Genomic DNA, 72089 nt, shown 5'->3' with positions numbered 1-72089 from the left:
ATTTGATAGCATGTGGAACCTAACTGCCTGGCAACTCGAAAACTCGGCGATCCATCAATGTGCTTCTTCCAACTTTCTTCAATCAGCGCTCTCACCTCTCAAAAATCCAGGCACCAAGATTCAATCTTAATTAGGCTTTTCCGCTTTGTTTTGTGCGGATTAGTGAACAGAATGACAGGGCTATGATCAGATACCGTGATTGGTAGATTAAGCGAAATCGCATCTGGGTGCTTGTGAACCCACTCCTTCGAGCCATAAACTCTATCAAGTCGTTCATAAACTCTGTCGCCGTTAGCTTTTATTATTGCACCATGTAAATCTTTGTCCTACGAATGGTAATTCATTGATAGCAAGATTCACTCTCCATTTTGAAAACTCTTCCCGTCCCTAAATGACTTTAAGTCTCCACATATGATAAAGCATCCTTTATTATTGCTCACCACAGCGACGACATCTTCCCATACTTCATGTCTAGATTTCAAATCAGGCGATTCATACAATAAAAAAACCTTCCATTCATAGATATGCCCTTTAGTTACATCCTTTATATTACAAGCAAAAAAGTTCGAAGAGCTATGGTAAACACTAAGACTAATAGATCCATCCCAAAATAAAGTTAAGCCTCTCAATAAACCCCTTGTATCACAAGCTACATTGAAAGCAAAACCTAAAGACCTAGACACCCTAGAGATTAAGATACCATCCGACTTAGTTTCCATAAGAAATAGAATATCTGGAGATAATTTGCGGACTAGCCAGCAAAGGTATGGAATTGTAGGGGAGTCCGCTGAGTTTAAGCCCCTACAATTTCAGAACATTATCTTCATGGATCCGGGTGAGGCTGCTCAAGCCCAGCCTCCCGGCTCAGACGGTCCATCTGCAACTTCATTGCCTTGAATTCTTCCACCTTAATAGCCATTATCTTGTTTTGTTCTCAGACCATTCTTTATATTTCTTGTCAAAATCTTGCAATATGTTCTCCATTTCAGGAATGACTTCATCAAAACCTTTTCGCTTGGGAGATCCCAAAGCATGTACAATCACATATTTATTTCTAGGAGGCCTTGAAATCCCAGAAAGTCTAGGCTTTTTAAAAACAAAATCATACATAGGGTCATCAAAACTTACCAATCTCTTGGGAACTCGCATCTTCATTAACACACCTCCTATTTCAGTTTCTTCCCCCAATGTCGCTGCTAGGCTGTGGATCTTTAAGTTGAATGCTCATTACGTTCTCAACTTCTTTCTTATGCTCTCCTTCCATCTTGTCCTGCAGTCCCTGCCAGTTTGCTGTTCATCGCCTTTTCCGGATTTTCGTACTCCATACTCGGGTATTCGGCCAAAGTATTTGTTTTCGGTGCTTTGCCCATAATATTGTTCATCCCGATAAATCCCATGATGGGTAAAATTTGAAGTTGCGAGAATCGGTTCATTGGAGGGGTTAGGTCGGCGGAGTGGAAGGAGCCGGAGGATCCAGTTTGAAGAGAAGAGTTATAACCAGGATACACAAGTGGGGTTTGGGGGGAATTTCTTCTTATGTTAATTCTTTCATCCCAATATGAATCCCAAAAAGCAGGCCAATTTATAAACCCATAACAGGATCAGAATCAAAGGAGGAGGCCCACACACCACCTTGGGAACCTGATGTGTTAAAAGAATATGAGGGGTTTTGGCGATAAGCTTTGTGTCCCTGTTCCCCCAGGATTCCCGACCCGTGCATGATATTTTCTTGAGTATCAAAGGTGGGTTGGGCCCATTGATGAATAAATGGCTCTTGTGGTTGAAAATCCGGTGATAAAGGCTGTACGGTCCCTTCATAAACGGTGGGGTGGAAAGGTAAATCCACATTTAAGGGAGGTGGGTTCATGTGGAAGTTAGCTAAGGTGTTCGTGGGGGCAGGAGAGCTTGCACCACGTGTTTGGAAGATTTGATTTTCTTGGGTTTCATAGGCTTGAGTTTTTTAAAATGCTCAAACAAGAGAGTTATTGTTGTATATGAAAAAGTAAAATTGTGAGCTAATTTGTTATTTAAAGACCAAATCTCTTTGCTCCATCCACGCGTGAGGCAACTTTTTGTAGTCCACCTGGCACTATTGTCAAGAACACGACCCTCCCAGCTCCATGTGTCCCTTCCTCTTCTCGATTATTTACCCTTTGCCAAGTTCCCTCTCAAGCATTTCGCATGCTTTCCGAGATTTCCCGCCCCCACTTTTTTATTGAAACCCGGTAGTTGATCCTTGCACTTAGCAAGACTTTTTTTAACACTTGTCCTGCATCCTTTCTTTTTAATTCTCCTACTCTTCCCACTTATAAAATGTAATTTTTCACTTCTTCCTAGATTTTATGTCTTTTGATACCAATTATTGCCATCCCACAAGCTACGTTTTCTCTTGCTGCACTCCCTTCTTTCCAAAGAGCTAAATTTAGAACCCCAAAAGGCTCCATATGATGGCGGCGGTTGGTTATTATTGCCACCTTGTCTCTCTTCACCATTGTGACTTTCATTGTCAGAGTACTGCGTTTCCTTCATGCTGCATCACCATTACCCCCATTATCATCTTCTTCCTCGTGCTCCATAGTATCATCCCCATCATAATCATTGTCATCTCCATCTAGAGATTGGGGACTACTACTAGAGGACACCATTTCTGGTGACATTCTTTTCCTATCCATGCGAACTTGAGTTGTTGTGAACATAGGGGTAAAGGGAAGGCCATAGATCTTTGACGAATAAAGCGGTGCATTTCCTGGACCTAGCATCAGACTTGAGTCCCTGTTGCATACAGAAACAATGGCTTGCTCAACTTCATTTTGGGTTATCTCCCATGGTTTAATACACCAACGTTGCTTTTGGCCAATACGACCGCATCGTTTGCAAAAGTTGAACACTCCCTCATAACGAAAGTCAACCCATATTGTTTTCCCTTGGTGCACCTCAATGTAGGCCCCTGGAACTAATGGAACCTTAATGCGCAGCCATATCAGCGCCCGGAAGTGACGCTTGGGCCCTGATTCGCTTGGGCCCTATCTTTCCTAATAACTGTTCTGCAAATCTTGATGAGCTTAGCGCAACAGGGACTCCTTCAACATTCACCCATATGGCTGTTTCTGAAAAATTACACGAGCGGAATGAAGCCTCCAATCTCAAGGGCTTCAGGACTAACAATGCACCATTGAAGTTCATTGTATGATAAAGAGCCAACATATCTTCTCTATCTTCAAGGTTTTAACAAAATAAGTGAAAGTATTTACCCTCCTTTCGAACTCCAATTCGAGCTTTCGTGATCCATGAATCAACCCATTCCTAAATTTCTTCTACGTCGAAAACTCTGGAATCTATAAACTTCCCAACAACCATACTCTGGAACTCTTCTTTACTAGCTTCCATAATCTCACGTGGGACTTTGATACATGGTCCTTTCTTCCTATGGAACCACTGATTCAGATTACAATTCATTGCGTCTCCTCCTTCCTTATCTATGATAATGGCAGAGGATTTAGTTAGAAGTTCATCAAGACCACAATTGATCTTAGTGAAGTTCCAATAATGAACGTCTACTTTTAAACTTAACACTAAGGAAAAACTAATAGATTACAAAATATCGAGAATATGAGTTTTGGAAAGATTTTCTTAAAGAGGATAGAGAGAAAGGTTACTTAGAGAGAGAAACTATTTTAGAGAGAGAATCTCTCGAGTTTGTAACTGCTCATTGGATTGATACTAATTGAAAATTGCAAAAGAGGATTATTAGATTTGCTGCATTAACTCCTACATTTGATGGGATTTATATTGTTGAGGATATTTCTCTTTGTTTGAAAAAATGGCAAATTGATGGTAAGGTAGGTATATTTACATTGGATAATGCAACTATAATAATAAAATGGCTAGCCAAATTAAGAGACAACTTGTGAGGAATGGAAATAAGCTTTTATTTAATGGTGAATTCTTTCAAATTCGTTGTTGTTGCCATATCATTAACTTGATTGTCCAAGCCAAGCTTATTGATGGTGTTGTGGAAAAGATTAGAGCAATTGGTAAACACTTTAGGTACTCAATTCCAAAAAAAGATTTTTTTTTTACCAAATTGCTTAACAAACTTATCATTTGTATGCTAAGGAAAGAATTCTTGATGATTGTTGTGTAAGGTGAAATTCAACTTATTTGATGCTTGATCGTGCCCTTTATTTTTGAGTCGTTATTGATCATGTAGTAGAAAAAGATAGTGAAATAAAGATGTATCTTCTTGAGGATGTGACTGGCAAAAAGTGTATGTAATTCATGATTTCTTAAAGGTTTATATGATATTACAAATGAATTGTCATCTTATTATAAGACCCCCACCGCAAATATTTATTTCAATGGTATTTGAGAGATTGAATGCTTGTTACTTGAAACGACAAATGGGCCACATCTTTTCTTAGCTGAAATGGTAAAGAAATGCAAAAGAAATTTGACAAGTATTGGTCGGATTATAATATGATGTTGTCTTGTGCTTGTGTTTTGGACCCTCAATATAAATTTGGATTTGTTGAGTATTGCTACTCTACTTGATATGGAGAATCTCATGCTAAAGAGAAAGTGGCAAATGTTAGAGCGATGTTGTGTGAGTTGCTTAACGAGTACAGAGGTGTAGATGGTGGGGTGTTGGTGGTAGTGGTGAAATAGATGAGGGCGCATTAAACCATGCTACTAATTTTGCTAGTAGTAGTGGTAGTGATATGTTGACAAATTATAGTTCTTAGATGAGTAATAAGCAAAGAAGCGTAGATAAATCACAACTTGACCTTTATTTGGAAGAAAAGAATGTTGCTCATACTTTGAAACTTGATGTGTTGGATTGGTGGAAAAATAATAGTGCAACTCGACATCCACAACTTGCGGCATTGGCTCGTGATATTTTAGCATCTTTGCCTACTGATGTGAGGAGAATACCAGGGTAGGGGCCTCTCAAGTGTGCTCCATCCACACTAATGATAGGCTTGTAGCCTCCAATAAAACCCTCTTTGCAGGCCTGTAAGCACACATAAAGCCTTTGAAATATAGGAGGGGATTTCTCTATACCTTCATTACAGTAGTACTTACTGAGTTGTATTTCCTAATAGCTGCTGCATAATCCCACACTCTACTGCACTCCATGCTTGCATCCCCAAAAATCATTTTCAAAAATTCTAGCCCTAACATAATAAGCCTTATAGTTTCCTATTTCACATTTTACCTCTCACCTTGCCCTTTTCATGAAAGCTTTGAGCTTCCACGTTTTTTTTTTTTGAGCTTTCAAGTTGGATCATCTTTCCAGTCCTCTAAATACCTCTCTACTAGATACTGGGAACTAACCTTAGGGTTAAACTAATGATGACCACAAATATGTTACGCCTAAAGGTCTTTATCTGCTAAGAACCTCCCCCCTTCAGTTCCCATGAATGTATCTTAAACCTACACTTCCTTTTTTGCTTACTATTGCACCTAAGAATCATAGCCATCTTCCATGGACAAGCACATATTTTGGCACAATAAACTGAGATCCTATTGTGCTTGTTATGCAAAAAGTAGTAATTGTATTCCTGCTCTATAGCATGATATGCCTTACAGCCTTCCTCAAAATCTGGAGAGCTGGGAATCTCAAGCCTTTACTTAACAGTATCTTACCTTTGAAGTCAACTTCTAGGTTGAAAAGCGGGTAATAATGTAATACCCTCAAATTACTTGTTTTTAAATAAGTAATTTAGTAAATAATATTTGAGTAATTTAGGAGTATTACCGCCACGTGACTAACACGCTTTCGGCAACCAACTATTAACTAACAAAAATAACTTGCAACTGAAGACTTTAATCAAAAATAATAATAATTCTTATTAATAAAAGTAAATATTGTCTCAATACTCGATATAAATAAGACATTCTAATCTAGGTGAAGATCCCCTTCTTAGTATGCTCCCATGCACATCCAAAATTCACCTGCAAAACTGCTTACCAAAAAGGTAAACAGGGCAAAGCCAAATAGGAAAAACGAAATACGCATCACAATAAAACTAAGTACGAAATGTACTAGATAAGTAACACATTTGTTAGTTCGCAATATTTTTCATTTCAAAAACTCCATCACTAATTATTCAAGAATAACTCTTTAAGAACAAACTATTTTCAAACACTTAAATAATAATTCAAGAATAACCTTTAAGAACAAACTCTTTCCAAACACTTGAATAATAATTCAAGAATAACCTTTTAAGAACAAAATCTTTTCAAACACTTGAATAATAATTCAAGAATAACATTTTAAGAACAAACTCTTTCCAAACCACTTGGATTAAAAATAATCCAAAAAAAAATTCCTCTTCTTATCTCCTCGTCTATTTTTGGTAAGTGTGCACACCCCCCAAGCTAGTCATCCCATCACAACGCTATATATCAAGGGGTAACTATAATTGCCGAAAAGTGGACTTTGAAGCTCTTGATATTAAACAAAGGGAAATAATAATAATATGACTTATAAGTCATGAATAAACCTCCTTTCCTCATAATTAAGCAACTTTTTCGAACATTTAAAGTTCATAAAAAACAATCAACCTTTCCTTGTAAAAATAATTTAATTTTCCAAAAAGGATAACAAAACTTCTATGTGTAAAAATGATTGATAAAATCATTCCTTCTTTTCACTTCCAAGAGTGAATAATAAAATATTATAACCATTTAAAACCAAATTTCTAAACCAATCCAACCAGTAAATCAATAAACAACTTTATCACATAAAACCGCATTTCAAAAGATCTAGCTACATAATGTACCTTGATCTTGCACAAAATATACTAGTATCTTCACTTATTCTTATGCTTGAGTTTTCTCATAACCAACCAATAATTAATTTATCACATGACCTTAATCATGAATTTAAACATGAATGACCTATCATGAGCATAGTATTTTTGAGTAAGAAATATGAAAATATTTTTCTTAAACCAAAGAAAATTGGAACTTGAATATATAAGAAATAGAAAACTATAATAGATATATAGGAAGAGAAAGAAGAACTTTGAAGTAAGAGAGTATGGATTTTTTGTAACCTTCACCATAAATTAGGAGATCAAACCAAAATTTGTAACTTTAATAATAACTTTAGAAGTTATAGGAAAACAAAACTCCCTCCAATCACCATAAAATTCCATAGGAATATATGGCCCAAAAAAAATTTTTTTTTTTTTTTGGTTTTTTGAAATTTTTGACTAGGATTTAATACCAAAAGCTTAACAAATCCAATTTTGACGCCATATTCAGCCAAAAACATTTAAAACCAGTGAAAATACTAAAATATCCTTTGCTTAAAATATTTATTTTAGAAAATAATATAAAATAATATTAATTAGTTAAATAAATACTAAAAATATGGGGTATTACAGTCTACCCCCTTAAAAGAAGTTTCGACCTCGAAACTTAAGACAAAAAGTCATAATCACTTTCCAAAAACGGATTAAAATTCAAAATTGTAGTTTCTGACTCAAATGCTCATGTCTAAAATGCATATAATGACTCAAAAATATGCTAAAATGCAATAATATATAGAAGCGCAAACTCTATCGCATTCTACCCCCCTTAAAAGGAGTTACGACCCCGTAACTCGACAACTAACCTCGAAACAAACCCGGATATTTCTTGCGCATATCCGCTTAACTTCCCATGTTGCTTCCTCAATCTGATGGTTTGACCATAATACTTTGACTAATCTTACATCCTTAGTCGAGTACTTCTAACTTTACTATCAAGGATTCTTACAGGTCTTTCCTCGTAAGTCAAACTATCATCTAATTCAATGGTCTCAGGTTGCAGCACATGAGACACATCCGAGATATACTTCCATAACTACGATATATGAAAAACATCATGGACTCGACTTAAATCATTTGGCAAATGCAACTTATATGCCACTTTTCGATCTTCTTTAACACCTCATATGGCCCGATATACTTTGGCTTAACTTTCCTTCTTCCCAAATCGCATCACCCCTTTCATTGGAGATATTTTCAACAATACCTTCTCCCCAACCTGAAACTCTTCATCCCTTCGCTTCAAATCAGCATAACTCTTTGCGATCTGAGTTGCTTATCTTTTCTTGAATCACTTTCACTTCGCTTCGGAACCGGTCCAAGCACCACGTTTCACTAATATCATTCCAGCAGACTGAACTTCTACACTTCGACCATATAAAGCCTCAAACGGAGCCATACCAATACTTGCATGATGACTGTTGTTGTAGGAAAATTCTATCAAATCCAAGAAATCCTCCCACGAACCCTGATACTCCATAACACAAGATCGCAACATATCTTCTAAAGTCTGAATTTTTCGTTCTGTTTGCCGTCTGTAGCCGGATGAAAAGTTTACTCATTAAAAATTAGTACCAAAGCCTTCTGCAAACTCTGCCAAAAGTTGGACAAGAATCGTGAATCACGATGGAATAATGTCCTTAGGCACACCATGATATTTCACCACCCACTTCACATATGCTTTAGCCAATTGATCCATCGACCAAGTATTCTTCATAGGTATGAAAGTTGCAGATTTAGTTAAACGATCTACCACTACCCAAATTGTATCATTTCCAGCCTTAGTTCTTGGTAATGCAGACACAAAATCCATTGATATAGAATCCCATTTCCAACTCGGAATATCCAAGGTGAACCTTCCCTTGCGGCCTCTTGTGCTCAACTTGACCTTTTGGTATGTGAGACACTTAGCCACGAACTCTGCTACCTCTCGCTTCATGTTTGGCCACCAGAACATTTCTTCATGTCCTTATACAACTTATCACCACCTGGGTGTACTGAATAATGTGAGCTATGAGCTTCTTCCTTAATTTCCGCTTCAACTCTTCTCTATTACTTGGTATACACCACCTCTCCCTTGAACCGAATACTTCCATCATCGGCTATTGGAAATCCGCACCTGCCATCCCGGATCTTCTCTCGAATCTTTTCTAACTTTTCATCCTTTGATTGACCCTCCCTAATCTCATAATAGAAGGGTTGAATGACAAAGAACCCAAAATTCTTCAACACCCCTTCTTCTAGTACCTCCAATGACATTTTTGAAACTCACAATAACTGACTGGCAACACCATTGCATTAACTGAATGACTCGACTTTCGACTCAATGCATCAGAACAACATTAGCTTTCCCTTCATGATACATTCCAGATCATAATCCTTGATCAATTCCAACCACCTCCTCTGCCTCATGTTCAACTCCTTCTGAGTGAAAATATACTTTAAGCTCTTATGATCCGTGTACAACTTACACGTTGCCCCATACAAGTAGTGTCGCCATATCTTCAAAGCAAACACTATTGCAGCTAATTCAAGATCATGGGTTGGATAATTCACCGCATATGTTTTAACTCCAGAAGCATAAGCGATGACCTTCCTTTGCATCAATACACACCCTAACCCAAATTTGAAGCATCACTATAACATCATACTGCTCACTTCATCGGGTAAGCCAAAACACGGTGTTGTAGTCAACCTTTCCTTCACGCCAAAAAAGCTTCCTAACACTTTGGAGTCCAGAAAAACTACATTCTTTTTTTCATCGACTATCATTGGTTCGAGAAATCCTTTACAAATCTCGATAGTAACCAGCTAACCAAGGAAACTCCTTATATCATACACCGTCTTCGTGTTGGCCATTTGCCGCACCGCTTGAATCTTAGCAGATCCACCAAATTCCTTCTTTGAGATAACATGTCTTAAAAAATGCAACCTCATCCAAACAAAACTCACACTTAGAGAGCTTGGTGTACAAGTTATGCTCTCTTAGGGTGGACAAAACTTCCCTCACATGCAGCTCATGACTGCTCTATCCTTCGAATATATCAAAATATCATCTATAAACACAACCACAAATTTATCCATGTATGGCCTGAAAATCCTATGCATCAAATCCATGAACACCACAGATGTGTTGGTCAGACCAAACGGCATCACTGTGAACTTATAGTGACCATAACGCATCCTAAACGCAGTCTTAATAAGAATATACTCTCGGCAATCCTTAATTGGTGATAATCTGCCTCAAATCCATCTTCGAGAAAATCATTGCTCCTTTCAACTGATCAAAGAAACCATTTGTTCTCAAAAGCGGATACTTATTCTTGATCGCACATTGTTCAACTCCCGGTAATCAATGCACAATCTCAAACGACCATCTTTCTTTTTCACGAACAATACAGGTGCACGCCAAGGAGACGAATTAGTTCTTATATACCCTTTTTCCTACAACTCTTCCAACTTATTTTTTTAACTCTTTCATCTCAGTTGGAGCCATTCTATACGGAGTCTTTGAAATAGGTCCGAGTCTCGGCATTAAGTCTATGTTGAACTCAAGATTCCTAACAGGTTGCACACCCGATATCTCTTTAGGAAACACATTAGGAAACTCAGATACGACTGAGATCTCCCTGTTCTTATCTTCCTTTTCAATCCTCTGAACTCCACATAAGAATAACGGACACCTCTTCTTCACATGAGATTGAATTCTCATTGCAGACACTATCTTCATTCATTTCTCCTTCCCAAGCTTCCTATAAGTCACCCTTTCTTTCTTAGAACCAACTAAGGACACCTTCTGGGCCTCACAATCAATCTAAGCCTTGAATCTTCCCAACCAATCTATCCCAAAACTACATCGAGGTCTGACAAGTCAAACTCAACTAAGTCAGATGGAAAGTTAACCCCAACTATCACTTAAGGTACTTGACTATGCAACCTAGTACAATTAAACAGCTCCCCTGATGGTAATGCAATTTCTAATGAAATAGACACTGGACTGCTTAACTGGAGCTTTTCTAACTAAAGTGCTAGAAATAAATGAATGAAGTGCTCCTGAATCAAATAACACTTTCAAAAACAGGTAATTAATGAAAAAGGTTCCAACTACTACCTCAGAAACATTTTGATCCTCACGACGGTTCATGATTCCCCTTTCCCATCCCTAGTTTAGCACCAGCATTCGAAGAAGCTAACTTATGTTGATCATTCTGAGGGGCCTTACTACTCGGGTCAGGTTTGACTGCAGGTTCTCCACCATCTTTTCTAAAGCACTTATACTCTCGGTGCCCTAATTTTTGACAATAATGGCATGTCACCAAGTTGCCCTCACAATCATTTCTAGGGTGGTTCTTATCACACCTTTTACAGAAAAAAGGTTCTCTCAGCTTTCTTCCCATTCCCTTGGTTTCCATTGGGCTTCCGACTAGGGTACCTATTATCTTTCTTAGTTTGGTTAAATTCACCATTAGGCTTAGGCTTCTTATCTCCACTTTGTTGGTTCCCGTTATTGTTATACTTCCTCTTTCCTCAGAGGAGGTTCCTTCAAGCTCTCTTCCTTTAATCTCGTATAAGTTAGCAACTCTACCATAAATTTCATCAAGAGTCTCAAAATTTACACCTCCCAGCTTACTTTGGAGAGTTAAGGTTAACCCTTGCTCAAACCTTTGGGCCTTCAAAGTCTCCGATGGTACTATCTCAGGTGCAAACCTCATTAACTCCAAAAATTTGCTATAATACTCATTAACAAACATAGTCCCCATCCTCAGATTGGTGAACTACATAGCCTTTTGCTTCCTTAAGTACGGAGGATAAAACTTAGTCCTCAAGGCATCTTTAAACTCGTTCCACCCAAAGTATGTATCCTCTTAAAGATCACTTTCCTTTGTTTCCACCATAGGTCTGCCTCATCTCTTAAATAATAAACAACATTATTAACTATGGCATCAAAGAGCTTATCGATTTCTCGGATTCAGCTTTCTAAGCTAGCTGAGTCCTCTTTCCCATAGTAAGTCAGAGCTTTGACTGTTGCTACCCTCTTAAGACCTCACCAAAGCTATCGGTTTCACTCTGCTTGGTTTCTTAATTAGCTATCACCTGAGTGATTTTTCACTTATCTTTGCTAGCCTTCTAACCATAGAACTCATACTCTTTCTCCTTCTTTCTACCATTCTGCTAGATATAAGGGTGTTTGAGGATTAACCTCAATTAACATTCATAGAATAGTTGTGTAACTACCAAACAATTCAATAAACATGTAAGTATAACTAGTTCAAAACATAGCATCTCACATTCTTCATATATCATGGCCAAATATTAGGCGTTATACATAACAATTACTAGAACATTTGAGTGTATCAAAATATTCTCAAGATGGCTAGCTGCTTCATGGCCAAAACAAAACTATATATGTCTAGGTTACTGAAGACTTCAAACTTTGGTAGTTTGTCTTAATAACATTCACCAACTCCTCAATGGCCATATAATCAAATTGGCCTGAGTATTATCGAGAGGTAAAAAAAAATACACATAATATTACTTTTGCGAGTTAAAGCAACATGACTTCCTTGCTTATCCCATACATAGGAAATATCATGAACTTTTCCTCTACTTCCAACAACAATCATATAAAAGCAAAAAGAATTGAAATATTACAAGAATAACATCATAAATGTAATATTAATATATGTTAACTTAAAAAAATATATGGTCCAAGATTTGTACTCAATGCACCACTATGACTTAAAATATTTATTTCAGAAGTTTTAAAGTGTACTTGATTTCAAGATATAGAATAGCCAAGGTGATTATAGCTCCCATGTAAGGAAGTTACCCACTAGCAAGATGCATCTATACAAATCGTCAAAAAGAAAACAATTAAGCTTAACAAATACAATTTAGAATGCAAATGCGAAACTCTATATGCCCATTTTATATCTACCATCAATTTCAATGTTCAATTTTTATCTTTTCAAGACCTGAAAAACTGATATCATTTTGTAACACCCTCAAATTACTCGCTTTTACGAAAATAATTTAGTAAATAATATTTGAGAAATATAGGAGTATTACCGCCACGTGACTAACACGCTTTCGGCAACCAACTACTAACTAACAAAAATTACTTGCAGCGGAAGACTTTAATAAAAAATAATAATACTTCTTATTAATAAAATTAAATATTATTCTCAATACTCGATATAAATTAAACACCCTAATCTAGGTGAAGATCCCCTTCTTAGTATGGTCCCATGCACATCCAAAATTCACCTGCAAAACTGCTTACCAAAAAGGTAAATACGGCAAAGCCGAATAGGAAAAATGAAATACACCTCAGTAAAAACTGAGTACGAAATGTACTAGATAGTAACACATTTGTTAGTTCGCAACATTTTTCATTTCAAAAACTCCATCATTAATAATTCAAGAATAACTCTTTAAGAACAAACTATTTCCAAACACTTTAATAATAATTCAAGAATAATCTTTTAAGAACAAACTCTTTCCAAAAACTTGAATAATAATTCAAGAATAACCTTTTAAGAACAAACTCTTTTCAAACAACTTGGATTAAAAAAATAATCCTGAAAATAATTCCTCTTCTTATCTCCCCTTCTATTTTAATTTGCTAAGTGTGCACACCCCCAAGCTAGTCATCCTATCACGGAGCTATATCAAGGGGTAACTATAATTGTCAATAAGTGGACTTTGAAGCTCTTGATATTAATCAAGCGGAAATAATAATAATATGACTTGTAAGTTATGAATAAACATCCTTTCCTCATAAACAACTTTTTGAACATTCAAAGTTCATAAAAAATCAATCAACCTTTCCTTGTAAAAATAATTTAATCTTCCAAAAAGGATAACAAAACTTCTATGTATAAAATGATTGATAAAATCATTCCTTCTTTTCACTTCCAAATGTAATAAAATATTGTAACCATTTTAAACCAAATTTCTAAACCAATCCAACCAGTAAATCAATAAAAAACTTTATCACACAAAACCACATTTCAAAAGATCTATACATAACGTACCTTGATCTTGCACAAAAAGTATACTAGTATCTTCACTTATTCTTATGCTTGAGTTTTCTCATAACCAACCAATAAGTAATTTATCAAATGAACTTAATCATGATTTAAACATGAATGACCTATCATGAGCATAATATTTTTGAGTAAGAAATATAAAAATATTTTTCGTAAACCAAAGAAAATTGAAACTTGAATATATAAGAAATATAAAACTAGAATAGATATATAGGAAGAGAAAGAGAAATTTGAAGTAAGAGAGTATTGATTTTTCAAATTTTTATGTGGAAAATATGGGTTATGGTATGGGGTATTTATAGGAGTAGTATATGTAGTACTTAATTTCCAAAATTAAATAGTTTGTAACATTCACCATAAATTAGGAGAATAAATCAAGATTTGTAACCGAAATTTATAGGAAAACAAAACTTCCTCCAACCACCATAATCCCATAGGAATATATGTTCCCAAAAAATTTTTTTTTTTTTATTGGTTCTCTGAAATTTTTTGACTAGTATTTAATACCAAATGCTTAACAAATTCAATTTTGGAGCCATATTCCCACCAAAATAATTTAAAACTAGTAAAATACAAATACCCTTTGCTTAAAATATTCATTTTAGAAAATAAATATAACATAAATATTAAAAATATGGGGTATTACAAATAAGGTTCTTCATCATCTAACCCTATGATACTCATGACCTCCTGTCACTATCATTCAACTCCTCATCATTTCCAATATCACAGTCCCCCATGTCCATCCTCATAACCCCCCTCCGATTTGTATTGACCATACAACCCCCCCTAAATTCCTTGTAACAGCCTCCTTCAGGTTATGATCAAAAAATTCCTCAAACAAATCATCATCCTCCTTTTCCTCAAAATCCCCATCACTTAGCAGAACATCGTTATCCTCACTATCTTCATCATATGATCCCTCTACTTCTTTATCTGACTGCCCGGGTTGGTCACTCACAGGAGGTTGCTCATCCGACTGCCCATATTTAGTGTGAGACACTAGTAGAATAAATGCTTATTGCTGCGGTCATAAAGTGGTCTATTGCGACCGTTTTGGCGGCGCAATAATTAAGGGGGCAACAATAGGTAATTAATATATTTTTGCGGTTTCTGGGTAAAACCGCAGCAATATATTTATTTTATATCAGATTTATAAATCATATTGTTGCGGTTCCTGGCCAAAACCACAACAATATATTACACCAATTGCTGCGGTTCCTAGCCAAAACCGCAACAATAAGTACTGGTACAGGTAATTTTTTTTTTTTTTGCATTTTGCCATCAAATTTGAAAGACAAAAAAGTTGAAAGAAAATAAAACACTACTGATTAAAATTAATGACAAAAAATTATTATACAAAATTCAAAAACATAAAAAAATACAAAAAGACATATTGAAATATATTATTACAATATATTTAAGGTAGATTATAAAAAAGTTAAAATTATAGTATCAAAAAAACAGATCTGAAAAGAAATTATAATAATTATCATAAAAATCACCCAACATAAGAACAAGATTGTGACTCCAACAAAAATATAAGAAATAATATATACTACAACTATAATATAGTAATACCACAAAAAATTAGATCTAAAAATATTATAACAACAATCATATAACTCAATAGTAATTTCCTACACAAATAATTACAAAAATATTATAATAACAACAATTACAAAAAAACAACAATTACAACAAATTACAAAACAAAACTGTCGACTGCCACACAATCGAAGAACGAACGACGACAACGACGGAGGCGTGAAACTGGAACGCTGCAAAATTCTGGAACGATGTGGTTTCCTCAGAACGAATTGGAACAATGTGGTTTCATCGGAACGACGACGACGGAGGCGTGAAACTGATGTGGTTTCGCCTGCGCATATTCTCCGTTGTCGTTGGGTGGTTAGAGCATTATGCAAAGAATTAAGAGGAGAGGAAAGGTGAAGAATTGAGAGTGAGAGGAGAGAGAGAGATGCGTGAGAGGAGAGGAGAGGAGAGGATAGTGAGAGGAGAGAGAGAGAGGCGTGAGAGGAGGGTGAGAGGAGAGAGAGATGCGTTTTTTGAGGGTTTAGTGAGACGGGTGCGATCTTGAACAACATTATATATGCTGCGATTTTTATAGAAACCGCAAAAATACATTAAAATATTAATACTTTAATATATTGCTGCGTTTTTTTTAAAAAACCACAACAATATAGCTAGTCAAAGTAGTCAATTAAATTTGAAAAATTGTCCCGTTAACATCTATTGCTGCGATTTTGGTTGGGAACTGCAGCAATAAGTTTATTATCGATTTATTCTTTTCTTTTGACGTTATTTATTACTGCGTATAAGGTAAAATCGCAGCAATATAGTCGCAATAATAAGTAATTATTCTACTAGTGAGAGGGTAAAATGGCAGGGTGTTCAACCTCGTTAGGCCTTTTTCTTTTTGGTTGAGATGGTGGGCAGTTTGGGTCTTTTATTAGGGGGTTTAGAAGGGATGTTTCAGTAGGTTGGAGTGGTGTTTGAAGAGAGTTTTGGGAAGAAAAAGGTGTTTAGTCCTCATTCACATTTCCAGATCTAGGGTTTGGGGTGTCTTTGTTGATTGTGTTTTCCTGTCCCCCCCCCCCGGTTGTTTGTTGAGTCATGAAAATACCTCCCTTTGTTGCAACTAGAGGTGGCCACGGGTCGTGCCGGGACGGCCCACGTGCCAAGCCGCTGCCTCGTGCCACAATGTGCCGTGCCAAAACGGGCCAAGAAATGCTCGTGTCGTGCCGGGCTCGTGCCAAGTTGTAAAATCTAAGGCCCGTGCACGACCGGCCCACGTCCATGCCATCGTGCCTTATAACAAATTTTAATGTATATATGAAATTTTAGTCAAAATAAGCGTGCCAACTTATGGGCCGACCCGTCGTGCTCGTGCCGGGTTCGTGCCAAACTTTTAGAATGTTGTTCATGCATGGCCCACGGCCCCACTCGTGCCGGCGTGCCGTGCCGTGCTCATAGCGTGCTCGTGCTGGGCCGGGCACAAATCGTGCCGTGCGTGCCGGCCCTCGTGCCAGCCCGGCCCATGGCCAGCTCTAGTTGCAACCTACAAAAATACCCGCCCAGCTAGATTATGATTCTCTGACTCCCTCTCATTTCCATGCACCAAGTACAAATTGTACCACCCATCCTTCTCAGGTGCTTCCAAAAATTCTAATATGTCACCATCATTCCTTATTTGTTCTGTATTATTAAACAAGCTACACCCCCTTTTCCTAAACCATATTTCCCCAACCTTAGCATATTCAGTTCGTGCCTTAATCCAATACACAAACACAAAAAAACACCTTATCCACATTGGATGCAAAGCTATACCACTCCTACCTCATTTCACTTCTCATATATTGTTTTCCCCTTCTTTGTCACAAATTCACCACAATAATACAACCTAATGTTAGCAGACTTCAGTAATTTATACCAATTCTCATATATATTTATCCTACCATTGAAACCTGATGCAACAAAGCAAACAAGAAAAATATGTTCAAGCAACAATAATTTACGGTTTATGCATCAATTGACAACTACACAACTAGTTTAGTTTAATCATGAAATAAACAGTAAATTTACCAACTAATCACTTTAATGAAGATTATTACTTAACTAATATCAAATTTGGGCTTTTTACATTGAATAAAGTAAGCAAAAAAAATCCAAAAATTCGATTTATTAGATAGGAACGAAAAAACAATTTTGGATACACCTGAGTTTTGTACTACAATGTATTTGGTCCCCTTCTCTTTGCTTGTGAAGATGATGCAAAGCTCTGTTCCAAGTCACCATGGCAGTAAAAAGTACCCCTTAATCCAGGAAATGTTTAAATGAAAAAAATATGAAAGAATAGGAAAATAAATTACTGCTGTTACGGGTATTAGTTCTCTGGAATTCAATTGAATTCAACTGTAAAATGTTAGTTATTTAGAGTAGGGATTTAATTATGTTCCTGCCATAATTGAAGAGAGAAGAAGAAAGAGTGAACTGGGTAGGGGAGAGAGAAAGATTTTAGGGGAAATTGGAGGAAAAGAGAGAAAATAGAGAAAAAAACTACCACATGCTGCACACTTGTGGTCAACGTCAGAAAGTAGAGTAAGGCCGGTTCCGACAAAAAATATTTCGTTTAAGGTCTTAGTTGCCAGAAAACTTTTGAAAAGTTGTTTCTCACAAAAAGCATTTTTAAAAGGTTGGTTTCTACCAAATTTCGCTTTCATGTTTGGTCTAGAATTGTAATTTGTTCTCTGATATTCATGGTTGTAATTTGTTATGATTGTTTTTTTTTTAGTTCATATGTAATTCAAGATTATTATTTACTGTAATTTTTGTATTTTATTTATTCATGTTGATTCAAGTATTAATATTATATTTAGCTCATTGATTTAATTCTAGAAATTCGCTAGTTTGACAATATTGTGCTTTTTTTTGTGTCAGCTGTGGAGTATTTTTGTCCTTCTTCACTTCCCGACTTTGTGATTGGGTTTTTTTTTAAATCTAAAAGGGATTTATTATCTGGTTAACACTAAAATCATATTAGTTAACCTAAATAGATTCCAATGGTTAACCGGATCGGTCAACTATCTACAACAACTCTGAGCCCAACTAATATAGTCATTTTCAAATCGTTAAGCCCATTTTGACTTTCCTTGGACCGTTCAACCTATAATTGAAAAGCTTATTAAGTCTACTTTCGAATGTCGCTCGAATTATCGATTATAATTATCGTGTCATAAGTTATGGACAAAAATAGACATGCCTCAATTTTCATATTCCTTTCAAGATCCGGTCAAAAGAGGCCTTATTGATCCAAAAATGGACCAAAACGAGTGGGGCAGAGCTGCTAGGAAAAGTTAGCTGATCTGATTTTGAACCGGATTAGTTAAATATTAACTGATCCCATTTAGGTACAAAATCAGACAAATTAAGATATTTGTGCCACTAAGTTGATGCATACAAATACCTTAACTAATCATATTTTGTACTCAAACCAGATTAGTTAATCCCCATAATGAACTTTTAAAAATTTGGCTCCACAATTGAACACAATGATGCTGCCAACAACTTCGCCAGATTATACCATTACAACAAAAGTAAAAAAAACCCTAAAATTGAGGTGAATAACATTGTAAACAAATTACAGTTCCATTATGATGTAGAATGCAGGAAGTTGTCCTATAATGGAGATTGAGGAGGAAACCTCGAGAATTCAACATTGAACCATAAGAAATATTCAGAGAGATATAGAGAGAGAGAGTAAGAAGATGATATACTCCAGGAATGGGTTTATTATTATTCATGCCTTCTCATGATGACAGAGTACAGTATTTATAGAGGAATCTCGTCATAACAGAATGCTAACAGAATTAAAGTTAGTTGCTAACAGAATTAAAGTTAGTTAGACAATTAACTTTCCCGCCCAAAAATGGGTTAAAATGTTAATCCTCTAATTGTACCCTATATCATACTGCCTCCCTATATAAAAGACTTGACCTCAAGTCTAGAGAGGGAATTCAGGGAATTGGGCTTCAAAGGTAGTAGCAAAGACCCAAGTAGCCTCAGAAGCTGGTTGATCTGCCCACTGTATCAAATACTGAACTGCAGCTACATTGTGGCGCTGGACAACTCTCCTGTCCAAGATGGCAACAGGTTGAAGGACCTGGTCAGCAGCAGTACCATGGAACCAAGAAGGAATATGAGGAGAGGACGGTAAAGTGCCCCTAAATGGCTTCAACTGAGATACATGGAAGACATTGTGGATCTTTACAGAAGGGGGAAAAGTAAGCTTGTAAGCCACATGGCCTACAGTGTCTTCCACTCTGAAGGGCCCAAAGTATTTATGAGCTAGCTTCTGATTTGCTCGAGTTTGCACAGAAGACTGCCTATAGGGTTGAAGTTTCAACCACACCCAATCACCAATGAGGAAAGATCTTTTGACCATATAAGACTTCTACACTTTTGACCATATAAAGCCTCAAACGGAGCCATACCAATACTTGCATGATGATTGTTGTTGTAGGAAAATTCTATCAAATCCAAGAAATCCTCCCACGAACCCTGATACTCCATAACATAAGATCGCAACATATCTTCTAAAGTCTGAATTATTCGTTCTGTTCGCCCATCTATAGCCGGATGAAAAGATTTACTCATTAATAAATTAGTACTTAAAGCCTTCTGCAAATGCTGCCAAAAGTTGGGCAAGAATCGTGAATCACGATTGGAAATAATGTCCTTAGGCACACCATGATATTTCACCACCCACTTGTCATATGCTTTAGCCAATTGATCCATCGACCAAGCATTCTTCATAGGTATGAAAGTTGCAGATTTAGTTAAACGATCTACCACTACCCAAATTGTATCATTTCCAGCCTTAGTTCTTGGTAATGCAGACACAAAATCCATTGATATAGAATCCCATTTCCAACTCGGAATATCCAAAGGCTGAACTTTCCCTTGCGGCCTCTTGTGCTAAAACTTGACCTTTTGGTATGTGAGACACTTAGCCACGAACACTGCTACCTCTCGCTTCATGTTTGGCCACCAGAACATTTGCTTCATGTCCTTATACAACTTATCACCACCTAGGTGTACTGAATAAGGTGAGTTATGAGCTTCTTCCTTTAATTTCCGCTTTAACTCTTCTCTATTACTTGGTATACACCACCTCGATCCCTTTGAACCGAATACTTCCATCATAGGCTATTTGGAAATCCAGCACCTAGCCATCCCGGATCTTCTCTCAAATCTTTTTTAACTTTTCATCCTTTTATTAACCCTCCCTAATCTCATAATAGATCAAGGGTTGAACTGACAAAAAACCCAACAATTCTTCAACACCTCCTTCTTCCAGTACCTCCAATGACAGTTTTTCAAATTCTACACAAAACTGACTCGACAACACCATTGCATTAACTGAATGACTCGACTTTCGACTCAATGCATCAGTAACAACATTAACTTTCCTTCATGATACTGGATTTCCAATTCATAATCCTTGATCATGTCCAACCACCTCCTCTGCCTCCCGTTCAACCCCTTCTGAGTGAAAATATACTTTAAACTCTTATGATCCGTGTACAACTTACACGTTGCCCTATACAAGTAGTGTCGCTATATCTTCAAAGCAAACACTATTGCAGCTAATTCAAGATCATGGGTTGAATAATTCACCGCATATGATTTTAACTACCAAGAAGCATAAGCGATGACCTTCCTATTTTGCATCAATACACACCCTAACCCAAATTTTGAAGCATCACTATACACATCATACTGCTCACTCTCATCGGGTAAAGCCAAAACACGTGTTGTAGTCAACCTTTCCTTCTACGCCAAAAAAGCTTCCTAACACTTTGGAGTCCAGAGAAACTCACATTCTTTTTTCATCAGACTACTCATTGGTTCGAGAAATCCTTTACAAATCGTCGATAGTAACCAGCTAACCTAAGGAAACTCCTTATATCATACACTGTCTTCGCTGTTGGCCATTTGCGCACCACTTGAATTTTAGCAGAATCCACCGAAATTCCTTTCTTTGAGATAACATGTCTTAAAAAATGCAACCTCATCCAAACAAAACTCACACTTAGAGAGCTTGGTGTACAAGTTATGCTCTCTTAGGGTGGACAAAACTTCCCTCACATGCAGCTCATGACTGCTCATATCCTTCGAATATATCAAAATATCATCTATAAACACAACCACAAATTTATCCATGTATGGCCTGAAAATCCTATGCATCAAATCCATGAACACCACAGATGTGTTGGTCAGACCAAACGGCATCACTGTGAACTTATAGTGACCATAACGCATCCTAAACGCAGTCTTAATATAAGAATATTACTCTCGGCAATCCTTAATTGGTGATAATCTGGCCTCAAATCCATCTTCGAGAAAATCATTGCTCCTTTCAACTGATCAAAGAAACCATTTGTTCTCGAAAGCGGATACTTATTCTTGATCGGCACATTGTTCAACTCCCGGTAATCAATGCACAATCTCAAACGACCATCTTTCTTTTTCACGAACAATACAGGTGCACGCCAAGGAGACGAATTAGTTCTTATATACCCTTTTTCCTACAACTCTTCCAACTTATTTTAACTCTTTCATCTCAGTGGAGCCATTCTATACGGAGCCTTTGAAATAGGTCCGGTCTGGCATTAAGTCTATGTTGAACTCAAGATCCCTAACAGGTGCACACCCGATTCTCTTTAGGAAACACATTAGGAAACTCAGATACGACTGGGATCTCCCTTTCTATCTTCCTTTTCAATCCTCTGAACTCCACATAAGAATAACGGACACCTCTTCTTCACATAGATTGAATTCTCATTGCAGACACTATCTTCATTCCTTCTCCTTCCCAAGCTTCCTATAAGTCACCCTTTCTTTCTTAAGACCAACTAAGGACACCTTCTAGGCCTCACAATCAATCTGAGCCTTCAATCTTCCCAACCAATCCATCCCAAAACTACATCGAGGTCTGACAAGGCAAACTCAACTAAGTCGATGGAAAGTTACCCCAACTATCACTAAAGGTACTTGACTATGCAACCTAGTACAATTAAACACTCCCCTGATGGTAATGCAATTTCTAATGAAATAGACACTGGACTGCTTAACTGGAGCTTTTCTAACTAAAGTGCTAGAAATAAATGAATGAAGTGCTCCTGAATCAAATAACACTTTCAAAAACAGGTAATTAATGAAAAAGGTTCCAACTACTACCTCAGAAACATTTTGATCCTCACGACGGTTCATGATGAAAACTCTGCCTTTAGACTGATTTCCCATCCCTAGTTTAGCACCAGCATTCGAAGAAGCTAACTTATGTTGATCATTCTGAGGGGCCTTACTACTCGGGTCAGGTTTGACTGCAGGTTCTCCACCATCTTTTCTAAAGCACTTATACTCTCGGTGCCCTAATTTTTGACAATAATGGCATGTCACCAAGTTGCCCTCACAATCATTTCTAGGGTGGTTCTTATCACACCTTTTACAGAAAAAAGGTTCTCTCAGCTTTCTTCCCATTCCCTTGGTTTCCATTGGCTTCCGACTAGGGTACCTATTATCTTTCTTAGTTTGGTTAAATTCACCATTAGGCTTAGGCTTCTTATCTCCACTTTGTTGGTTCCCGTTATTGTTATACTTCCTCTTTCCTCAGAGGAGGTTCCTTCAAGCTCTCTTCCTTTAATCTCGTATAAGTTAGCAACTCTACCATAAATTTCATCAAGAGTCTCAAAATTTACACCTCCCAGCTTACTTTGGAGAGTTAAGGTTAACCCTTGCTCAAACCTTTGGGCCTTCAAAGTCTCCGATGGTACTATCTCAGGTGCAAACCTCATTAACTCCAAAAATTTGCTATAATACTCATTAACAAACATAGTCCCCATCCTCAGATTGGTGAACTACATAGCCTTTTGCTTCCTTAAGTACGGAGGATAAAACTTAGTCCTCAAGGCATCTTTAAACTCGTTCCACCCAAAGTATGTATCCTCTTAAAGATCATCTTTCCTTTGTTTCCACCATAGGTCTGCCTCATCTCTTAAATAATAAACAACATTATTAACTATGGCATCAAAGAGCTTATCGATTTCTCGGATTCAGCTTTCTAAGCTAGCTGAGTCCTCTTTCCCATAGTAAGTCAGAGCTTTGACTGTTGCTACCCTCTTAAGACCTCACCAAAGCTATCGGTTTCACTCTGCTTGGTTTCTTAATTAGCTATCACCTGAGTGATGTTTTCACTTATCTTTGCTAGCCTTCTAACCATAGAACTCATACTCTTTCTCCTTCTTTCTACCATTCTGCTAGATATAAGGGTGTTTGAGGATTAATCTCAATTAACATTCATAGAATAGTTGTGTAACTACCAAACAATTCAATAAACATGTAAGTATAACTAGTTCAAAACATAGCATCTCACATTCTTCATATATCATGGCCAAATATTAGGCGTTATACATAACAATTACTAGAACATTTGAGTGTATCAAAATATTCTCAAGATGGCTAGCTGCTTCATGGCCAAAACAAAACTATATATGTCTAGGTTACTGAAGACTTCAAACTTTGGTAGTTTGTCTTAATAACATTCACCAACTCCTCAATGGCCATATAATCAAATTGGCCTGAGTATTATCGAGAGGTAAAAAAAAATACACATAATATTACTTTTGCGAGTTAAAGCAACATGACTTCCTTGCTTATCCCATACATAGGAAATATCATGAACTTTTTCCTCTACTTCCAACAACAATCATATAAAAGCAAAAAGAATTGAAATATTACAAGAATAACATCATAAATGTAATATTAATATATGTTAACTTAAAAAAATATATGGTCCAAGATTTGTACTCAATGCACCACTATGACTTAAAATATTTATTTCAGAAGTTTTAAAGTGTACTTGATTTCAAGATATAGAATAGCCAAGGTGATTATAGCTCCCATGTAAGGAAGTTACCCACTAGCAAGATGCATCTATACAAATCGTCAAAAAGAAAACAATTAAGCTTAACAAATACAATTTAGAATGCAAATGCGAAACTCTATATGCCCATTTTATATCTACCATCAATTTCAATGTTCAATTTTTATCTTTTCAAGACCTGAAAAACTGATATCATTTTGTAACACCCTCAAATTACTCGCTTTTACGAAAATAGTTTAGTAAATAATATTTGAGAAATATAGGAGTATTACCGCCACGTGACTAACACGCTTTCGGCAACCAACTACTAACTAACAAAAATTACTTGCAGCGGAAGACTTTAATAAAAAATAATAATACTTCTTATTAATAAAAGTAAATATTATTCTCAATACTCGATATAAATTAAACACCCTAATCTAGGTGAAGATCCCCTTCTTAGTATGGTCCCATGCACATCCAAAATTCACCTGCAAAACTGCTTACCAAAAAGGTAAATACGGCAAAGCCGAATAGGAAAAATGAAATACACCTCAGTATAAAACTGAGTACGAAATGTACTAGATAGTAACACATTTGTTAGTTCGCAACATTTTTCATTTCAAAAACTCCATCATTAATAATTCAAGAATAACTCTTTAAGAACAAACTATTTCCAAACACTTGAATAATAATTCAAGAATAATCTTTTAAGAACAAACTCTTTCCAAAAACTTGAATAATAATTCAAGAATAACCTTTTAAGAACAAACTCTTTTCAAACAACTTGGATTAAAAAAATAATCCTGAAAATAATTCCTCTTCTTATCTCCCCTTCTATTTTAATTTGCTAAGTGTGCACACCCCCAAGCTAGTCATCCTATCACGGAGTTATATCAAGGGGTAACTATAATTGTCAATAAGTGGACTTTGAAGCTCTTGATATTAATCAAGCGGAAATAATAATAATATGACTTGTAAGTTATGAATAAACATCCTTTCCTCATAAACAACTTTTTGAACATTCAAAGTTCATAAAAAATTAATCAACCTTTCCTTGTAAAAATAATTTAATCTTCCAAAAAGGATAACAAAACTTCTATGTATAAAATGATTGATAAAATCATTCCTTCTTTTCACTTCCAATAGTGAATAATAAAATATTGTAACCATTTTAAACCAAATTTCTAAACCAATCCAACCAGTAAATCAATAAAAAACTTTATCACACAAAACCACATTTCAAAAGATCTATACATAACGTACCTTGATCTTGCACAAAAAGTATACTAGTATCTTCACTTATTCTTATGCTTGAGTTTTCTCATAACCAACCAATAAGTAATTTATCAAATGAACTTAATCATGATTTAAACATGAATGACCTATCATGAGCATAATATTTTTGAGTAAGAAATATAAAAATATTTTTCGTAAACCAAAGAAAATTGAAACTTGAATATATAAGAAATATAAAACTAGAATAGATATATAGGAAGAGAAAGGAGAAATTTGAAGTAAGAGAGTATTGATTTTTCAAAGTTTTTATGTGGAAAATATGGGTTATGGTATGGGGTATTTATAGGAGTAGTATATGTAGTACTTAATTTCCAAAATTAAATAGTTTGTAACATTCACCATAAATTAGGAGAATAAATCAAGATTTGTAACCGAAATTTATAGGAAAACAAAACTCCCTCCAATCACCATAAATCCCATAGGAATATATGTTCCCAAAAAAATTTTTTTTTTTTGATTGGTTCTCTGAAATTTTTTGACTAGTATTTAATACCAAATGCTTAACAAATTCAATTTTGGAGCCATATTCCCACCAAAATAATTTAAAACTAGTGAAAATACTAAAATACCCTTTGCTTAAAATATTCATTTTAGAAAAAAAATATAACATAAATATTAAAAATATGGGGTATTACAAATAAGGTTCCTCATCATCTAACCCTATGATACTCATGACCTCACTGTCACTATCGTTCAACTCCTCATCATTTCCAATATCACAGTCCCCCATGTCCATCCTCATAACCCCCCTCCGATTTGTATTGACCATACAACCCCCCCTAAATTCCTTGTAACAGCCTCCTTCATGTTATGATCAAAAAATTCCTCAAACAAATCATCATCCTCCTTTTCCTCAAAATCCCCATCACTTAGCAGAACATCGTTATCCTCACTATCTTCATCATATGATCCCTCTACTTCTTTATCTGACTGCTCGGGTTGGTCACTCACAGGAGGTTGCTCATCCGACTGCCCATATTTAGTGTGAGACACTAGTAGAATAAATGCTTATTGCTGCGGTCATAAAGTGGTCTATTGCGACCGTTTTGGCGGCGCAATAATTAAGGGGGCAACAATAGGTAATTAATTTATTTTTGCGGTTTCTGGGTAAAACCGCAGCAATATATTTATTTTATATCAGATTTATAAATCATATTGTTGCGGTTCCTGGCCAAAACCACAACAATATATTACACCAATTGCTGCGGTTCCTAGCCAAAACCGCAACAATAAGTACTGGTACAGGTAATTTTTTTTTTTTTTGCATTTTGCCATCAAATTTGAAAGACAAAAAAGTTGAAAGAAAATAAAACACTACTGATTAAAATTAATGACAAAAAATTATTATACAAAATTCAAAAACATAAAAAATACAAAAAGACATATTGAAATATATTATTACAATATATTTAAGGTAGATTATAAAAAAGTTAAAATTATAGTATCAAAAAAACAGATCTGAAAAGAAATTATAATAATTATCATAAAAATCACCCAACATAAGAACAAGATTGTGACTCCAACAAAAATATAAGAAATAATATATACTACAACTATAATATAGTAATACCACAAAAAATTAGATCTAAAAATATTATAACAACAATCATATAACTCAATAGTAATTTCCTACACAAATAATTACAAAAATATTATAATAACAACAATTACAAAAAAAACAACAATTACAACAATTACAAAACAACAACTGTCGACTGCCACACAATCGAAGAACGAACGACGACAACGACGGAGGCGTGAAACTGGAACGCTGCAAAATTCTGGAACGATGTGGTTTCCTCAGAACGAATTGGAACAATGTGGTTTCATCGGAACGACGACGACGGAGGCGTGAAACTGATGTGGTTTCGCCTGCGCATATTCTCCGTTGTCGTTGGGTGGTTAGAGCATTATGCAAAGAATTAAGAGGAGAGGAAAGGTGAAGAATTGAGAGTGAGAGGAGAGAGAGAGATGCGTGAGAGGAGAGGAGAGGAGAGGAGAGGAGAGTGAGAGGAGAGAGAGAGAGGCGTGAGAGGAGGGTGAGAGGAGAGAGAGACGCGTTTTTTGAGGGTTTAGTGAGACGGGTGCGATCTTGAACAACATTATATATGCTGCGGATTTTTATAGAAACCGCAAAAATACATTAAAATATTAATACTTTAATATATTGCTGCGTTTTCTTTAAAAAACCACAGCAATATAGCTAGTCAAAGTAGTCAATTAAATTTGAAAAATTGTCCCGTTAACATCTATTGCTGCGATTTTGGTTGGGAACTGCAGCAATAAGTTTATTATCGATTTATTCTTTTCTTTTGACGTAGTTTATTACTGCGTATAAGTAAAATCGCAGCAATATAGTCGCAATAATAAGTAATTATTCTACTAGTGAGAGGGTAAAATGGCAGGGTGTTCAACCTCGTTAGGCCTTTTTCTTTTTGGTTGAGATGGTGGGCAGTTTGGGTCTTTTATTAGGGGTTTAGAAGGGATGTTTCAGTAGGTTGGAGTGGTGTTTGAAGAGAGTTTTGGGAAGAAAAAGGTGTTTAGTCCTCATTCACATTTCCAGATCTAGGGTTTGGGGTGTCTTTGTTGATTGTGTTTTCCTGTCCCCCCCCCCCGGTTGTTTGTTGAGTCATGAAAATACCTCCCTTTGTTGCAACTAGAGGTGGCCACGGGTCGTGCCGGGACGGCCCACGTGCCAAGTCCGCGTGCCTCGTGCCACAATGTGCCGTGCCAAAACGGGCCAAGAAATGCTCGTGTCGTGCCGGGCTCGTGCCAAGTTGTAAAATCTAAGGCCCGTGCACGACCCGGCCCACGTGCCATGCCATCGTGCCTTATACAAATTTTAATGTATATATGAAATTTTAGTCAAAATAAGCGTGCCAACTTATGGGCCGACCCGTCGTGCTCGTGCCGGGTTCGTGCCAAACTTTTAGAATGTTGTTCATGCATGGCCCACGGCCCACCACTCGTGCCGGCGTGCCGTGCCGTGCTCATAGCGTGCTCGTGCTGGGCCGGGCACAAATCGTGCCGTGCCGTGCCGGCCCTCGTGCCAGCCCGGCCCATGGCCAGCTCTAGTTGCAACCTACAAAAATACCCGCCCCAGCTAGATTATGATTCTCTGACTCCCTCTCATTTCCATGCACCAAGTACAAATTGTACCACCCATCCTTCTCAGGTGCTTCCAAAAATTCTAATATGTCACCATCATTCCTTATTTGTTCTGTATTATTAAACAAGCTACACCCCCTTTTCCTAAACCATATTTCCCCAACCTTAGCATATTTCAGTTCGTGCTTAATCCAATACACAAACACAAAAAAAAACACCTTATCCACATTTGGATGCAAAGCTATACCACTCCTACCCTCATTTCACTTCTCATATATTGTTTTCCCCTTCTTTGTCACAAATTCACCACAATAATACAACCTAATGTTAGCAGACTTCAGTAATTTATACCAATTCTCATATATATTTATCCTACCATTGAAACCTGATGCAACAAAGCAAACAAGAAAAATATGTTCAAGCAACAATAATTTACGGTTTATGCATCAATTGACAACTACACAACTAGTTTAGTTTAATCATGAAATAAACAGTAAATTTACCAACTAATCACTTTAATGAAGATTATTTACTTAACTAATATCAAATTTGGGCTTTTTTACATTGAATAAAGTAAGCAAAAAAAATCCAAAAATTCGATTTATTAGATAGGAACGAAAAAACAATTTTGGATACACCTGAGTTTTTGTACTACAATGTATTTGGTCCCCTTCTCTTTTGCTTGTGAAGATGATGCAAAGCTCTGTTCCAAGTCACCATGGCAGTAAAAAGTACCCCTTAATCCAGGAAATGTTTAAATGAAAAAAATATGAAAGAATAGGAAAATAAATTACCTGCTGTTACGGGTAGTTGAGTTCTCTGGAATTCAATTGAATTCAACTGTAAAAGTGTTTAGCTTTTTAGAGTAGGGATTTAATTATGTTCCCTGCCATAATTGAAGAGAGAAGAAGAAAGAGTGAACTGGGTAGGAGGAGAGAGAAAGATTTTAGGGGAAATTGGAGGAAAAGAGAAGAAAATAGAGAAAAAAAACTACCACATGCTGCACACTTGTGGTCAACGTCAGAAAGTAGAGTAAGGCCGGTTCCGACAAAAAATATTTCGTTTAAGGTCTTAGTTGCCAGAAAACTTTTGAAAAGTTGTTTCTCACAAAAAGCGATTTTTAAAAGGTTGGTTCTACCAAATTTCGCTTTCATGTTTGGTCTAGAATTGTAATTTGTTCTCTGATATTTCATGGTTGTAATTTGTTATGATTTGTTTTTTTTTTAGTTCATATGTAATTTCAAGATTATTATTTACTGTAATTTTTGTATTTTATTTATTCATGGTTGATTCAAGTAATTATATTATATTTAGCTCATTGATTTAATTTCTAGAAATTCGCTAGTTTGACAATATTGTGGCTTTTTTTTTGTGTTCAGCTTGTGGAGTATTTTTGTCCTCTCTTCACTTCCCGACTTTGTGATGTGGGATTTTTTTTTTAAATCTAAAAGGGATTTATTGATCTGGTTGAACACTAAAATCATATTAGTTAACCTAAATAATTGATCCAATGGTTAACCGGATCGGTCAACTATCTACAACAACTCTGAGCCCAACTAATATAGTCATTTTCAAATCAGTTAAGCCCATTTTGACTTTCCTTGGACCGTTCAACCTATAATTGAAAAACTTATTAAGTCTACTTTCGAATGTCGCTCGAATTATCGATTATAATTATCGTGTCATAAGTTATGGACAAAAATAGACATGCCTCAATTTTCATATTCCTTTCAAGATCCGGTCAAAAGAGGCCTTATTGATCCAAAAATGGACCAAAACGAGTGGGGCAGAGCTGCTAGGAAAAGTTAGCTGATCCGATTTTGAACCGGATTAGTTAAATATTAACTGATCCCATTTAGGTACAAAATCAGACAAATTAAGATATTTGTGCCACTAAGTTGATGCATACAAATACCTTAACTAATCATATTTTGTACTCAAACCAGATTAGTTAATCCCCATAATGAACTTTTAAAAATTTGGCTCCACAATTGAACACAATGATGCTGCCAACAACTTCGCCAGATTATACCATTACAACAAAAGTAAAAAAAACCCTAAAATTGAGGTGAATAACATTGTAAACAAATTACAGTTCCATTATGATGTAGAATGCAGGAAGTTGTCCTATAATGGAGATTGAGGAGGAAACCTCGAGAATTCAACATTGAACCATAAGAAATATTCAGAGAGATATAGAGAGAGAGAGTAAGAAGATGATATAGTCCAGGAATGGGTTTATTATTATTCATGCCTTCTCATGATGACAGAGTACAGTATTTATAGAGGAATCTCGTCATAACAGAATGCTAACAGAATTAAAGTTAGTTGCTAACAGAATTAAAGTTAGTTAGACAACTAACTTTCCCGCCCAAAAATGGGTTAAAATGTTAATCCTCTAATTGTACCCTATATCATACTGCCTCCCTATATAAAAGACTTGACCTCAAGTCTAGAGAGGGAATTCAGGGAATTGGGCTTCAAAGGTAGTAGCAAAGACCCAAGTAGCCTCAGAAGCTGGTTGATCTGCCCACTGTATCAAATACTGAACTGCAGCTACATTGTGGCGCTGGACAACTCTCCTGTCCAAGATGGCAACAGGTTGAAGGACCTGGTCAGCAGCAGTACCATGGAACCAAGAAGGAATATGAGGAGAGGACGGTAAAGTGCCCCTAAATGGCTTCAACTGAGATACATGGAAGACATTGTGGATCTTTACAGAAGGGGGAAAAGTAAGCTTGTAAGCCACATGGCCTACAGTGTCTTCCACTTCGAAGGGCCCAAAGTATTTATGAGCTAGCTTCTGATTTGCTCGAGTTTGCACAGAAGACTGCCTATAGGGTTGAAGTTTCAACCACACCCAATCACCAATGAGGAAAGATCTTTCAGATCTTCTCTTATCAGCCAAGACCTTCACCCGATGTTAAGCTTTAGCCAAATGAGTCTTCAAGGAGACCAACATTGCATCCCTCCTCTGCATAGTTCTATCAACTGCTTCATTAGCAGACTCTCCAGGTAGGTAGGGAAGATAAACAAGAGCTGGTTGGTTATAAACAACCTCATAGGGTGTCAAGTTAGTAGCAGTGTGGTAGGTAGTGTTATACCACCATTCAGCCAATGGAAGCCACATTAACCAATCCTTGGGATGGTCCCCAGTCATACACCTCAAATATGCTTCTAAACACCTGTTTAGGACTTCAGTCTGCCCATTAGTCTGGGGGTGGTAAGCTGAAGACAACAACAGCTGAGTGCCTTGTAATGTGAACAAAGCTTGCCAGAATTGACTGAGAAATAGTGGATCCTTGTCACTGACAATAGACTTAAGCCAACCATGGAGCTTAAAAACTCCATCTAAGTACACTTGTGCTACCTCCATAGCAGAATATGGATGGTGTAAGGCAAAGAAATGAGCATATTTGCTCAATCTATCAACTACTACATAAATCACTTCCTTACCCTGAGATTTAGGAAGTCCAGTGATAAAATCCGTAGATACTTCAGCCCAAACTTCCTGAGGAATGGGAAGAGGCTGTAGTAGGCCTGGGTAAGCAGAGGGATCATATTTGCTAGCCTGACAAACCACACAATTCCTTACAAAAGAGCTGACATCCTTATGCAGGCCTTTCCAAGTAAAGAAAGTCTTGAGTCTCCTGGTTGTAGCATCTCTACCAGAATGGCCCCCTTCAGAAGAAGAATGCATCCAAGACAACAAGTGTTGTTTAAGTTGATCACTAGGGCCAACCACAATCTTACCATACTTCCTGACTAGACCTTCATGTAATGAAAACTTAGCATCCACAGCTTCCTGGGCTAGTAAAGCATGATAGAGTGCTAAGAGAGTAGGGTCTAATTGATATGTATCAATAATCAGAGAGGGTAGATTGGATTGGTTAGTAGTCAAAGCCAAACAAAATATCTCAGAACCTGGTACTCTAGATAAAGCATCAGCCACCAAGTTCTCTTTACCAGATTTGAAACATATCTCATAGTCAAAGCCCATTAATTTCGAAAGCCAAAATTGCTGGAAAGGGGTACTAATTTTCTACTGTAAAAGCCACTTAAGGCTCTTTTGATCAGTGTGAATAACAAACGTTTGAACGGTGAGATATTGCTCCCATTTCTGGACAGCAAAGACTATAGCTAGCAATTCCTTCTCATAAACAGAAAGCTTCTGCCATTTGGGACCCAATGTCCTACTGATGAAAGCTAGGGGGTGGTTGTCTTGCATAAGAACAACCCCAATGCCTTCATTAGATGCATCTGTTTCAAGAATGAAAGTTTTGGAGAAGTCAGGAACTGCTAAGACAGGAGCTGTAACCAGAGCTTCTTTCAAGGCTTCAAATGCTACTTGAGCTGAGTCATTCCATACAAAGTCCCCTTTTTTGAGCAACTGAGTCATAGGTTTGCTAATTAGAGCATAGTTCCTAACAAACTTTCTATAATACCCAGATAAACTAAGGAAGCTTCTCAACTCTTTTACTGAAGTAGGAATTGGCCAAGCCTTAACTGCTGCAATCTTAGAAGGGTCAGTGGCCACACCTTGTGCTGAGATAAAGTGCCCCAAATATTCAACCCTTGATGTGGCAAATGCACATTTACTAGGTTTGGCAAACAAGTGATGAATATGCATCAATTGAAAGACTGCTTCCAAGTGCTGCCAATAAAGTGACAAACTAGTACTATAGACTAGTATGTCATCAAAGAAGACTAAAACACACTTCCTAAGAAGTGGTTTAAATACACAATTCATCCAAGATTGGAAAGAGGCAGGAGCATTGGTCAAGCCAAAAGGCATGACCAAGAATTCATAATGACCAGAGTGAGTCTTGAAGGCAGTTTTATGAACATCATCAACATACATTCTTAACTGGTGATAGCCTGATCTCAGATCCAGTTTACTAAACACCACAGCACCTGCCAACTCATCTATAAGCTCCTCAACTACAGGGATTGGAAACTTATCTTTCACAGTTCTCCTATTGAGTTCCCCGTAGTCTACACATAGCCTCCATGAACCATCCTTCTTCCCAACTAACACCACAGGACTAGCAAAGGGGCTAGAGCTATCTTGTATAATTCCTTGATTCAGCATTTCTTGCACCACATTTTCTATAACATCTTTTTGTTTTAAAGGGTACCTATAGGGTCTGATGTTGACAGGTTGAGCTCCTGACAATAGAGGTATTTTATGATCAAACAAGGGCCTGCTAGGAGGTAAGGTAGTAGGCTCTTCAAAGAGGGTTTTATATTTGTCTAGTAAGGTTAAAAGTTCAGGTGCTGCAGGCACTCTATTGATGTGAGATAAGCATGGAGGATCAGAAGGTAAGTGAGGGTCATCAAGTTGTGGAGTAGATACCTGTAAGAAAAAAAGTTGGATAGGTGTGGATGAAGTGACTAATTTCTGAGCAGCAACCCCCCTGACTGTAGTAATCTTGTTAGAAGACATACCCCTTAGCACATGATGAGTGCCTTTATAGGTAAACTCCATTCTAAGAATCTGAAAGTTCCATTGTACTGTACCCAAGGACTGAAGCCACTGTACCCCCAAAACCATATCACATCCTCCTAGAGGTATAAGTAGTGTGTCTGTAGTAAACATAGTATTCTGCAACCTCCAATGAAACCCCTTACACATAGACTGACATGAGAGAGTGTTGCCATCAGCCACAGAAACAGATTGAACATGTGTCGAAACTATGTGGCATCCTAACTTCATAGCCAATGACACATCTAAGAAATTATGAGTGCTACCTGAGTCTATTAAAATGTGAAGTGGTTTTTTCCCCACATAACCAGTAACTCTCATAGTGTTGTACCCAGAATTTCCAAATAGAGCACTAATAGAAATATAAGGCTCCTTCTGAAACATCTCCAAAGTCTCTTCCACACCATCTTCACCATATTCTTCATCATCTAACCCAGGGATTTCTATAGCAAACAACTAAGTTTGTTGTATCTGGCATTTTTGGCCCTTATCATAAGGTGCATCACAAAAATAACAGTGACCTTTAGCTTGTTTATCTGCTCTTTCAGCAGGTGTAAGGTATCTGGTTGGCCTATAAGGCCTTGTATTATGGGAGCTTTGGGTTTGAGTTGATAAGGAAGGTGTTGGAAGCAAAGGTTTAGTAGTAGATGGCAAAGAGAGAGGTTTATAAGTGGAAATAGGCTTAGGTTGATATTTTGTGGTGGAAGAAGTAGCTTGGATAGGTGCATTTTGAAGTCTAGCATACTCTACTACATCAATTAGAGTAGCAAGCTTAAAGGCCCTAACAAAATGCTTCAGATTAGGTCTCAATCCTCCTACAAAACTATCCAAGAAGTATTCCTCGGGCAGTAAAGGATTCCTCAGCAACATTAATCCTTTCAGGTTTTCAAATGCATCCAAATATTCATCAATAGTACCAGATTGTGATAATTTGTTGAATTCTTCCACAACATTACTGCCTATGTCTTCTTTAAACCTAGAGCACAAATCTACTACAAAATCTTCCCAATCCACCTGCCTTCTTACTGCTATGTAACTATTATACCAAGATTCAGCTTTACCAATCAAGTACAAGCTAGCAAGATCTACTTTCTGATGATCTAAAATCTTGCATAAGTTGAAATACTTCATACATTTCTTAATCCAAACTCGAGGATTAGATCCTTCAAACACACGAAATTCAACTTTTGGTACAAAACCTAAGGATTTACCTCCAGAATGTGGAAGATCATTTGATCCTTCGCGCTCAGGTCCATTTGGCTGATTTTCCTTATTTTTCAACAATTGAATCACCTCTGCCAATTGATTCGACTGATTCTCCATTTTTTGTTCTAATTCAGTCAATCGATACTCCATTAGTGTTTTTAATTGAGCTACAGTCAATGTTCTTCGCTTCGCCAGATTACTTCAATCAATAAAACTGAGGAGTTGTGGTCAGAAAACTATATTGATTGGTTGAGTTCAGGAGCGAGATTGCTCTGATATCAATGATGTAGAATGCAGGAAGTTGTCCTATAATGGAGATTGAGGGGGAAACCTCGAGAATTCAACATTCAACCATAAGAAATATTCAGAGAGATATAGAGAGAGAGAGAGAGTAAGAAGATGATATAGTCCAGGGATGGGTTTATTATTATTCATGCCTTCTCATGATGACAGAGTACAGTATTTATAGAGGAATGTCATAACAGAATGCTAATAGAATTAAAGTTAGTTGCTAACAGAATTAAAGTTAGTTAGACAACTAACTTTCCCGCCCAAAAATGGGTTAAAATGTTAATCCTCTAATTGTACCCTATATTACATTAATAGCAAATTACAAAGTAAGTAAAATTAGAAAAATTGAACCCTAACATACATAAACAAAAATTAGAAAATTAAACCACAAAATTATACAAATTAAAAAAACTAAACTCTTATATTACAGAAAAAATAAAATTACAAATGAAATAATAAACAAAAATGGGATAAAAATGAAAATTAAGAACGAAAAAAATTAACCCTAGATCTGGAATGAAGAAAAGATTGAAGTAAATAACAAATTTTTACAATTAGAGAGCAGTTCAGTAGAACAAGCATAAAAATGGGCAACCCCTCAACTCGTTTTTCAGTGTTGGCACTTGAAGATGACGATGATCCATCCAACTTGTCTTCAACTACCGCCACTTCTAACACTAGTAACTCTTCTTCTTCTTTATATCTACCTACCATTTTTTAGGAATTTTTCTCTTTAATGAACACAAATTAAAAACCTTAAACATTGAGATAGGAGAGGAAACAACAACGATAAAGATGAGAGAGGCAAGGAGACGGCGACGACAAAAACTGAGAGAGAGGAGAAGACGAGACTAGTTGGTTATTGTTCAAGGGGTCGCGCGTGATGAGCGAGGAAAAGATGGTGGTTGAGGGGTTTGGGGTGGTTAACGGCGACAAGCGACAAAGTGGAAGAGAGTTGACAACTGGGTTAGGGAAGAGGAGTGGGGGGTGAGAGAGGGGATAAGAGAGGGTTGGGGTTTGTTGGGGGGGTGAGAGAGGCGTGTAAGGAGAAAATGAGAGGTTGGGGTTTCTTTATGAGAGAGGAGAGGCGAGGGGATAAGGTTTATAACTTGGAGCCAGCCCAACTGATCTGGACCTACCGCTCACCGGATCAATTGGGATATAGAATATGATGGAATTAAAATGGCCAGCCACACTAGTAAATAACAACTAATCTGGCCATGGGTCCAACCAGATCAATTTACTTTAACTTATCCGGCCATCAGTTTAGTTGTGTCATTTGACCTATTTTCTACTACTGTCATTAAATTCCAACTTCGTTTTTACTCCAATCTGCATACAAAGATATATGTGACAATCCTTATCAATGTATCTTTGCTCCTAATACTCAAAATTGTTCAATCATACTCCAATTATGTTCTCAATACCTGAAATTTACCAAGTAACACCAAAAAAGCGCAAAAGAATATTTCACAACTTAAGTAATTATGAACTAGAATGCACCTAAACGCTCTTAAAACGCAATCTAAATGCACCTAAAAATATATTAAAATGGGATACATCAGCAAGCCACTCCTTAAAGTGCAATTAATACATTTATTCACTGAATAGATTATTCAACAGTAATTTTTAGTCCAAATCGTAAGTTGAGTTATATTTGATTGTTAAATTTCAGTATTTAAGTCAAATAAAGTTTCTTTTCAGTGGATCATTTGTTTCTATTTCGTTTGTGACTCATCCTTCTATTGGTTGTTGCTCGGCAAAAGACAAAACTAATAAATTGGATGGCTAAATTTATAAGCTGGCGTAGATTTAAATAAATTTGTTCACATACTCCAATATTGTTAGTGATAAAGAATGGGAAGATGAGTTGACATACTCCATTGTTGACTTTGTGCTCTTCCATTTCTATTCTGTCGATATTTGTACTTAACTTTGTGGCTTTATTACAATTTAAAGTTATAGCGGCGCTTGAAAATTTACTTTTAATATATATATATATATTGTTCACAAAAAATAACCCCACTTGATTGATGATATTCTTCTTCTTCACCATGAACTCTGGTTCCTTGGCCATATTTTCTGTAAAACTAAGAGATTGAATGATTATTTCTTTGAATTCAATTCCCTTGCAAGTAAGGGAGAAATTGAGGATCCTTCTTAAAAGGGGAGATACGATTTTTTTATCTTTGAGATCAAAGGTAATAGTGTAATACCAACACTACTAGGCTATCATCGATCTACTATTTTTTATACTAATAAGACTTGCTATATAATCTAATTAATGTATCCATGCACCATTAATATTTTTTTTATTTATGAAAGTTCATAAGCCTATAACATTTTTGTTAAGTGTGGTTAGTTGAACCTTGCATCGACTCCTATATGTTAATGTGCTTTAACAGACAACCAGATAGGCCCAAGCCTACTAGTTTTAATGTGCACTTAGCCTCTTAGTAACCAAGGTACTAAAAAGGCCCACATACACAATGGGATTATTGCATGTGGTGCTTCATGCTTCCATTGTCTTGCTCCATAAATTTTTTATTCCTTTTTTCCCCCTTTATCCATTGGATTTGGATGAAATTAGTCAAAGACGTTCATACCGTGTGTAGATTTAAAAGTTAAAACCTTGAGGAGCACTTGGATGAGGATTCTCCTTATTATTCCCCTTTTTCCAAGTGCATGTACCTTTGGGTCGGGTCCTGTTGGATGACAACCTAGAGGTTTTTCAACTTACCAATAAAAAAATGTAAATACTTGATATAATACAAACACCTTCTTACATGTTTATTCAATATTAAATTTTTATAATTTTACAAATTGATAATTACGATATCAGTAATTAAAGATGTACATCGGGTTGCATAAAAATCAAACAATTGACGAGTATGATGAAACATACTTTCTCCATTTTAGAATAAATGAAACACTCTTCTAAAAAGTTTTCATATAAAATAAAAGTGTTTCAATTATTTCAAAAGGAGAAAAAATGGACTTTTATTTTTGAAAAAATTCCCATACTTCTTGATTGGATCCATATTCCATAGTCCACAAGTCCACACTCCGGTCCAATCTGATATAGTCCAACAAATTGAGTAGTTTACATTTTACAATCATGATATCAGCACTTTCTTGATGCTCTATCTCTCAAATATACATGTGGCAAGCACAAGCACACTTTCTCTTCTTCAGGAGTCAATCCCAAAAACAAACCAGTGACAGTGTGTAGTAGAGCAAGCTTTTGACCACCATCATCATCATCATTATCATCATCATCATCAATTCATGAACCAAAACCCAATTTCTATCTGCTTTTGTTACTCATAATGAAGAATTAATTGGTGAAGCAAAAGGTTGGGTGAAGATAAATTACACAAACAATTGAATTGAAAAAGATGGTAGTGAAGGAGCAATTTTTGGGTAAAATTCCTTCAAACCCAGAAAATTCTGTGTTTGGTGGAAGATTAATTCCATTGTTAGCTGTCCCATCTTCTATCCGCTCAAATCCCATTTTACCCAGACGCGAATTCTCTCTCTCATGTAATTTTTCTCCTCTTCCCATATTTAATCTGTGAATTCTTTTTTCCCTTTGAAATTTGATCTTTATAATTGGATTTTTAATGTGTTTTTGCATACTTCTCTTATTGGTGTTGACAATTTAGATTGTTCATGTGCTAAATGTGTTTGCTTTGTCCTATTGAAATCCCATTTTTTGATATTTAGATAGGTATTGGCTCTCTTTTTTTTTTTTTTTACATGAATTTGATTAATTTATAGTGGGCATATATGTATTATGTATAATGTAGTTGATAAAACAATATTATCACTTGAATTACCTAAGCAACCAAGGATTTTTTTTTTTTTTTGGGAGAATGCACACAAAAATGTGGCATTATGTTATGCTTCCTAGAGTCAAATTGGTATTGCCCCATTGTATGCACTGAATAACCACTATGTTTATGCTAGTTTTCATGTACATCAAACCGCCATTCCTGTGTTGCACATTTGGTTTCTCAAACTCTTGGTCATAATTTGGTGCATTAGCTTGAAAATTTCTTTTGTGAGTGAACACTAGCACAGTAGTCTGTGAATGATCAATTTGCTGCACGCCTAAGACATCACTTGAGTAGGTGCATCTATATGTGTAGATAACCAAATAGCATCTCTAGAGGCCTTGGTAGAGTACAAAGTCGTTGTTGGATCAAGCAGCTTTGTAGTATTTGTTAATGATATAAATATAACTAATGAGATCATTTACCCTCTGCCGTTGTTTACCATTTACCTCTTATAGCTAACTTTTCTAGAAAATCTAATGCCGCTTCTGTTAAGACTGTAGGAACTCCCATTGCATGATAAATTAACAAATTCACCAGCTTTTCCGTCCAAATAAATATTAAATTGACCAAATACTTGGTTCTTATTTGGCAATTAGCTAAACCATGTATCAGGCCATATCAGGGTAGCAAATATCACTAGAAATTTGTTTAGTAGTTTTGTTACGAGTAAGTAGATGTAAACTATACAAATAGGTGTCAGATAAATTAGCAATTCGACAAGTCTATCGGCTTTTGCAATTGAATTCCGGCAACTGAGGTGCTGGTAGCAGGAGCATAAAGAAATTAGCTTACAGAGGCTAATATGCTGACTAATATGGTCTCCAATCAAGCACAAGAATCAGTGAATTTAAGTGGTCAAACATGACAATTTTTCTCAGCATTATAGTGCTCCTCTTCATCCCACAATGGTTTCACACTTCACTTAATCACGTCTCAATTTGTATTTTTCTCTTTTTAGTTATACCTACAATCTTTTTTTTATCACCTCACCTCTTTTTCTCTCTCCATCTCTCCGCAAAGCTTTTTCTTAAATTTTCTTCTCTCTACACCCACTTTCAGTCTTTTTCTTTTCTCATTTTATCACCATTCTCTCATATTTCTGATAGAACACCTATCAAATCCTACATCCTACCTATACCTTTAATGATAGTGCCAAATCTAATGTGAAAAACATTGTGGGACAGAGGGAGTATACAAATGCTGTTTTGTGCCCTCGTTCACATGTTTGGTGGAGTAAACTTGGACATTTGGGTTATGGTTGATTGGGCTCCACTAGCCCATATTCTCTTCGCCTGTCTAAAAGAAAAAGGGAAAATATGTAAAAATTATTTAGTAATCATGTGTATTGTATCATAGTAAGTCCTATTGCTACTCCACAACTTGGTTAAAGCATTAATTGATTAGTAATTTAACATCTTTTGGACGCTGCTCATCGTATTGATTTTGTTTCAGTGTTAGATATCTAGTTGTGTTAATTTTGGGTGTAGAAATATTTGTAAATACAGGGCGCATTTGTATTGTTTCGTCTGCTTCTGTTTCTCTTGGTCCTGATTGTCATTACTTAAGTGCTAGAGTTCAATAGGTGCATATTATTTGTGATATTTGGTGACTTACACTTTAAAGTACTTCAGTACAGTCCAGAAAGCTGATGCATGTGAGCATGGGAATCAACGTGTCCTAATGCCATTATCTATATTTAATTCAACCTCTCTGTATGCAAATATTCAGACGGATCTTGCTGAATTTGATGATGTGCTCATGAAACGAAGAGCAATATACATGTGATTCGTCCCTTTAGTCATCTGTATAAATGTTCTCTTGTATGAATTGCATGAAATGCTGTTTAACTGAAGTCCTTTTGGTGGATGCTAATTATTTGTTTCTGTTTTTTCTACTTGCCAATATCTTTTTTATCTGTTTCTAGATAGGCAGTTACCTGTTATACAATAAGATGTTAAAACTTAAAAGTTAAGACAAAGGGAAAAAATGCTATGAATCCATATTAGGAGGGAAGGGTAATTAACATATTATCTTCATTAGTTAGCTTGGGCAATAAGCTAGGTAGTTATGCTAAGGAAATTACTCTATATATAGGGTTAATTAGAGAGGGAAAGGTATGCTGAAGATTGATCAGAAAATTGGGTGAACTGTTAAGACTTCATTTGGGAGAGAATCAAGCCTCTCGAAAACTTGAATATCATTTACTTTTGTTGTATTTTCAGTTTATCAATCCAATACTCATCTTCTTCCCTTAATTTCTCCATTTTAGTATTAGAATCTGTCCAAGCTATGTTAACTCATATCAAAAAATTGAATTTCTCACCCCATTCTTGTATGGTGATTTGATGACCTGTTGGATAATGATACATGGTAGACCTAATTGGTGCCTTGTGATCATGACTAGAGGTACCTTCTTTTTCTTTCTCCTCCTTGTAATGTGGTTCACTTGTAATCTTGTATGTGTTGTCAGAAAATTATGTGCTCCTATGATGAATTTGATGATACTCTGATTTTATTCTTGCATATTAAGTGTGTACTCGGCAACATACTTATGTTGTTTCTGTTGTCTTTTGTACCAAATGTTGAATCTCCTCTGAGAACCCCCTCTTACTGCTGCCACTCTTTAAGCAAACCTAGTCTCTAGATTTTGTTTGTGCACATCAATTTGGTAAATCTTATAAAGTTCTTTGTAGTAAGACTTAAGGAAACAAGGAAGTTCAAATCAGTCTTCCGGCAAGTCCGAACCCAGGCTTCAAATGTCGGTGTTGGACCAAGCAACTATGATGGAAGAGAGGAGTTCGACAGTCAGAATATATATCCAAATGGCTCATCAAGTGAAAGTTCCTCTCAGATGTGAGCATAACTTTAAGATTTTGCAACACAGTAGTTTAATTTCTATATCACATGGATCTCATATATCTCTTTTAAAATGTGTCCGCTTTCTCGTGGTCTTACAGTTCCAAGAGATTTAGGATAAGATCGATTAAGTATTGTCTGTGATGGTTGAGCTAACCACTCAACCTCACTTGAGGATGCAAGATCTTTTGACATAAAATGAGAAGTTGAGAACGCAATCTATTTTTTGTTTTTTTTTCATGTCCTTCTGCCATGTCATGTTTCATTATGATATTCATTACTTCAAATCATTCATCTTGCTCAATTATAACTTCTGTTTTCTCTTTTATAGAGCATCCGACACTTATTTCCTGTTGGTATGTCACCGTCACAATTTTTATTAGCATAGTATTGACTCATATCTAGTGCGTGTAATTCTTTCGCAGTGAGAAGCGTCCAAATCGAATTTCTTATCCTTTTTCTATAGCTATGGTGCTATTTGGGTGTGCTTTAGCATTTTGCCTCATTATGTTCACGAAAGGAGGGCCTTCATCAATATTGGCGGCAATTGCGAAGACTGGATTTACTGCTGCATTCACATTGATATTAGTCTCAGAAATAGGGGATAAGGTATACATTTGCATTACAAAGCTTTCATGTGGTCATTTGAACTTAAACAATGTCTATTGGGTTGTTGGAGACTTGGAGTCTCATATGAGTCCATGATTGGATTTAGAACAATCAATAGGACCATATTAAGTTTGACCATTAATTTTTTTTAAATGTTTTTGAGTTACAATGCAAAGATAATATTTCTGAATTTGTCTTCAATAAGGTTTGTAAGATTATCATAATTTCAGTAGAAATAAATTGCCAAAAGTGACGAAGTTGACCTCAAAGTTAGATATGATGAAAATATTGGTACATTCTTTTCAAAATGTTTAGTTTAGAATTTGGAGTTACACAACCATATTTATCTTTACATCCAGCCCCCATCATGTCCACTTGCTGACGGACCTGTTTGACAGGTCGCTCCTATTATTACCGTCATGTGATCAGTTGTGGTTTTCTCTTTCTTAGTGCATGTTTGGTTCAAGTGATGGAATGGAAAGTGAATGGAACCAGATAGCGGGGATGAGATGAGGAATGGTACCAATAGTTATTACCCTTTTCAGATATTTGGTTCCACAGTGAAAACAAAACACTTAAAAGTGTGAGATTAAGGAGGGTAACTTAATGTGTTACCATAGGCTTGAGGAGAATCGTAACTAGGTGAAATAGTTACCTCATGAGACGAAAAGCATCTCCCCATCCCTTGTACCAAACAACATGTTACTGAAATGCTTGTTTCTGTTTCCAACACTGAAAAACTTATACCGAACATGCTCTTAGTTTCTTTCTCTTGCATTTCATATTTTTGTTTTTTATATTCTATCTTTTGAATTTTTGAAATGGGAGAAGAAGCTCTTGAATCGGTCTGACCCATAATATGCATCTAATAGCTAATGTCTTCTTCAGCATTACCTATATGGTCTCTGAGTCTGATGGGATCTGAATAACAGAGAGTCCTATTAGAGTTAGGCTGGGAAGACAAATATTCCATCAACTCCATTTGTGGCATGTTGTGAATTAATAGTCTGTCTTTGATAGATGTTCCACAATAACATAAGATCATGCATCTTTTGAAATCTTTTTGATTACGAGGAACATAAGTTCTTGTTCTATCTTATATGTCCTTGGACTGCCTCTATGATTTTAAAGTTGGAAGTATTGATTTACTTAACTTTTGTGCATGGACCAGACATTTTTTATTGCTGCTCTCCTGGCCATGCAGTATAAGAAAGGGCTGGTATGATCCTCTCTCTCTCTCTCTCTCTCTCTCTCTCTCTCTCTTCTCCTCTCTCTCTCTCTCTCTCTCTCTCTTTGTGCACAGACGCACTTTTATTCCAGGTACATAACTTTGCACCTAATGTTTTCAACTTGTGTTCGAAATTGATTTTTTTCCTACACGAACTATATTGTAGATGTTAAAATTAAGGTCATCTTGCTGACAACACGTTTAATCTCATACTAAGGTCTCATGCTTCCTTTAATTTTTAATGTATAATTCCGAAACAAAATCTAACATCTTCATTAATTATTGAACTAAGGTCTCATTAGCTGGTGGATGACATTCCAACCCAATATAACATCTTCATTAATTATTGAACTATTGGCTCCAATACCATGTCAAAAGACCATCTCAACCAAAATCTTAAGCTGATGGTTGGAGCCACAAGATTAGTTTTATATTATATCATGAACTATTGCAATTTGGATTTATATTTAACACCTTTCCTAGACTGACGTGTACTTAAGTTGGCATCCTAATAGCCATTCTAACAGTGACACCTCCTGTTTCCTCTAAATATACGTAGCATTATCTAGGCATGTTTTTAATGTGCTTTTTGCTCAAGATTATGTCATATAGTTATTGCTGTTTCCTTTGTGTATTGTGCTGGTAGTTAAAACTTGGAATACAGGCATATAAAGTAGTAACTTTGACAATATGATGGTAGACTCTTAATTGGGCTTTATAGAACTATGGAAAAATGATAAAAACTTTCTATAAAATGAACGGTCCAGTAAACAAATCTAATTTTTCATGAATTTGTGAATAATGAGTTGGCCTTAGGAAAGTGATGACCACTAGTTTATGCAGATAAAATGATGAAATTAGGGAAACCGATATATGAACAGAGTTGCATATCTGACTAGGGTGTGCGAAGGTGTAGGATAACAAGGGATAGATGCACTAAGATGCATAATATTATATCTAGACTTTATAACTTATGTGGATATTGAGAGTTGAGACACAGCCTTCTACCAAGAATTGTCAAAGGAGATTGAGTATGTTGATGTTTTGTAAGCGCTTACTGTGACTAGTTTCTTAATATCTATATGAGAGTAAATGTCTCTGCAAGGAAGCTTCGAAAGTTATAATTTGGGGCTTTGGCTACTAGGGTGTCTTAATATCTATGCCTTTTAATTCATGTTAGATAAATTGAAAGATTCTTAGTTTCCATTGAGTTGTGCATGTCCTTTGTTATGGAACATGTTTTTGACTATAACATGTTCTTATGGTTAGAAATCGCATTGAAAACTCGTGATCGCCCCCCCCCCCTCTTGTTACCTCAAGAAATCATGAGATATATGATTCTTAAAAATTAGTAGAGGATGAAGGCATCCGGGAATCCAAGGCCATCATGTAATCATATTCCGGACATTCCAATTCAGAAAAGCATCACTAGTGTGCATAATTGAATATGTTTCTGCTGATGGAATATCTATATTACAGCCTATTTTTCATGCACCAGGTTTTGTTGGGATCTATGGGTGCCCTTGCACTGATGAGTATTCTCTCTGTCATAATAGGACGGATTTTTCAGTCAGTACCTGCTCAATTTCAGACTAGTAAGTATATACCACCTCATAATTAATGATATGCCTTTACAATTGTTGGCATAACTTATGTATGCACTATATTTTACTCAGTTTAGCTGGACTTTTCCCTTTTAACCTTTGTTTCTGCAAGGTCAAAAGGAGATAGAGTATGCGTGTAACAAACTTTTTTCTGGTAAAGGAATAGCTGTTGTAACAATAGAATCTAAACTCTACTCCTGATCTCTTTATCTAAGGCGTCCACATAACAGCTAGATAAAATCTGGAAGAAAAATAAGCTATGTTATTCCGACAACTTCATTTACCTCAAAAACCGGGTGTTGTGTCGTGTCGTGTCCTGTCCTGTCCGACACGATACTTCACTGGGGTACTTCATTTTGAACTTAAAACTTGACTTTTTTTCATAAAAAATAGCCGAGTCGGACGCTTAGACACCCGTATTCGAGTAGAGTCTGAGTAACATAGAAAATTAGAATTCTTGCGTCTCTCAGTAACTTTCTCTTGGCAACTTCTCACTTCTTAGTCTCAAGTTTACCTCTAAAATTAATACCTCCAGTATAAGTGTGTAAAATAAGCTAAAGCGCACTAAATCACATGAAAACCCTCGATGTGCTTGCTAAAATAAAGAGAGTTATTTCCAGACAGAGGGAGTTTTCATTCGAAACTTTATCCACATCTTTCACAACTTATGTTCTATTTATATTACTCTTTGTATTTCTGAGGGAGGGGGGGGGGGAGAGGGACATTTTTGCATATTATGTATCTGAACTGTGAACTCAACATGAATATGGTGAAACACTGCTTATTTTATGAAGCTAGGGGAAGGAATTAAAGTAGTCTGCTTCTACCAGTCTCACCTCTCACAGAGGCAAATATCACTGGAATCTGGAAAATTCAAGGTATAAAGGTTCTCATAACCTCGAGCCAAGATGAGACTGGGATCTCGAAAAATAATTAATTGTTTTATTGCCATAAACCTAGATACAAGAAAAGTGGATACTTAATGGAGAAGTGGCATAAGAACGAGGAACTAGTGGTGCGGTGACCAAGAAGTTACCGGCTCACTAACAGTATTATAGTAGTAAGTGGGGCATGTTCTTCGTAGGCCATAATGGTGTGTTATATTGCATTATTGCATACAAAGAGAGCCTTTCATCCTACATTAATGGTAGGTTTTGAAACATGGGATATGATGGTGCCTCTAAGATTTTTTTTTGAGGGGAAAAGCGTGACATGTTACTCCATTGATAAAGAATCCATCAGGACATAGGGAGCCACTTCCATAGGAGAGTGGTTCTCCCAAACTTGTTCGATCCCAAAAGGGATAAGTTTTGCTAGATTATGAGCTACAGAGTTGCCGTCACGTTTAACATGTGACCAAACGATGGAAGTAAAATCAATACAAGAAGATAAAATATTATGGAGCACAATGTCTAAATCAGAGAGAAAAACCGCATTCTTAGTGAGGCGTTGTGTCACAGCTTGGCAGTCTGATTCTAGAATGATATGATGAAAGCCGAATCGCTTTCACAGCCTCATAGCCATCTCAATCGCCTTGGCTTCTGCAATTTCAGCAGACCAATAAGCTCTCGTCCTTCGAGTTGCTGTGTAGAGAACTTTACCCCTAGAATCTCGAGCCACACTGCCAGACCAATCCAACCATTGATTGCAAGGGAAGCATCAACATTTATCTTCAGGACGCCAGGAGGAGGAGGAACCCAGATGCTCGAGCTGCTCACTCTTAAAGAAGCGTGTGGTTGGTAAATTTTCTTCACATAAGTCCCAGCCTCTTCGACCCATCTATCCACTCGAGAGAGCAGAATGTTTTGTGGAGCAGACTTGCCAGTGAAGACGAGGGAGTTACGGTCTCCCCATAAACCCCACGAGAAGAAGGCAGCTTTTATTCGAAGCTTTTTGTCCACATCGCGCCATCGACCCAAGCCCTCACACATCGACACATTGGTGGAAAGTTGTCGCAGCTCATCAACCCCACTTTCACTCCATAATGGCAGCAGCAAAGGGCACGAAAAAATGGCATGCTCCTGTGTTTCAGCGAGGCCACAACCACGGGGGTAAAGGTTGTCATCCAACATGTGGCGGTGTTTCAAAAGATTACGAACTGGGAGTGTGTTTGTACAACATCGCCACAGAAAATGTTTTACCTTGGGACTAACCTCCATTTCAACCCAAGCTTGGTGAAAATTTTCGAGATTACCACCTTTACCAAGCATGTATGCCGTTTTCACTGAGTAACAAGCATTTTTTGTAAAAGCCCAAGTGAGTTCATCCTTCATTGTGAGAGAGCTAAGAGGGGTGCTAAGAATACATTTGATGTCTCTTTCATTAGAGGAGGCTTCAATACTATCCACCTTCCATTCCTTATACTCAAAATCAATCAAATCACTCACCATGGTATAGTTCTCCAGACGGTCACTAGTAAGAAACCGCCCCTCCTCATCGACCCACGGATCATCCCATAAATGAATCTGCGTACCATTCCCCACTCTCCACACCACACCCTCTTTTAAAAGGGCCTTTGAGCTCCAGATACTACTCCAAGAATAACTACAAGAGTACCCACGAGAGGCCTCTATAAACTCACAATTAGGATAGTATTTGGCTTTCATGACTCGTGCAATAAGGGATCTAGGTTCCCGAACTAACCTCCATGCTTGACGACCTAGCAAAGCATCATTGAAAACAGATAGATCTTTAAATCCCATACCACCTAAGCATTTCAATGTACACATGGATTCCCAATTTCGCCAATGAATCTTGCATTGAGTGTCAGAACTTCCCCACCAGAATCGTGCCATAGCTGAGTGGATTTTTTGGATGACAGAAGACGGGATTTTGTAAACCCCCATCAGATAAGTAGGAATGGCTTGAATCACAGATTTCAGTAGAATTTCCTTCCCCGCTCTGGATAGTAGTTTCTCCTTCCATCCTTGGAGTTTTTTCCAAATTCTATCGAAAAGAGAATCAAAAATGGTTTTTTTTCGATCTCCTAGAGATAGAGGGGATACTAAGGTATTTTTCATGCTTTTCCACCTGTCTCATGTTCAGAACATTAATCAATTCTTCTCTTTTTGCGATACAGACACCTCTACTAAAAGACACCTCAGATTTATCATAATTAATTTTCTGCCCAGATGCCTGCTCGTATTTGTTGAGTATATCAACTATAATAGTGCATTCCTGAACGGAGGCTCTAGTAAAAAGTAAACTATCGTCAGCAAAGAAAAGATGAGAAATTTCTGGACCATTCCGACTAGCTCTGGCACCGTGAATTTGTCTCTCCTGCACTTTTTTCTCAATCATCTTAGAAAAAGCATCAGCAATCAGGATAAAAAGATATGGAGACAAAGGATCTCCCTGGCGAAGACCTCTAGCTGGAGTGACAGAACCACAGACGCCTCCATTAATAATGAAGGAGTTGGACACAGAAGAAACGCAGTCCATAATCAAATTCACCCATCTACCATCAAAACCCATAGTGAGAAGAAGTTTTGAAGGAAACCCCACTCCACTCGGTCATAAGCTTTGCTCATATCCAGCTTCATAGCAATAAGTCCCTTCCGACTCCGGTTTCGGTACTTCATAGAATGAAACACCTCCAGAGCAATAAGGGCATTATCAGTGATAAGCCTTCCAGGAACAAAGGCACTTTGATTTTCACACACAATGTGAGGTAACACCTCTTTTAGACGAATCACAATAGTCTTGGACACCAGCTTATAAAGCACATTACATAAAGCAATGGGCCGAAATTCAGAAGCCTTAGTAGGGTGTTTAACTTTTGGAATCAAAGCAATGTTAGTATTGTTTACACAGCTAGGAGAGAGGGAGCCATTTAAAATACTACTAACAAAAGCAAAAACATCATCACCAACAACATGCCAGAAGCGCTGATAAAAAATAGCATGCATACCATCGGGGCCAGGGGCCTTACATGGGTGCATCTGTTGCAGAGCAGCATAAACTTCCTCCTTTGAGTAAGGTCTGGAAAGTAACTGATTGTAGGCTTCAGAAATCACAAGGTCAATGAATTGTAGGACTTCATTCAATTGCAAATCAGTAGGATGCAGGGAAAAAAAATGCGCTCGCGGTCGCGTTCGCGGGAACGGTCGCGTTGTCGCGGGAACGGCTTGTAACGGCGAAATAGAACGTTTCGCGGCCCGCCGCGGCGTGAATTTTATTTAAAAAATTCACATTAATATGTTTTAACCTTATTTGCATTTTTTTAGTTTATGAAGCATTATTACAACATAATATAATCAAATCTAATATCATGTTTCCTCAACTATATAATTAAATCATAAAAAAAAATTGGCCACTGTTTGAAAAGAACGGATGTAACGGGGATAAAATCGTTCTAACGCGGCGAGTTCGCGTTACGCAACGGACAACGCGGCGAGAAGTACATGAATTTTATTATGGCGTTCCGTAATGGGATTTCGCGGAACGGCAAATCCAAAATCCGTTACAGAACGGCCGTTCTGTAACGGAACGGGAGAGTTTTAATTCCCTGGTAGGATGGGCCGAGGTAAATATTGTCGAAAAGTATTTTGTAAAAATACTTTCAATGTCATGTGCCTCCTCACACCATACGTCATGCTCATTAAACAAACCTTTAACCCAATTCCGCTTCCTCCTCTGTGATGCCTTATGATGGAAATATTTGGTGTTCCTGTCCCCATCACGAACCTCCGCCACTCTAGAGCGTAAATACTAGTACGCCTCATACTTTTCATTGAGCGCATCAAGCTTTTTCTCCACTTCCAGACGACGAGCACAACTAACATCCGAAATATCCATTTCTTGAATTATGCCCAGCTCCTTTTCAGCCTCGGTTATTTGCTTGCCCAATTTACCAAACTTATCACCGCTCCACCGAACAAGTTGTTGGGCCATGACAGTTATGCGGCCCATCAGTTCTTCACCAGATGTGCCTCTAAGATAGTAGGTGTTAGAGATGCTTTATTATAAATTGTGCTAGTGTCTCCAGATGTGGGACATGTTGTGATATCCGGTTTAGCTTATTGGATGATGAAGACCATTGTAACAATTTGAATATTGGAGAATGGCAGTTGTCTGGCAGAGTAGCAGGTCCTTGACTGTGACGCGATTAAAGAAACAAAAATGCTCTATGTGACTCAAGCTAAGGTGAGTCAGGGAGAGGTCAGAGGTTAAAGTGTGGATCTCTTTCAAAGGTGGCAGGAACATGTTCTATACTTATAGTGAACCTGTTCCCGAACTCCTGCGACTTGATTTGAATTGGGTAGAATTATTGGTAATGCTAAGATGGGGTGAGGACTCTTTCATTTCAAAGTAGTCTCCCTAGAGAACAAACTCATAATGCAGTATGTTTTAGGAGTCCTGTTTGTGCCATAAATTAATTCCAATAAGGATTGTGCAATCATGGTATGGCATCATCAATTTAGTCATCTTAATATTTGTATCTCCAGAAATTGTTTTAATCCTTGTTCAGTAATAAAAATCTGAGCAGTGTGAGGTTGGTCAATTTTCAAAACATGTTCGGAATCCCTGCCATAGTATGGCATAGAAATCATCCAATCCATTTTTAAATGCTTGGGGAGCCAAGCTGGTGGTGTATGCTTTTTGTAGATGATCACACTAGAGTCACCTGGTTGTTTCTTGTGAAAGATTTGTCTAAAGAAGGCCTTTCAAGCAGTTGAATTCTATATTTTGGACTCAATTCCAGACGAAAATAGAATTCTTAAAACTTGTAAGTGCCAGGGAACACTTCAAGATGATGTCCTGTTGAGTAATGATTTTTCTGAGTTCTTGTGTTGAACACACCCTAATTAAATGGGATTGCATAACGGAAAAATAAACACCTCCTTAAAGTTGCTCGACCGTTGATGTTTAAAGTGCATATTAGGTGGAAGCAATATTTAATTTAACAGCAGCCTATCTCATAAATAGTATGCTTTCTGTAGTGTTGAACTTTCAAAACCTCCAAACCCTACTTCAGAATTTTCTTAATGCTCGTATTGTTTGCGCAATTTTTGTGAAACTATCTGGTTCATCTGACATTATAGCAGTATTTGATCCAAAATCATTCGATGTTTTGTTGAAAACTCCTCGAATTAAAAAGGATATAAATGGAATATTTCCTTTTGAAAGATCAAACTAAGTATAACTCAAATATGTAGCAGAACTTGAGAATATAATTTTTTGGACATTGATATAGATTGTCTTTTTGAACTTTTCCAAATTTAATGAAAGCATCCCAGCATTCTCAACAAAGTTACATTATATATCCTCCATTCGACTTGTTTATCTTATGGATTCAAAAGACCCAAATAAGAACAAAATGGATAAATGTTGAAGAAGCAATCAATGAAAAGGGTTAAGTGATCTCTCAAGAGTGCTGGGAAAGGGTTTGTATTTGCTGAAGAACACGATAAATCAAGCACATAGGCTTCCAATAATGTACTAGGATAACCCTTTAATTAGGGTGAAAAAGTAAAAGGGATTAAATCCTAACAGAAATAAAACCCCAGTAAAACTCTTAAGTCTTAACTTGAGTAAATAATAACAAAAAGCCCCACTGATCCAACTAACTATATGGCCCATCATATATCTAAACCCACAATCTACAATATGTATAATCTTACTTGTCAAATTACACAAACCCGAATATTGTAAATCCCAACTAAATAAAAATAACTTAAGTTTGGGTTGCATAATTTGCTACTGCATCAATCTCATCCAAATTAAGGTCAGAGTTTGTAATTTACCGTACTTAGAGTTCTTTCTTCAGTACAAATTTACACACCTCAGTGTGCATGTGCGATGAGTTTGTGTCTACTGTATGAGTGTGTAGACTCAAAGTAGGAGAAGATCAACATGCATATGATGAAGGCCAAGAATCCTCTTCAACTTTAACACCTCAAAGTTGGGTTTCGTCATGAAAATGTATCCATTGAGATGGAGGATGGGCTTATTTTCTTCAGAAGCAGCAAGAGGTCTTGCTCTGATATCCCATCCGAAACTCTATTGTATGGACTCAGTCATGATCACTTTGTTACTTATCTTGACAGAACATATTTTCCAACTTCAACTCATGAGGTACTTAATATAATAGTGGAAGGCGGGTGTTTGAGAGAATATATGGGTTTTAAAGCAAAATGGGGCATTAGAGCTATCAGAATTAACCAATGAGAAAGCATGATAAGGATGTGATCCTTATTATAGGTGAAGCTTTGTACAAGACCAGGAATCTTAAAAGAAAGATTGGATACTGAAGTGTTTCTCGAAGGAAAGTTGTCGAAAGTTTAAAATGAAGCTTTAACTCTCACATTTTCTTGACCGGCTTTTATAATGTCTAAAACTTGTTAAATTATTGTAACTAGGATAGTTCATAAAACTCACAAGTCTGTGAGTTTCTTGTCATTCACAAAACGATATGAAACGCAATCCACATATTATTGATAGTATTTTCTAAGTAAATGATGAACAAGCTAAAGCTCGATATAATTAATTCACACCTACCAGGAATGGTGTATAAAAATGCTTAAATACAAGATATGGGTGTCCTTTGTAAGCCTAAGTGGAGAAGGAAAATAAATCCTAAACCTGATTGGTGTATCTTTCTTGTATTCCTAAGTCCTAATACACGCATGGCTTAGCACACTTACTTAATAGCTAAGCAAAGCAATTTGAACTACTTTGGAACATTACATGCCATTGTTGAAATTGAAATACACCCAACATCTAAAACCTTGCTTAAAAGTAAAATGAAAACACATTGGTTCCTGATAAAGCAATTAGATATTAGTAACAGTGTCTTGGACATTGTGAGAAACAAGGTCCACCCTCCATTCTTGTTGTGGAAGTCAAGAATGAACTTTGTTTCAAATCAAAGCACTTTACTCCTGATCCGTTGGGTGAACCTCAAATCAGGTATAACTTGATATATGATCAAAGGGGGGTTGACCCGATACCTTGAATCCTAAATTTCCTTTCCTGAAACCTACCTGACCAACAGCTTAGCCCCGTCTGATCCCAACTAGTCAACACGTGATGGACATCCTTACTGAAGTTGCAGCCATAGAAACATTTGAGAAATTTAGATTCTAGCTAGTTTTCCTCAACATATACAACGTGACAATGTAGCTTGAGGGGGGAAGGGGGTGTGAAAACTCATGATTTATAATCTCATTTCTACGGATGAATTTGATTTATTTCCTATAGAAAAAGTGCATGGGAAATTTTCGTCCAATTCCAATCAACTGATTTTCTCCTTTTCTTTTATAGCTCCCTGAGCTCCTTCCTTGCCTTTTTTTAATTTATTGTTTTATCCAGATTGTGATGAGCAGAGATGTAATTCCCCTCAAAATCTTCTGCTATAAAGTTCTCCTGTCATAAGCTCATAATTTATTGTGGTTATTCATTGTCTTCACTTAGTGTAAGACAATTATAGTTTTACTTGACAAAGCAAGTGTCTTGTTCGAAGTCAATCTGAATCTGACAAGTATCCGAGATGGAGAGCTCCATCTCGGTTCATTTGGAAGCTTCCACAGAAAGATCACTAGTTTGATTTGCTTGTATCTTGTGGCAGAGGTCTATGCTCTATATTTATTGTTCATGTGCCGAATTTGGTCATTTCTGAAATTGTTAGCTGAATATGATCAACTGATCTGCCAGAATCCAGATTACTGTCTCTTTGCTTAATTGCATTCTATTTCTGTCGTGATCCAAATACTTATGCATTTAGCTATATTCCAGATACTCTTTGTGTAGAAGGCGTTTAATATTTATCTGATCAATTTATTGCTTTCCGGATATCTTTTAGAATAATGTGTCGGTATGAAATTGGCGATCAGCTCTTCATTTCTTACTGTTTGATTGTTTACAGGGGATATTGATACTATTCATGAATGTTCTTCTTTGCAGCTCTTCCAATAGGAGAATATGCTGCTGTGACTCTACTACTATTCTTCGGTTTGAAGTCAATAAAGGATGCATGGGACCTTCCGACAGATGACACCAAGGACGAAAATAAGGATGGCTCTGAACTTGGTGAATTTACTGAAGCTGAGGAGCTTGTGAAGGAGAAGGTCAGAAATGTTCTCAGGAATCTTTTTTGCCTCTCTATTCTCCAATGTGAAACCTTTTTCTATAATTTTGGTTAAAAGGACCGTAATAGACTAAATCAGAGTACTTACAGACTGAGTAGCATTCGCATCGGGGTTCATTAATTACTGTGCAATGTGAAGGTATTAGTATTACTGACAGAGCCAGGAGTAGATCCCCACACTGTGAGAAAAGGGTTGTTCTGGATAGAGTAAACCCCTGAGCCTTGAATTGACATTACTCATTATTTCCTCCTTTTGTTAATAGGTCTGCCACCCCATTTCTGTTTCTGGCCCAATGTTCCAGCACTCCATCTTTTCCAAGGATTGCCTGCATTTTAGCCAGATATTAGGATACGAGTCTGCTTTGGGTTCTTAGTTAATGCCCTCTATGGTTACTTGGTGAGTCTACTTTGGAATCTAGATGGTGAAGTTCTTCCATCTATTCTCTTTTACCCATCTTTGAGCTATGGTAGCATCAGAGTTTTGGATACGAAGCCAAGTACCCATTGGTTCTGTTTGTCTTTGCATATTCCAGCAATGCCTGTGCCTTTGAACCAGAAATTAGGAGAATTGGGTGAGGTTTCAGATTTCTTTGGCCCTTGGGCAGTTTCTGTGGACATGCATGCTCTACAGCCTCCAGGTTTTCTGGCATAAGGAGAATTGAGAAGTTTGGTTGAATGTGCAGTCCCTTTATGAAGTAATAGCCCCATTTGGGAGAATGTCTTATAGTGTCTCCCAACAGAAGAAATTTTGTTTTAGGGAAGGAGGCCTTCCAAATTCCTACCCAAAACCGAGCTCTTCCTTTTTATTATTGATAGATTAGTCCAGTTATCCTTATAAGCTTCCAAGTATTTTTCATTTGCCAGGGAGCCCATTAGGGTATCTTCCCTTTCTAATGAAATGAAACTTGCAAAAATTTGAGGCTAAATGAAGGTTAAAGTGAAGGATAGACAATCTAGGTTCCACTTTCCATCTTGAATGCACACACACACACTAACAGATCCCCTTTTTTTCTTTGTAGAGGCTCATTCATAATGCTTCTCACATAGTCACATGTGTGTGTAGTCCTATGTGATCCTCATAAATAATGCTTCCATCCTATCCTATCCTTTCCATGTCAAACCAAATATGTGATCCTCTTTTGTAGTCAATTGTATATATGTTTCTCCCTTGGCAATGCTTGCTTTCGAAAATCGAGCTGTGAGGATTTAAGATGAGTGCATTTTCCAAAACAGTTTTGCCACTGAGATTCCATTGAATATTATATTTGATCTACAGTCAGTCCCTTCAACCTCTCTAGGTCCAGCCACTTTCTCCGATCCTATTAAGAGAACCAATTCCCCTTCCTCTCTTGATCTCTTAAAGAAGTGCTAAGACCGGAGGTCCTGAGGAGGTTCAGCAAGGTAACAAGCAAGCAAGATTAGGCAACCAAGGATAGATAATTGTATATAGCAAGTACACAGCAACCTCACTATTAGAATTCCCTACTGTTCGAGAGGTAAGGACTCTCCATAAACAATCCTTAATTCATACTAATTTCTGGATGCCTTACATTGGTAGAGATCCTTCTATTTATACACAAAGTCTCTACTCTCTCACTAGCTTCTCTCTCTATAACTGCCTTCTAACAGACCTCTGCCAGCTTGACCGAAAATATCTGCAGGAGGGATCTATCCTTGAATCACTCTGGTGCTGCCATCTGTGACCTCATCATTGCTGACCTTTTTCCCCTTGACTTTAGGCCTTCTAGACTATGTGCATATTATGGGAGGAACGTCTGAGGTCTTAGCAAGAAGTTTCTAACTGTCTTATCTATTTCCTGCGGCATTTTTTGAAAGTGAATACATTGCATGTAATATGAGGAGATTGAATTTAGAACGAAATAACTAGAGCTAATCTACTCGACTGCTCTCTGCTGGTGTTTCATCTGTCAGAGAAATCCCAAGTCCCCGCATCAGTATTAATCTTTTATCTATAGTGTGGTGGAGATTTCTTCAGCCAGGACAGGTTTTTTGTGTTTTTTGAGAAATACAATTTTATCATGGAATTGAGCTAAGCCATCCTGGATGGCCTGGTATTTTCTTTTCCAAAAACGAACAGGTTATCAGCAAATAGAAGGTGGGATACTGCCATATTCTTCTTTTTAAGGGAGAAGGGCGTCCAGATCTCGTCCTCTCTTGCATGGTCAATCATTTTTGTGAGATGCTTCATGCATAAGATCAATATGTATGGAATAGGGGGTATCCCTTTCTGATGTCTCTAGATGGCTCAAAGTTATCAGACAACTTATCATTAAATGCAGCTCATATTAGCTTGCATGATTTCTCCTCATTCCATGATTTCTTAGACAGAAAAATGAAGTCCCATTCAAGTCTGTCATAGCAAAACGATACTGCATGCTAAACGTCAATCTTCACTTCTCTTCAAAATTATATCTGAAATGCCCAGGACTTGAACCTTAGGCACTATTCTAATCAAGGTTTCCAATCAAAAATATATGTTTTCATCAAAGTTCTATCAAGCATTTTGGTGGCTTGGGGGGAACAAATATTTCACAACTTTTTATGGTGTTTACAACCTCTTTGTTAACTTTGTTTGATCCGTATCATATTAGAATAGGATAACAGATCTGAGATAAAGGTTTTCTACGTCTTTGGAGGACGCTGAACTCTTTTTTAAGTTTTTTGTGGGAGAATCTAACTTCCCTCTTTGTCTATGTAAGCCAATGGTGCAAAAGGAGAGTTTTCTGCAAAACAAACTATCTTTAATTACCAACACCCTCCTCCCTACAACAATAAAGCCTTAGTCCCAAAATGATTTGGGGTTGGCTAACATGAATGGTCATAAGAAATAGTTTCAATGAAAGAAGAGAGAATAAAAAAAGAGAGAAACAATAATTATAATCAATGTTTTGGTGACTTAAAATCATACCTTGGTGTTTCAAATGTGCAGGCTTCGAAACGATTATCAAACCCTCTTGAAATTGTGTGGAAGTCATTCAGCCTTGTGTTCTTTGCAGTAAGCATTTAATATTATCAGTTAGTATCTGGTATCTGGATTATCTCATTTTGTGAAACATGTCTAACCCCTTCTTTTTATGAAGGAATGGGGTGATCGCTCAATGCTTGCAACCATTGCCCTTGGTGCTGCCCAGGTATAGCATAGAACTAACACCAGTAAATGAAGTCGTTACTTATGTGCATTCATGATTTCGACCATCACGCCTTAAACTTTTATTTTCAGTCTCCCTGGGGTGTCGCAAGTGGAGCCATTATGGGACACCTAGTTGCCACGTCTATTGCAGTTCTTGGAGGAGCATTTCTTGCCAAGTACATTTCTGAAAAACTGGTAGGTCCCAAACATCTTTCTACTTTACAAGTTGTGCTATTTTGCTGTGTCTTGCTATCATATCTCACTGAGTTTATCTTTTAGGTTGGCTACTTGGGAGGGGTTCTGTTTCTTCTTTTTGCTGTTGCTACATTCTTTGGATACTTCTAGTTCCTGATGCCAAAGCAATGCCGAAAAATAGAAGGAAATTTCACCTTTGATTTTCTGTTCAATATACTACTCTTCCTCAGAGATCTTTAGAAGATTTATTTTCCAAATCAGGAACTCCTCTCTACTGACACATTAGTTGGATCGTGCAAGCCGAGACTATTAGCTTAATTTAACGAGTCCGGATTCTCTAGAGTTTTAGTAAAACTCTACAAGGTAGAGTTGTATCTGAGCCATACATTTTAAAATCAAAGGCTTATATTGGTGGAATGAAAAGATTTAGGAGTGGATTTTGATGAGATAAAATAGGAGTGATTTTGGAAAGAGAATATATGGGCCATTGATTTTTTATTCAATGGTTGATATTGCTCAAACTCTACCTTGTAGAGTTATTTTACAACTCTAGAGGATCCAAACACTAACTTAATGACCAGCTCGGGAATGTTCATACGACATACGAACATTCCCAAATAGTGAGTGAACATCTTTGGTAGGAAATTGACAAACGCAGGTGACAAAATAAATGAAGTGAAATCTGTTAATGGTAGGTATCTCTTGTTAATAAAACATGATTTTGTACCATCCTATCCCTCTCTACAGATGGCATTTTATTTCGACATTGAACTTGCCTCAGCAATTATTTATTACTGTGTTCATAATCGAATTTCCGAAACCATTTGAGTTTTAATAATGTATTTGTTTGAATAAATTTTCATTTTCGGATAGCTGCAGCATGCAGCTACATCACGCTTGGTGCCAAAACCCCCCTCATGGTTCTTTATTGACAAAATTGAGAGTTTAATTTATATATTATATAGCATACAATATCTATGTTTCTTTTTAATTTATACAATTCAATTTTTACGTTTGTGAAAATATAATTTTATTCATCAATATCTCTAATGATCAGTAAGTAATTTATACAAAAGAATATATATTTTAAAAATACATGTTGATACGAATTTAATAATATTTTACTTGACTAAATCTTTTCATGTGTACAAGTCACAAATGTTGGTCAAGGTAAATTAGGTGAATTATGTCAAAGTGCTTAGATTTAAAAAAAAATAGAAGAAGTATAAAAGTAGTCACTGAAGTAAGTTTGTCTTCCCAAAACTCCCTTCTAAACAAATGAATGAGATGTTTTTGGGATTCTAAGAAAATGTTTTATTATATCCAATAAAATATGTGCTTTGTCAATTACAAGATTCATAACCAATCTATACGCAGTATATACTATATATAAACCAAACTATTTCAAACACTTATCCCCAATCTAATTAATTACACTTATGAGACAGCATAAAAAAGGTTCACCTTTGCAGCCTGAAACAGCCAATTTCATAAACTTTTTAGGGGTTGTTATTTCAATAGGAACAATATGAGAGAGGGTGAATTGTATGTGTAGAAATAAACGTAATTTTTGCGAAATTTTAAACTTAAACAAATAAACAAGTTGAAGGAACACAAAGGATTTTTACAAGGAAAAACTTCTTGGCCCAACAAGAAGAAACAACCTCGACCACTAGGCATTTTAAACTCAACTCTTTCACTAATTAGGCCAAATAACTTTGTTACAACCTAATTCTACTTACGGGTCACACCTTGAGTTCCTAAACTCAAGTTCCTGAACAACTGTTCACTTAACAGTTGTTCCTCTCAACTTCACTTGAAGTTTTCTCACTTTAACTCGCTTCACTCAAAGCTTCTCTCTTACAAAACTTCACTCAAAGTCCCCTTATCCTAAAAATCAAAATACAATTGATTGATAATAGCTTAGTGGAATAGAGTAAGAAGGTGAGGAACAAAATTGATTTTATAAAAGAATGAAGGCACTGGCACTCTACTTAGTTAAACTCATTAAATTACTTGGTCAGACACAAATTAGAACTTAATTAGACACTAGTATTTATAGTGGTAATAACTTAGAACGTGGGCTTAAAATATGTGTTAGTGATAAAATTATTATCTCCTGATATTCCTTACCAGGAGGAACGCGTTCCTCCTTAAACCCATGATCTCTATGATCACTGTTAAACGTGATAGATAAAATGTTACTGCTCCCTTAATTTTAGCAACCACTTAAAGAAGTAATTCTAAAATCTAATTTAATTAAAAATATATTTTAATTAATAAAACCAAAATAAAATCCTTTTACCAAAAATATTATCTTTAAAAATATTTTCCATCAAACCGAAAAGGATATTTATTTTCTTTATAAAAATAAAATCTTTTCTTTAAAATCAAATTTTTACTTAAATAAAACGGTTACCTAAAATCTAGGCATAAATTACTCAATAGGCATAATTAAACAAATGTACTGCTTCATCCTAATAAGTCTAGTTTCTCTTAACAGTTAATTCCTTTAACTTATTATGACAACGCTAGTTCGTCTGTTTGTTACAAAGGAACAAACGTTCATTCTCATGTTAAATTGCCATAGTTCCTTACCATTCTTACTCGTTTCTTTATATTGGAATTAGAAACAAAAAGTCTCGCTTTGGTCTTCTTGTTCCAATGCTTCTCCAGTATCAAATCTTTGAACATCTTCACTTAGTCTTCAAAATCCAATAAACTTGATTTCTTCTTTGACTTAATATTCTTTTTGTTCTTGTCATTGATACCTTGAAATTCATTTACTTAAACAACTTGTTAATCTAATACTAAGTTTGCATCTTTGTTCCTTTGTCATCATCAAAACTAAGGTTCAACGATTTCGCCCTTTTTGATGATGACAACAAAGTTACAAACTAAAAAAAACAACAAATAACATAAGAGAATGAAAAAGATAAAATAATAATTTACATGATTTAATTAAGGCGGATTAAGGATTTATAGTTTTCATTCTTTCATTTTTTTAATTTTCAACTTATTAGTTTGTTCCTAGTATCTTTTTCCCATTTGTCATTGTCAAAAAGATCAAACTCTTGGTGATTTTGGGAAGACTGAGATTTACAAGACCTTGAAACCATCAACAAGCACCAAAAAATGGTCAAGTAAAGAATTTCAAAAGTTAGACTTGCTCAAACATCAATCACATTAATATTAGTCATTCCAAGTAAGAGATTATGCATTCAAACCACATATGGTCAAGTAAAGAATTTCAAAAGTTGTTAGTTTGAGTGTTTTGAGTTATGTTGTTTGTTTGCGTTTCTTGGCCTTGTGTTGTCTTGTTGTTTTGTTCAGTGCTAGGTTGTATCTAAACTCCTTATATTTTGGCTATCAATAACTATTTTGAATTGTCGAAAAAAAAAACCTTTAACATTCAAATTTATGAGTTGATAATTTGCAGATATATTAATATGGGCATGAGCATAATCCATTATTGTACCTTTTATAAAGTAAATATGTTTGGTGAATATATATTGGGAATAAGAAATACAAGAAAAAAAAATCAAATATTGAAAGACAAGACTAATGCAAGATTAACAAAAAAAAATACAAAAATAAGAAAAAATCAAATAAAAAGCATAGACTCGTGATAGGTAACTACCTTGGTCAGGGAAGAAATATTAAAGAACTTTAGGATATAAATGAAATTTCTCCATTCATTCTCAAAACCTCTGATATCAAAAAGTTCCTCTCTTAAACTTCTTCAAAAAGAGCTTTTTTAGCCCAAAAAACTATTTCAAACCTCTCTTTACCAAACACCAAAATTAGAATATTAACTTGTTAAATCCTCTTATATGAGCTTCAAACCTCTAATTTTACCCCAAAACTCTCTTTGCAAAACAAAGGCCCTGTATGGTGATTAGAGTTTAGAGGTTAGAGTTTAGAGTTTGTGGTTAGATGATTACTTTTTTGTTCAGAGGATTTGACTGCTGATTTAAATAATTGTTGTGGAAAGATGTTTGGTAACACTTAGCTGATTGTTTAGAGTTTTGTACTTTTTAGAGCATGTAAAATGACATTTATGGACATATGTTTTTTTTTAAAACAAATTTTAGTATTAATTATATGGACAAAATAGTCATTTGTTTTTTCTCTCTCCAAAACTCTCATGAAAAAGCTCATCTACCCAGCTTTTTCAAAAGAGAGTTTTGATCAGAGTTTTCATTACAAAACTCTCTTTAATCCTCTCTCTCACCAAACATCCAAATTAGAGTTTTTACTGGTCAAAACTCTAAACTCTCTCCAAACCTCTAAACTCTCTCTAAAACTCTCTCCCCCAAACACCCCCAAAGACTTTGGCCCTGTTTAGCAAATAGAGTTTAGAGTTTTGTTGTTAGAATTTTAACTTTTTTTCAGCAGATTTGACTGCTGATTTGAAAACTTTTTTTATAAATGCGTTTGGTAACAATTAACTGATTGCTAGAAGTTTATTGTCATTTGTTTATTTGAAATAACATTTATAGACATTTTACTACATATATATAATATTATTATTAAAGGCCAAAAAGTCATTGAACATTCTTTTAGCTAATCCTCTAAAAAAAAAGCTCATATTAAGATTTTTTTCATTTTGAGAGTTTTTATTACAAAACTCTCTTTAAAACTTTCTTTCACCACACCTCTTTTAAAGTTTTTTACTAGTCAAAACTCTACAAATGGTCCGAAATTCTATTTTTACGCCAAAACTCTAATTGCCAAACACCCCTTTTATCTATCTTTGCTTTCAATACACAACTCTGTTTCTACGGCAGAGTGAAAAGAAATTACTCCAACAATATAGAGATGACATCAAGGAGAAATACAGTTTGCCAAATTTTGACGCAGGCATATGTGCAAGTGCAAGTACAAGGCAGAAAAAAAGATGAATTTTTTTAAAAAAAAAAGAAGAAAAAGAAAAGAGAGAGAACTGGAATTTCTAAGTGGCTAGTCCTTAACTTAAGCTAGAGGCGTCTTTTGAGTGCAACACTGTCCTCTAATCTGTTTCACAACTTACTTTACAACAATTACATCCCCTGGCCTAAGTCTCCAGGATCATATTGCATTGAATAAGGATGAGTGCAGCCAACACCATCCCCGTGAGATGAGGCTATGACATTATCGTTGTTATACAACAACAAACCACGAAAAAAAGGCTCTGACACCTACAATTACAGTGGTAGCATTGCGAACTTCACATTCCGTAAAGCCAGGATGACTCGAGGAAACAATGCTCAAAGCAGTTTGTTATTCCTAAGCGTGTCATGCAGACGTGATAAATATAATGAAGTTATTCTATCAAACACTGTTGGGACCGGAATGTCCCATTTGAAAGCAGCTCAATGATACGTCTTTCAAGTCTCTTAGCTCCAGGACCTGGCCTCAGGATCTCCGCATCACCCCATACAGCACAAGTGTTGTTCACATCGCCAACACACCAGCCACCAGGCACAACTGTCCCACGTCTTCGCCCCAAAATTTCTCTATCAATATGATTGAGTGTTGGGTCGTTATGACGGAACTGCGTGGCAAATGCTGATCCACTCCGTAGCATGTCTTCTAAGTCTGAGCCATTCAACTGCCTAGGATTCTCGTTTGGGGGTGTGAAGTAGGATGCGTACTGTAAATTATGGTTTACAGCGCTCTCTTTAAAATCTGGTGAATTGCATACAATGGTTGGTATGTAGCTCAATAGAGATGATGGGGTGTTTGCTAAGTACATCAGTAGAGTTCTTGGTAAGTTGTCTGACCCCATAACACAGAATTCAACAAACTTCCGATTCAAAATAGAGGTTGGTGAACCTGAACAAAGAGCACACAAATTATCAGCAGATAGTTACTTGCTACGCATTGTACAAATGCTTTATCAGACAACACAAAATACCATCTCTTTCATATACTCTGAACAAGAGACTGAACAAGTTTCCATCTGCACTTACTGAGGATTTCTATGTTCTTTAGGAGATCTGATAGACTTAACGAACAAAATGGATGGGAAATTACTTTCCTTCCGTCTCATAGAGCTGTTGATGAAGACAAGTGCCATCAATGTATTCTAAAAATTAGTCATTCAATATAATGTCAACATGCTCCTAGTCACCCACTCACCCCTATAACAAGATTGGGATGGTTCATGCCATCACACAGCAAAGGAACTGGTAAGTGTCAGACGACAAGTGTTACTAACTCGGTTCTCTGAATGCTTACTCTAGAGTCCAGACACTGTAACAAAAGAACAGGCAGGAAAAGAACACGGCCGACGGCCGCACAGGGGTGGTTAGTAGGCAAGAGCAACCGCCTTGCATAGCATCAATCTAATCATGGAGAAACCTAGGGTCCTGGGCAGTCATACAAGGTTGAGACTGGACAGAACACAGAAGCTACCATGCTTAGAGATCTGAATTATGCATATCATCATCTTTCACCTTTCTGGCCTAAAATCCTAGCTATGCTACCACTCTCTAGCATAAGATCTCAATTCTCAAGTCAACTTCTAAAATAACTATAGCTAGGGTATTAGTACCAAACTTCTACACTTTGAGCATCATGGCAAATGTTGTTATGAACTCCATCCTCGATTTGTTCCCTGATCTTTAGCCACTTTGCAAAGCTCAAGCTAACATCACTTAATTTGACCCATTTCTAAGAACTTCAATGTCTGAAGATATCTGACTAAGACAGTAGACTGACCTGAGAACAACTGATAAGCATTGGGAAAGTCCCGCTTTTGGGTGGCATAAAACATCCCAGTCTTTTCTGCAAGGTAGAGTCCAGGATCCACAATAATGGGTTTCATTCTTCGAGATCTAGAATCACATGCAACCAGAAGTTACAATAAGTGAAATCACTTAACCACCCAACATTTCAATCGAGCAAATCAAGTGAGTAACTCACTCTTTCCACCCGATGTAGCCTGTATGATTCACAAAGTTAAGGTCTTTCGGCAAGTATGACATTATGTGCAGCAAATCTGTGCAAAAGCAACATTAGAACAGCACAAATTTCAAACTAATACAGATAAAATTCAATGCTCTTAAACAACTAGTACAAAATATGCAGCAAAACCCAGAATCACCCACATTATCAAATCAGCATTCAACATAAAATATTGAACCAAATCAAGAAATTAATCAGATTAAAGTTAAGGCCTTTGAGCTTATAAGAACATATATACTCAGCAACATAAATAATTCATTAACTCTCCTCACTAATGTAGCACAAATTATTGACAAACTACAGCAGAAAAATTTCAGGCCTTAAAGCAATGAGAACAAAATGCAGCAACTTAGAGCAAAACCCAGACAACCCCACATCAGAAAATCAGTAGATCAACCATTAAATCATAAAAACAAGAATAATTTCGACAAAAATCACTACAAATTAAAGCTTTTAGTAAAAAGAAAAAGTACCATCTTGAGTGACAAGAGGATAATCTTTAGCAGACAAATTAATAAACCAATCCCAATCAGATTTCAAACGAAGCAAAATAGAAGCACCCCTTAATAAAGAAGCAATAGGGGAAGATCCTTTAGGGTAAGCAAAATCAGCATGACCAACAACATGAACATTCCGGGCAGCTTTAAAAACGGGCAGGGAAGAAACCCTTAGAGCCAAACGGTCACGGTCAGACTGAGGGGCAAAACGGTCAAGATGAAGTAGGTAAAGATTCTTAGGGTGGTATATGGAGAGAAGAAGACGGAAGATTCTAGAATAATCACCAGATGATCCAGTGATGAAGTAAGCAATGGAAGAAACAGAGGGAAGAGGTGGTGAGTTTGGGTTGTTGAGAACGTAGCGAGTGTTGGGGAAGAGGCGTGGGTCAGGTGAGGTGCTGCTGCTAGTGGAAGTGGTGGTTGTGGTGGTGGAGGAGAGAGAGAGGATGAAGAAGAGTGAGAAAAGAACTGATGCGGCTATGAAGTAGAAAGTGGTGGAATTGTCGCGTGGTTGTGGAGATGTTGGTGGCTGGTTTTGCTGCATTTTGTTCCAATGATGAAAGTAGTGAACATCCAATCAAGTCTAAGTTTTTTTTGTTTTGTTTTAGCAATGGAGGGTTGAGTTAGTGAATTTTTGGTGTTGGAAGTTTGAAGTTTGAAGTTTGAAGTTTGAAGTTTGGAGTTTGGAGTATATGGTCTGGGAAGTGTGGATCGTTAGTCGGAATGAGGAGGAAATGCTAGATTTTAGGGGGGAATTTGGAATGTGAGGATAGTCTGATGAGAGAAAAGACTAGTAGTGGGTTAGTAGAGGGGTGGGTAAAGAGGTAAGAGAGGTAAGAGAGGTAAGAGAGGTAGTTGGGTTGGAAAGTTGAGTAAAATAGTGAATCTAATTGCCGTGACTAACGATCCAACTGAAGAAATTGCTTTGTTTAGTTTTCAGTCTATTTAACTACATTTCAGTTAAATGAGTAGTGTGTCTGTTTCTTTATATTGTATATATACTTCTTTTATATTTTTTAGATGATACGCTTTAAGGGGTGTATTTAAAGGGAAAATTTTGCTGCATTTGAAGTATAGCAACTAGTTATTATGTCCGGGCTATGTCCCAAGTAAGAAAATTTTCATTTATTAATATTGTACTTTGATATGATAACACTAAATACAACTTGGTCTAGTGGTTAAAACTTTAGTACATAAACTTGAGGTCACAGGATCAAAACCTATACTATGCAATTTCTAATTTTTTAATTTGTACATGGATTACATGAACTAAAACTCCTTAGGGAGAGCGCCACGTGGCACCGTTCCTGGTTTAACCAATTGTTATTTGTACCTTGATTTCTTGGCGAAGAGGAGGAGGAGGAGAGACAGCTCGATGTATCAGCTGCACGGACGAGCCTAACGTGTACCTTCATTCTGGCTTCAAGGCATAACCCATCTCTAAAACCTGCACTTGGCGGGTAGCTTGCCTTATTTCGTGTTTTGATTCGGATATTTTCGGATTTAATGTTTTTGGTTTTTGTGTCATTTTATAAACTTTAGGAGGTCATATATAAGGCATCATAAAGTCATTTAGAGCCCTAAGATTCAAATTAGCCACAAAATATAACTCTCTATCTCTCCCCTCTCTTCTTCTTCTCCATTATAATTCCTCCATTAGAGAGGCCAAAGAAAACTCCAAGGTTCTTTCTTGTGGATGTAGGTCATGGTTGACCGAACCACGTTAAATCTTTGTCTCTCTTTATTGCTTCCTTTTCTCATTTAAAGTTTACAATTTTGCATTTATTCTTGAGCTTGAAGTTAACTAGCAAACCCTAAAACCTAGAAATTGCATTTATTGTTAACAGTTGGTATCAAGAGTTTAAGGTTTGAGAGGTTTCTAGTTGATTTCTTTGAAGAATATGTCAGCAATGAAAGCTTGATATTGAGAAGTTTGCTAGGTCCATCAACTTTAGACTATAGCAAGTGAAGATGAAGGCAATCTTAATTCAAAATGGTGTTCACAAAGCTCCTGAGGGCAAGATGAAGAACCCTACTACTATGACTGAAGAGAAATTGGAAGAAGTGGATATGAAGGCCTTATAGGCTATACAACTTTGCCTCTCGCATGCTATTGAGGGAAGTTGCTAAGGAGGACTCGGCGGCGGGTCTACGGTTGAAGTTGGAGTTGGAGTCTCTTTACATGGCAAAAAGTGTCACCAACCAACTTCTAATCAAGAGTAGATTGTATGACCTTCGACTTGAAAAAGGTAATTCTCTTAAGTCTCATTTAGATGATTTTTATTCTATTGTTATGGATCTTCAAAATATTGATGTGACGTGGGATGATGAAGATTTGGCTATCTGGTTTTGTTGTGTTCATTAGCATCTTCATGCAAGCATTTTAGGGAAACTATCTTGTATGGTAGATATGATTTGAGTATTGATTATGTTAGAGATGCTTTGAAACAAAAGGAGTTGATTGATAATCAATTGACATCTAAATCATCAAACTCTAGTGATGGCTTGTTTGTTCGGGGTAGATCAAATGATGTTGCATCTACTAGTCAAGGTGGTAATGGTGGTAAGAATAGGGGGCATTCTAAGTCAAAGAAGCCCAATTCTAATAGGCACAAAACTTGTAATTATTGTCATCTAAAGGGGCACATTAAGACCGAATGCTATAAGTTAAAAAACAAGCAATCGGGAAATAGTAAGCCTGGGAAAGGCAAGGAACCCATGAATTCCACGGTTTCCACCGATGTAAGCTATGTTGCTTCCGATAGCGAAAATGGTGCATTGGTTGTTACTCATGATAGACTCAAGAGCAAGAGTGAATGGATAATGGACTCAGGATGTTCTTTTCATGTAACATCCTACAAAGACATGTTCACCTCATATGAGGAGTACAATGGAGTCACAGTCACCATGGAAAACAATGCAACTTACAAGGTAATTGGCATATGGTCTATAGATATCACAATATTTGATGGCACAGTTAGAACATTGTCCAAAGTTCGCCATGTTGCGGAAATGAAGAAGAGCTTGATCTCTCTTGGTACTCTTGACAACAATGGGTGTAAGTACATAGCGGAAGATGGAGCATTGAAGGTTATTAGGGGTGTACTTGTATTGATGAAGGGCAATAAAAGGGGAAGCTTGTATGTGTTACAAGGTCCCATGGTTAGTGGTTCGGCTAATGTCTCCACCGGCACTATGAGTGATAATGATACCAAGCTTTGGCATTTGAGGCTTGGTTATATGGGAGAGCAAGGAAGTTCCAAACTTTGCAAGCAAGGAGTGCTAGATGTGAAGCTTGGCAACCTTGGCTTTTGTGAGCATTGTGTGTTTGGTAAACACAAGCGGGTTAGCTTCAAGCCTACAATACACAACACCAAAGGACCTCTTGATTACATACATTCGAACTTATGAGGACCCTCTAGGAAGACTTCTTTGGGTGGTTGTAGTTACTTGCTCACAATAATTGATGATTTCTCTACACTAGGGGAAAATAACGGAAGGGCTGCGGTGCAAAGGCTGCGTTTTTCTAAAAACGCAGCCCTTAATAGTGAAGGGCTGCGGTTAGCCCAAAATCCGCAGCCCTTCACAAACGAAGGGCTGCGGTCAATGCAAAAACGCAGCCCTTTAAGTAATAAAGGGCTACGTTTTTTAAAATAACGCAGCCTTTTACAATAATTCTCGCGGGCTAATGGGATTAGGTTAAAACAATGCAACCCGCGCTTTATAATCAATGAATCTCTCTCATGCATTATTTTCATTGAGCGGCCCTCATCTTTCTCTCCCCTCACTCTAACAAATCTTCACCACAAACTCCTTTTCGCCGACCACAAACTCCTCTTCGCCGACCACAAACTCCTATTCGCCGACTATAGCCGTCGAATTTCGGCGACGCTCAACCTCCTTTGTCTCTCGCCGGCATTTGCGCAGACCACCAGTCAGTATTCTGGCATAATTTCATCCTTAACCATCATAAGAACTAGGTTTGATGGTTAAGGATGAAATTATGCAAGAATGCTGAATAGGAAATGAAATTTTCTGAGCATTCCCAGAAAAATACTCCTCAAATTTGTCAATTTTTGTTGCGAAAATATGGTAGGCACTAATTTAGTCCCTTGTGGTTTAAATGTTACTCATAATTCTAATAGACTAATATATAATCCTTCTCTGTAGTCTGCGGAAATATGGTACGTTCTCGAACCTAAGCTGAAGTTTTTGGATTGACATACCTTGTGAATCTTTTTAGTTTACAGTTTCAGTTTCATCATGATCTGTAGTTGCCATGTTCTTTTTTTTTTCATTTTCGTTGTTTTTTCATTTTCGTTTTTTTTTTCATTTTCGTTCATTTTTCGGGTTATGTAATTTTATTTTTTTATTTTTCAGATCTATATATTTCGACAATAATTTTTTTCAGATCTATAAATTTCGACTGTTCTTGTTGTTATGTAATTTAGTTTTTTTATTTTCGTTCGTTCTTGTTGATATATAATTTCGACTATTATTGTTGTTCGTTTTTTTAATAGTTAATGCCTTAAATTGTTCTTTTTTTTTACTGTAAATTATAATTTGATGTTCTTGTTGATTGTTAATAAATAATTTCGTTTTGTTTGTTTGTTGATTCGTTTTTTGATTTTTCTTGTTGTAAATTTCTTGATATATTTAGGAGTAAAAAATTGCCAAATTTTTTTTTTGTTTTGGGTCAAAAGGATTGCGGTTATGGTCAAAACCGTAGCCCTTTGTACAAAGAAGGGCTGCGTTTTAGGCCCAAAACCGCAGCCCTTCTAATATGGAAGGGCTGTGGTTTTGGGCCTAAAACGCAGCCCTTCTTTGTGAAGGGCTGCTGGCCAAAAACGCAGCCCTCAGGCCTGTTTTAACCGCAACCCTTCCGTTTTTTTCCACTAGTGCTAGAATGTGTGGTCATTCTTTCTCAAGCATAAGGATGGTGTATTTGATGTGTTTCTTCAATGGAAAACTATGATTGATAAGAAGACCGACAAGAACAAGGTCTTGAGAACCAATAATGGGCCTAGAGTTTGTTGAACAAAAGTTAACTAAGTATTTTCTTGATGAAGGCATTGTTCATCATAGAACTTGTGTTGGGAGGCCTCAACAAAATGAGTTGCGGAGAAAATGAATATGACTCTTCTAGAGAGGGCAAGATGTATGCTCTCATAAGCCCAAGTTAGGGAAGATCTTTTGGGACGAAGCGATTTCAACAGCATGCTATTTGGTGAATCGGTCTCCTCACTCCGCCCTTAACTTTAAATCTCATCAAGAGATATGGTTCGAAATTTCTTGTGACTATTCTAATTTAAAAGTGTTTGTTTGTCCGGCCTACAATCATGTAAATGAGGATAAACTTGAACCTAGAGTTAGAAAATGTGTATTTGTTGTGTATGGTTTGGGGTTAAGGGATATAGTAGAGCTAGGTGTGAAAAATCTAGGAGGATAATAATTTCTAGAGATGTTGTGTTTGATGAATCATGTATGATCACTTCGGAGAAGGAGCTTTCTGTTTGTAATGATGTAGGTTCATCTCATGACACCGAAGAGATGGTGGGGTTTGAAAGTGTTTCACATGATGATGCTCTCACTCAAGAGGGGCATGTTGAGGGTTGACCTCAAACCCAACACAAGACACTTGCTAGTGAGAGACAAAGAATACAAATTAAGCTTCCTCAAAGATATGTTCAGGAGTGTAACTATGTGAAATATGCGTGAAATGTTGTTTCGTAGGGGCTGTGATATTGAATGGGTGTACCCCATGTATGGTGAAGGAAATGAAATGGACTTACATGATTTGGTTCTATACCCTGAATCAAACCCGATACAAAGATCTTCTCCCTTGCACTTGAGCTTCCAAACAACTCCACAAGAATCATTTATGGGGTGGGTGCAGACCCTTACACATGAATACAAGGAGGACGACGAGGCGACGACACTTTGGCGGAGAACGAAACTCGTCGGAGGCGGCGAATGGGCTCAAGTAAGCGGAGGAGACGACGAGGTGCAGTGGACCGTGGTGGTGGCCTCAAGTCCTAAAATGAATAATTACAAACAGATCTAAAAAAATGAAAAGAAAACGAAAAAAATAATTAATGGCTCGAATGAACCACATCTGAAAAATCGTGGCTCGCGTCTCAACCTTGAGAACCAGATCTGAAAAATCGAAACCCACGAACGAACGCGCAAATCTCGAGACGAACCAGATATGACGAACGACTGGTTTCATCGTTTTCGTTCTTGGTTTCATCGTTTTATTCGTTCTCTGTTCTTCAATTGCTATACGAACCAGATATGACAACAGGATCTAGGATTTCGACTCAGGAATGAATAGCCGCCGGCCGACTACAAACGAACGAAAAGGA

General features: G+C 36.7%; 2 protein-coding genes across 2 annotated transcripts; one reads left to right on the top strand and one right to left on the bottom strand.

The window, feature by feature from the left end:
* The first annotated feature begins 38832 nt into the window (after window positions 1–38832).
* On the top strand, window positions 38833–59082 carry LOC104883622 (protein PAM71-homolog, chloroplastic). The gene is made up of 10 exons (XM_010668167.4): window positions 38833–39249; window positions 42239–42398; window positions 42827–43010; window positions 44182–44229; window positions 45737–45833; window positions 54747–54910; window positions 57881–57946; window positions 58032–58082; window positions 58172–58276; window positions 58361–59082. Exons 1-10 carry the CDS (start codon window positions 39105–39107, stop codon window positions 58424–58426), a joined length of 1086 nt encoding a protein of 361 aa, XP_010666469.2. The 5' UTR covers window positions 38833–39104; the 3' UTR covers window positions 58427–59082.
* A 4076-nt stretch (window positions 59083–63158) lies between these two features.
* On the bottom strand, window positions 63159–66591 carry LOC104883623 (beta-glucuronosyltransferase GlcAT14A). The gene is made up of 4 exons (XM_010668168.4): window positions 65701–66591; window positions 65186–65261; window positions 64982–65097; window positions 63159–64093 (listed from the first exon to the last, which is right to left on the bottom strand). Exons 1-4 carry the CDS (start codon window positions 66266–66268, stop codon window positions 63582–63584), a joined length of 1272 nt encoding a protein of 423 aa, XP_010666470.2. The 5' UTR covers window positions 66269–66591; the 3' UTR covers window positions 63159–63581.
* Window positions 66592–72089: the final 5498 nt, after the last annotated feature.

The sequence above is a fragment of the Beta vulgaris genome, chromosome 3 (assembly GCF_026745355.1).
Source record: "Beta vulgaris subsp. vulgaris cultivar EL10 chromosome 3, EL10.2, whole genome shotgun sequence".
NCBI classification, from domain to species: domain Eukaryota; kingdom Viridiplantae; phylum Streptophyta; class Magnoliopsida; order Caryophyllales; family Amaranthaceae; genus Beta; species Beta vulgaris.
The sequence above is the reverse complement of the archived record's forward strand: the minus strand, read 5'-3'. Positions and strand labels throughout refer to the sequence as shown.

Bases quoted from the DNA above. Each gene is read 5' to 3' on its own strand.
- LOC104883622 (XM_010668167.4), top strand. From the start codon at position 39,105: ATGGTAGTGAAGGAGCAATTTTTGGGTAAAATTCCTTCAAACCCAGAA. The intron at 43,011-44,181 runs GTATACATTTGC...TGCATGGACCAG, and splicing joins TCTCAGAAATAGGGGATAAG to ACATTTTTTATTGCTGCTCT. The intron at 57,947-58,031 runs GTAAGCATTTAA...CTTTTTATGAAG, and splicing joins TCAGCCTTGTGTTCTTTGCA to GAATGGGGTGATCGCTCAAT.
- LOC104883623 (XM_010668168.4), bottom strand. From the start codon at position 66,268: ATGCAGCAAAACCAGCCACCAACATCTCCACAACCACGCGACAATTCC. The intron at 65,262-65,700 runs GTACTTTTTCTT...GCTTTTGCACAG, and splicing joins TCCTCTTGTCACTCAAGATG to ATTTGCTGCACATAATGTCA. The intron at 65,098-65,185 runs GTGAGTTACTCA...ATGTGATTCTAG, and splicing joins GGCTACATCGGGTGGAAAGA to ATCTCGAAGAATGAAACCCA.